At 40.5% G+C, this 66426-nt stretch overlaps 1 protein-coding gene across 1 annotated transcript; it reads left to right on the top strand.

The window, feature by feature from the left end:
* The first annotated feature begins 6319 nt into the window (after positions 1-6319).
* MSH2 (mutS homolog 2) lies at positions 6320-59716 on the top strand. The gene is made up of 16 exons (XM_082307997.1): positions 6320-6548; positions 9304-9458; positions 9860-10138; positions 10476-10622; positions 11749-11898; positions 14261-14394; positions 33735-33934; positions 39223-39332; positions 45297-45420; positions 46502-46652; positions 48189-48286; positions 49891-50136; positions 51681-51885; positions 52279-52526; positions 56847-57019; positions 59487-59716. Exons 1-16 carry the CDS (start codon positions 6329-6331, stop codon positions 59655-59657), a joined length of 2811 nt encoding a protein of 936 aa, XP_082164123.1. The 5' UTR covers positions 6320-6328; the 3' UTR covers positions 59658-59716.
* The last annotated feature ends 6710 nt before the right edge of the window (positions 59717-66426 follow it).

Below are 66426 nucleotides of genomic sequence, written 5' to 3'. Positions count from 1 at the left end.
GAGCTTGCTTTGGCAGTCAGTAATCTATGTAATGTATAGTGGCGAGCAAGTAAACAGGTGTTAAGTCTGTCCAGCATATCTGATTTATAAAGGAAATGCTGTAACTCCTGTTGCCAGAGAAATAATGAGATGCAAGATAAGGAACTGAATGACAAATCTTATTACTAATGTGGTGCTTGTTTTGACCCCCCCTCCCTAAAACAGGAAAAGTAGGATAAACTACTGAGATTCCACGTCTGGGTTCATGAAATTAAATGTGAAACATACCCCATTAGAGAGCTTGTGCGTGTCTGCTGAATACAACAGGGACGTTACTGGGCCGCGTTGAGCGTACCTTCGATGTCGCAGGTCACCAGTATACCTTCTGCCTTTGAACAAGGTGGCGGCTGGCGTGCGCGTGTTCCTGTGCTGGGTGTTGAAACGTAGGCAGCGGCCGTTCCCTTGGGTCTGCCAACACCTGGTGCGATGAACTTCGGTGTCTGTGTGCTGAGCTGCTGCAGCCCCCAGGTTTTACTAAATTTCTTCTGAGCCTACAGTACGTTTTGGGAGGTGGAGGCATGCGGATTGATTTGCTCTGTCAAGTTGCTGCTCCTGCTAAGCGCAAAAATCCCGAAGCAGGGAATTTACCGGAGTGCTTTGCAGCCTTTTCAGGCACTTTTTCAGCGACAGCTTCTGTAGGGCCGTCTTTTCCTCTGCCAATATGTGCCACTCCCTTTCTCCCCAGGTATGCAGGTGGTCTGCTGAGGCAGGATGAACTTCATACAATTCTGTGAGCTGTTAAATAAACAAAGTCTAGTTCTCCGTAAGCTTGCCTTTTGCTGAGCCATGTGTGTTATTGTCTTCCCCCGTTCTTCACTATCTCCATATCCTATACTTTCTTAAATGTCTATAATATGGTATCCTTGCCATTCCTTTCTTCTCCCCAAGATAATAATGCTGCTGTTTCCTCTCCTCCTGCTCTCCCTACCCTCCCCATCCCGCCTTCGTACCTTATTTTTGGCCCGTGGGACAGAAAGAGATGTGACGTGCTGTGGCTGGGCTGGAGCCACACGTGTGCTGACTTGACTGGCTGGTGTGTGCCTGCTGTGTGGCACTCGCTTTGTTTGAAAATTGTTTTCTCCCTACTTTTCTCACAGCAGAGGAAGACGGATCCTTTTCGATTTTTTTTGCCCAGTGGAGCTTTTCATATTAGATACTTGCACAAGCTTTTTGTCTCTAATATGGTCTGCTCCCTTGCCAAATTTGACCGAAACTAGCCAAGGGGTCAGAAAAACACAAAGTTTACAGAAATTAATTAAAAAATAGATGACAATTTTAACTAAATTCACAATTGAAGAGATTGTACTGTTGATCTGTTTCTAAACTCAGCTACTACAGTAAAAACATGATGCTGCTCAGCTGTCAGAATGGTGGTCAATAATAGGTTTTTCCCTAATTTCCTTTTCTAAATAGTCTTATTGACCTTTATATTGGGTTGTGGTTTGTTCTGTTTTGTTTACTAAACGCTGCACTTGTGCAAAAGTCCAGCTGCATAAAAGTGTGCATTTATGGGGAAATGGAAAAGGATGAGGGGGACAAAAGTTGAGAAACTAGTGTATCAGCATCCTGCAGCTTTATTGTGTGTTATAGGGTTTTTTTATAGCTAGAGGAGACTAATGTGCTGAAATTATTAAAAACAACAACAACAACAACAAAACCACCAAACACTGAGATAGTGTCAACTCTCCACATATGCAGGCAATATTTCTTCTCATATATAGAGCAGTTTTGAACTGGCAAAAATGATCACTACTGAAAAATAATATGGTGTTAAATAACAAAATACTAAGTGTTCTCTATTTTAATACTTTGAAAGCATTCAGTAAAGTTAAAAAGCAAGTTTCCTGTAAAAGAAACGATAGAACTTACTAAAAGAGTATTAGTCACTACATCAATTTTTGACAAGGTAAATATTTTGATGCTTCCATTTGCCTAATTCATTAACTTCCTTCGGGAAAGGAGCACGTTTTTTAAATCTAGAGTTCTACACAAAGTTGTGATACCATGTTCCCTGTCTTTTAATGTCAATTGTGATAAAGGATATGAAGGGCAGACTGAAGATTTATTAAATAATCTGAGACTGAATAAATGAGATCTTTTGTTACAGAGAGGGGATGGACACAAACTGTACAAGAAACCCTAATAATAATATTTATCTTAGTGCCTGTGTACAACATGGGAAAATAGTGTTTGTATAGGCAAGTGCAAATCTATTACTTCCTTATGAATTATTACACTAGCATATATATTAGTTATTATTACTGCTGAGCAAAATTAAATAAATGTTTATGCAAAGACAATGAGAGACTTTTTAGAAGAGGATATGCAAATAACATATTTGAGAAAGCATGACCAATAAAGTCAATACAACTTTCTTCCAAAGACCTGAGTAATCCCTAAGCATAGTTTCCAAAACTACAAAATGAAAGGTCAGCGTTGTGTACGTAGGGTCTGTTGACAGTAGTACGCTCATTACCCTCCCCAACAGTGATAGTAAGTTTGGTAAGAGAAATAACGTTGCTTGTGAACCATGTTTATTTTTGTCCTCACCTGCTGGACTTTGGTTGCTATAACATACAGTGACTTTGGATTACAGACTGCTTGAAATAGCCCGAAAAATATTCTAGGAAACTAAAAATGCTAGCAGTTCTGCTGCCCCGACTTTACAGCTGCTTGTTACTGAATTCTAGCAGCTCCCAGGAGAGGCTGCAGTCTGGTATTACACAGGTCCGTCGCTGGCCACACGGGCAGTCAGGCACGCTGTAGGGGTGCCTCCTACGTTGGGGACAGTCGGGCCCGTCCCCGCAGAGTTTTATCAACTCTGCTAAAATCTTTGTCCTCCTTGTCTTAGCAGTGACGTGTAATGGCAGACATATGCAAGGGAGAGGGTGGTAGGCAAAAAGGAGGTGATGTGTAATGTCAGAGGCAACACCTACCAGCTTATAGCATGTAAAAACTTCATACGTGTAAGAAGTGCTTTTCTCCTCTACTAACCCCTAAATGCACTGCAGAATTCTTGCGCGTTCAGGTGCCTGCAAAGTACAGCATGGCTGTGCCAAATTGGTCCGAGTGAAAAAAGTGCATACAAGAAAGTTAAAAGGTTCTTTACAAGGCAACAGCCACATTTTCAAACTAAATATTCTTATCTTGTCAATATTATCTTAAGTTTCTGCTGCATTATATGTGTGCACACATACATACACATCAGTCTAATACAAAATTTTCTGGTGACATCCTGTCCAACTTGAAAGCATTAGAGCTGCCGCTGATCACACTTGTATACTAATTAACCTTTGGTGAAAAAGAATTTATTTTTTCTTTTTTTTTCTGTAGAATGGTTAAAGGACAGCCATTTTCCTAACTGAAAAGCCATTGCAACTTTTTTGTATATGCTAGTTATGCATAAGAAGGCAACAAAAAATTAATTAAGGTCTAGATTAGCATCCATTTTCTGCCTGCCATGTGCGTAAGAGTTACAGCCATCTTCTCGTTCCTGTCGCTCCCGGTAGGCAGGGGAGAAAGCAGGAAGCACTCTGTTAGCAACAGCACAGTCAAACAACCAAGCCTGGCAACAGGGAGATGGTCCCCATTCAGAATTAGACCTGCGCGGATCAGCCGGTGCACCAAGCTGCCCTGGAAAAACAGATGGGGCAAAGAAAATGGCAGAAGCTCAGAGGAAAGGTGAGCGATCCGGTGACGTTTGTGCAAGAGGTGTCACAACGTAAACGTTTTTTCACGGATTGTGAACGCTAAGAGCATTAGCGGCCGGTTTGGGTGGTGGCTTTCTGTAAATGGGAGCCTGCAGCTCAGCACAGCTGCCTTGAGCAAACTGCTGAATGAAGAGGTGTACCCAGCCCAGAGCAGAGAGAAGGAAGCACTCCAACGTGCAGCAATTACAGCTTAGCAGACATTATTTTATCTCTTTTGAAGGCAGTAATGAGGTCCCTGGAGCCCACCCCCTCTTCAGCTGATTGTACAGGACACTTTTTTCCCTTTTTGTCCTATCTTCTGCCTTATCTGTAGTCATCAGTATGTACAAAGACAAGCATTCCCAGCTATTCATAATGTATATTTTGGGCTGACCTGGTATTATCACCTCTTGGCAAGGTTGCCTGATATTATGAGTGCCTTCAGAAGGTTATGTATGTGCTAAATGACAATTATTTAGGCTGAATTTTCCTACATGAGCATGGCCGCAAGCAAACACTTTTGGTGGAGGGAAGTATCAGACCAGATAGTTTAGCCACTTCTGAAAATAAGGTTAGGAAAAGTACACTTATTTTTCTGAAAATAAATGCAACAGCCTTGCCAGAGCAATGTCATTTTTATAACTGTTATGGAGATAGGAAGAAGCAAAGCATAAGGTCACTAGAGCTTTGACAGCTTTGTAGTTGTCCAAAATCTTCCTCTTAAGTCAAATGAGGGCAGATTGGACTTTCTCTTCTCCACAAGAACCGCTTGTGGTCCTTCGACAAGTGCACTTGCAAAAGGGCTTTGAAGGCCTTTTCTGGAAAAGCTGTGTTACCTCAGGGGTACAGGGCTGGGGTTGGGTGGGGAAGGCTGAGGTGGGGACAGGCAGCCCAGGGTGACACTGGGCAGGAACGGGGCAGAGGTGGGGACACCAAAGCGTTCCCTGTGGAGGGACAGCCAGCACATGGCAACACCTTCGGACTGAGGTACCAGGGTAGCCCCAGTGGTAAAAGGATAGTTTAGTGTGAAAACCTGAGGTAGTCCTTATGTGGGCCTATGAGAGCCTTTTGGAAAGCACCTACTGACACCAAGAAATATTAAAGATGAGCACATAGATTCACCGCGTGGAAAGAAGAGAGAAGCCAGGTGAGAAATCTGAGGCAAAGAGGTCCCAAAAGCATTCCATAGTTGGGACCAGGGGTGGGCCAGGAGGAAGAAAGGAAGGATGGGAGATGAGGTTGGAGAAACTGAGGTAACATACGGTAGAGAGAGAAAGCAATGGGATTCAGACAAGGGTATGTTCTGAAGCAGCAAGGTACACAAACCAGAAGAAGGGATAAGCATTTATGCAAGAAATGCTAAGCCATGTAAAATCTAAGACGTGTTTTGTCTGTAGGGCACAGAGTGCAGGTGGCTGAATTGGGGTACAAGAATGATTCAGAACTGACTGCAAAAATGAAAAGTGGTGCGAGACAAGAGAAGTTTCCAAGACTTGATTTAGCTGATGAAACCTGGGATTTCCCATTACTCTCAAACAATAATCACTAAATGAAAGATTGTCAGCTAAACTGTTTCTATTCCTTTGTGCCTTTACAGCAGAAGGAATCATAGAATCATTAAGGTTGGAAAAGTCCTCTAAGACCATCGAGTCCAACCAGACGAACAAAAAATGAAAAATGCTTAGGACAGCACAAGGAAAAGATCACCAAAAATCAAAAACCTGAAGCACTCTGGGAATGGGGACCACCCTGTAGCCAGGGCTCAGGATCCCTCTGAGCACCACAGGGCAGTCAGCACCCTTTCTGTCCCTGAGCTGGGTGACCCCAGTGTGTAAATGGGGGTCAGGTCTTGGTTTTCTTGCCCATTTGCCCCGTTGTTCCTTGTGCTGCCTTGGAGGAGTGTCCCCCCCCATAAGGAGGGTGAGAGTTGCTTTCTCTTTGCCTGAGAGGGCACCATTCTCCCCTGTAAGCAGAGGAGGGCCCATTACCCCCCAGTCTTCTGCCTCCTGGCAGTCTGAGCCAGGTGACAGCCCTGTGCCCAGGCTGCGTTACAGCATTTGCCTTCCAGCAGCCTACGAAGCTCCTCGGTGCGCTGAGCCCCGCGGGCCTCCACACTCCTGGTCCACCCGACACTCTCCTCCTCATGGAGCAAGCGGAGCAACCACCTCATCACGGCTGCCGGGGGCTCCCTTCCTCTTCTGGGAAGCCCTTTGATGACTGCGTGCCTGCGCGAATGAGGCCTGCCTACTTCGGCTTTGACATGAGGCCCTACACACACACGCAACCCCTACCGTCGCATGGGGCTCGGCGCCGAGATGAGGGCGGCGCCGAGCACGGGCACTGTGCCCCCGGCCTCGACCGCCTCGCCGGCGACCACCGAGAGGGCGCAGCTCGCCCCGGGGGGCCCTCACCGCCTCGCCGTTGCCATGGCAGCGTACGGCGCGCGGGAAGGCCCAGTCCTCCCCGCTCCCGCAACGCCCGTACAGGGGCGGGGCGGGCGTGACGCGCTGCGCAGGCCCCGCAGCGATTGGGTGCCGCCGCGGGCGCGCGGGCGCGGCGGCTCGGTGCGCGCGCGGCGGCTGTTGGCGGGAGGCGGCAACATGGCGGTGGAGGCGCCGCGGGAGGCGGTGTGGCCGGAGGGCGCGGGGGCCGAGGCGGGCTTCGTGCGCGCCGTGCTCTCGCTGCCCGAGAAGCCCGACACCACCGTCCGCTTCTTCGAGCGCGGCGACTACTACACGGCGCACGGGGCGGACGCGCGGCTGGCCGCCCGCGAGCTCTTCCGCACCCGCGCCGTCATCCGCCAGCTGGCGGGGGCACCGGGTGGGTGCGGCGGGGGAGGCCGGGCCCGGGGGCTTGAGGGGCGGCGGGGGGGCAGCGGTGCCGGGGCGGGCGGCGGCTTGGCGGCGCCGCCCCCCCGGGCCTTGCTGCGGGGGGGCGGGCGGTGTCGGGCGCCCGGCCTCGGCCGGCCGGGGCGGGGGGAGCGGGAGGGCCGCCCGCGGCGCGGCGCGGCGGGTGCGGGTGGCAGCAGCCGTCCCCGGTCGCCGGTGCAGCAGTGGCCTGTTGTCAAGGGCAAGGCCTCCGGGGGGCCACGCGGCTCGGGACACGGCGTGTTTTCGCGTTCGGTCGTATTTCGTGGCTGCCTTGGGCGCAAGTTCTGCGTGGCGTCATTTTTCAAAGATAGGGACCTTGTCAGGGCGAGGGAGCATGAGGTGCTGCTGTTTTCTTCCCGCCCTAGGTCACGGTGTAACTGCTGGCAGGCACCCGCAGCATTGCTGAGAGCGAAGGCAGTGATACCCGCTGCTGCGCTCTGTGTTGGTGAACGTGGGCAGGGCGATACTAAGAGGTCTCTGGATGCTAATGTCCGCTGTGATTCATTGCGGCTTGGAAGCAAGCATAACTGAATGCAAATCTTTCTTCTTCAGCCTCTCGCAGCTTTGAAATGATAATTAGTAGCCATTCTGAGTAGGATGCATGTGACAGATGTAGGTGTACAAACGTAGGATGGTATGTACAGCAGAAAGCACGGTTCTGAGTATATGCTTCTCCTCGCATAAGCTCATACTACAGGGCTGTCAGACGTGGATAGTTAGTTGGACACAACATGTTCCGTAGCCTAACGGCAGTTAATAACATTTTTCCAGCGCATTGGTAGATTTCCATTTGTGAAAATGATTGCATGATATTTCTGTGATAACTGAGGATGGGGCTCATACAGTTCTGTAGTGCAGGTGATAGGTAAACAGTGGTAAGGTCGTGCTTGACTAATGATGGCCTGCAGAAGTAAATAACGCTTAGTTATGTACGGCATAAGATTTTCTCTTCCATCCACCCTCTGTTGCTCTTTATTTATCTCTTGGTATAAGACGGTGGAGCTTGCGGATGTCGGATGTAGGAGCATCAAGATGAATTATCTTGTCAGAAGAGGCAAACCTTAGTATTATCCTTAATCTCAAGGAACATAATGTTGCAAAGTTATTGGCTTGTACTTCGCAGAATAAACCTGTTTGTAATGAATGAATTTTTGTGTGTGTGTGTGCAATGGCGTTAAAAAGAGAATGACATTCTCATATGCTTTCTACTTTCTACTGCAAGTGATGAGCTAATATGTAAAAAACCAAAAAAAACCCCAGCCCCTCCCCAAACCCACAAAAAAACCCCTCACAAAAAACCAACTTGTGGAGAAGTTGTAGAGCTTGATAGTTTCAAGTGTAGAATTTGATATGTCTTCCAGACTAGAAACATGTGCATCAGTATTATTTTTGTATTCCATTTAAAAGTGATCATGTCACAGATGTAAGCCTGTGACTCAACTCCGGTTTTAAAACCTTTAAAGCCTTATCTAGTGTATCCAACTAAAAGTCAGCAGAAAACTACATTTTTTGCTTTCAGGATGATTTCAAAGCATGCATCAGCTTCAGCTGCCTCCTGCCCCTTCTAGTGTGTTATGTAGTCTCAGCTGAAAAAAAGAAAAATTATGTTCTGTTGGACAGTTCTGCACTGGGAAAGAGAATGTAATTATGTGGAATTAGTTTTATACCTGCTTCCAAAAGAAGTCTTACTAGAGATTTGAGGAAAGAAAATGAAAAAAATCCTATTTAAATTAAACCCATAAGTTCTTACGGGTGTGGAAATTCGCTGTTTAACATCTTTTGCATAAAGGGAGGAAGAGCCTCAAATGTGATGAAGGCATGCTACTGAAAAGAGGGATGTGATAATCCCCATCTATTGCTTGTTCTTACTTTGTATGTCATCTAGCTCTCATGTATCTGATACCAGTTTGAGTTAATTCAACTTGTCGATCTGGCAGAAAATTTAATATACCTACCTGAAACCTCAATTTGTTTAGTAGTGGAGTTATCTTATTCTGTGAGTAGGCTGGTGCCAGAGGTGGCACGGGAGGTGGGGAGGCAGAAGTGCTATTCCTCTTCTTGGCAGCTATATGGAATTAAATCTGTTCAACTGTATCATCTGCCTGCACCCTTATAAGAACAGAAGCAAGAAGTTTGTCAATTAGGCACTTTCTAAGTTAGGTTTTAATGTAAACTTTTTAATTTTTTTTGAGAATATGTTGTTCTTACAGTATATATTGTGATAAAAGGGAAATGTCTTAGCACTGTGTCTTGCTATCTTCTGAGTGCGACTAGGGTGACAGTCTGTTCTGTCAACTGAAGTGGCTTATCCAGGACAGAAAATATGTTACCCAGAAGGAAAACCTGTAGCAGGCTTCCACCACTCATTAGATTAAAATGTGTGAAACCTTAATTAGAAAACCAAATCACGAATATTGTAAGGAGAGGGGAAGGGTGAGAGAATAGATCTCTTTGTAGGTATAGGTTTAGTGAAATTTGGAAATGAACATTGTTTTTATTTGGATATGGAGCACACTTTCTTTATTCTTAATATCAACCAGTTGCATGTTGTGGTTTTGTGTTGTTTCATGGATTTTACATGTTTGCTTCTTTGATATTAGAATAGCGTCCTTCCTGAAGGCTGTTCTTGGGGATTTTGATTACAGAAAATAAACTTTATGAACAAATTCAGATATCTCATAATTTTCTTTTTTCCTTTTTTGTAGGAACTCAGAAGCTTGAGAGCGTTGTGCTTAGTAAAATGAATTTTGAATCTTTCGTGAGAGATCTGCTTCTGGTTCGTCATTACAGAGTTGAAGTTTACAAGAACAAAGCAGGGAGCAAATCTATCAAAGAAAATGACTGGTATTTAGCATACAAGGTACAATTTCAAACCTTTCTTTATAATTGTGAGATGAAAGAAAAAAACCCCGTATCTCTTTCCCGAGCCCTTCAGCTTGGAGTTTTGGGACTTTCAGGGGCTGACATTGGTGGTATGATGGTAAATCGTGCTGTCTGTTATATATCCCTGTATTTTCTACTGCTCTAAGGCTGGAAGAGCTTGTTCTTTGCCATAGGTTGGGAAATAAAGGAAACGTGAAATAACTAGCTTTGTAGAGATGATATGTAAAATTTTAATGATTAAAAAAAAATAGAAGAGCTGTATGTTTTGTATTAATGGACTGGTCAGTACTTAGTTTTATCAGTTGTTGTCCTTTTTAAAGAAAAAAAAGTGTGTGCGTATATATACACTCTTTAAAAGTGTATTTCTTTTCTAAATAGGGTTCTCCAGGAAATCTTGCCCAGTTTGAGGAAGTTCTCTTTGCCAACAATGATATGTCAACGGCCATTGGGGTTGTGGGGGTTAAGCTGTCTACTACTGATGGACAAAGAGTAGTAGGAGTGGGGTATGTCGACACTACGCTGAGAAAATTGAGTGTCTGTGAGTTTCCAGATAATGATCAGTTCTCAAACCTCGAAGCTCTGCTGGTTCAACTAGGACCGAAAGAGTGCGTGCTACCAGGAGGAGAGACTGCAGGAGAGATGGGAAAATTACGACAAGTAAGGGAACCATTGTGACTTACAGTTAGACAAAACTTTATCTAAAAAGCTGTATTGTAGCTTACTAGCTAGGCTCCATGATTTATAGAAAAATGAAGGAGCCATATGTTAACTCAAAGAAGTTCTGATTTATGCATCCAAAATGTATTATTTGTCTGTTGACTCATTTGCATTTTAATCAGAAAAAGTTGTTCTAAGGGTAAAATCTTGTCTGTCATTCTTCTCTCCGCAACCTAGCAGTAAATAAATATCTCTTCAGGGTTTGCTTCTATGTGATGAACACTTGTCCCCTGAATATTGAAAGTAATTGATAACTGTATGTGTTTATGAACAACAGGTCATTCAGAGGGGAGGAATCCTGATTACAGACAGGAAGAAGGCAGATTTCACAACAAAAGATATTGTTCAGGATCTCAATCGCTTGTTAAAATCAAAAAAAGAAGAACAAATGAATAGCGCAGCATTGCCAGAGATGGAAAAGCAGGTGAGCACAGAGCAATGTTTAATGTGCTCCTGTTTTTTAGAAGCAGAGTGCTGTGTGCACCTGTTGTGAGCTCATCTCCTCTGTCCTCACTGGTCCTGTTTAGTGCTGGATTCCCATGCTTCTGGGAAAGTATATTGTACAACCCATGGTATATTAAGCTATGTTCTTGCTGAAGTGATTACCAGTTCTGCTCAGCTTGATTGTTTGTCAAAGCTGGATTCCAGCAGTCCTGGAAAAAAATGAGAAAACCCTTCACTTATCTCTTTAAAGTAATAGGCTCTGGTAAGCCAATAGACTGTGCACAAGAGGTGCTTCCTGTTCATAATCTATCTAGCCTAAGGACTGAAACACAATACTTTGATTATTTTGCATGACAGGAAAATTGGTATTTGAAAACAAAGTAATGTTTATGATAATATTTTTGTGTTTTATATCATCTTATGGCTTAAGTATACAGTTTAGTGCCTGCATGTGAACTGAACATGTTTGTTCTTAGCTGCAAACAAGAGGTAATTTGCTTGAGATAAACATGTTTTAAAGTGCCCTTCTCTGCTGACACTCACTGCAGGTGTAAGGTGCAGAGTTATTCTCCCTTAATGTGTGATTTCATAACAGGCTAAAATTGTTTGAAGTGTGTTGCAGCTGAACAAGTCAGTCATGTTGCTGCCTCTCTTTTGTGCTGGCACTAGTGTTTGTAATGCCATGCAGTGAGTCAGATCAGATCCTTGTTCTGGCTGAAAACTAACCCTGAAACCATGTCTTGAGATGATCCATGATATCTCATTTATCTGCAATAACTTGTTTGTGTTCCTGAGCCAGAAACATCCTGATAACAGCTTTGGAAAGCTGGTGAGGCATGCACTTCACATTTTGTTTATCAGATTATGCAAATGTTGAGTTCGTTGTTCTTGCACCTACCTAGAAAGACGCTGCGGTGCCATAGAATGTCCCTATGAAAATGAAGTCTTGTCAAACAGGAGGAGTCTCTCATAGCCCGGCTGGAATTGACATGGCTCAAAGTCTTCCCTGATTGTAATTTTCTATAGGGCATTTGTCAAATACTCCGTGATTCAGGAGTGTTTCTAACTACGATGTGGTGTGGTGTGTTTTGTTTTTTAAACTTCAGGTTGCTGTTTCGTCTTTGTCGGCCATTATCAAGTTTTTAGAGTTGCTGTCAGATGAGTCTAATTTTGGACAATTTGAACTGACTACTTTTGATCTTAGTCAATACATGGTTCTAGATAATGCAGCTGTTCAAGCCCTCAACCTTTTTCAGGTAAGAAGTGCACACTTGAATTGGTAAGTGCTTTGCAATATGCTTATTTAGCTGCCTGACTGCCCAGTTGCAACTCCCCAGATTGTGATTAATGGCAACTTCTACATTTTAGCTTTGTTTTCAGCTGCTCCTGTACAGTGTGTATTTTAAACAGTTAGCCACTGTTACCACTTGTTTTGTTCTTGTTTTTTGTTAGCTTACTTTGAATGTAGAAGAGAAGATCGTCAAGAAGGTAGGAAGTGGCCACAAACAAGGGTCTATGTAGAATGCAGATATGGGAAGAGGCATAGAAGTACCGCATGCTTGTAGCTGCTGAGGAGTCTGGCTAAGCAGTGGGGGGAAGGCTTTGTCTTTCCTTGGTTTTAGTGAGAGAAGTTCACATCTCCAGTGGCAGGAGCAGACTTAGGGTGTGGGAAGGGAGGAGAGTTCTGTAGTTTTGTGGTATGATAGGGAACTCCAAAGCACAGTTGCTTTATACAGTAGGGCTGTTTTTGGGAAAGAGAATAGAAGCCTGATTTAGATAGTATTAGGGGAACAGGGAGCATATGGCAGGAGCACCGCTGTTGGTGATGGAAAGGGAGGGCTGGCTGCAGCAGGCAGGGCAATGAACATGACAATACTTAAGAACATTCTGAAAGCACTGTGCCATGCTAACTGGCCGATGTCAATTTTACTTCTTACACACATTTTCTACAAATCCAAGCAGGTTACCAGTCTCCTCCATACTTCCCACCGCATCTGTTTTTCTCCTTTGCCCCTTTTTATAGTTGCAGGAAAATGTGGACTTAAAGTGGTGTGTTATATCAGCTTTTCTCTTTTGTTTTCATGTTAGTAAACCCTGCTTAGTGATCTTTGCTTGGAGCTAATCTGCTTGAGTTTCAGAAGAAATCACAAATATGGTCCCCTGTTTACCTTAGAGGGGTTTCTGGAGGAAAAAAAGAGTGTATATTCAGCATCTGAGCTGGTTAACCCTGGAGAGAGATGTTCTGATTTTTTTTTTTTTCTTTATTTCCTGATTCTGTGCCACTGTCTAGGCAATGAAGCAAAAATTGTATCTCTTCTCAAGCTTTATGGAGGTGTTCTAGGAAGTTCAACACTGTCTTAGCTACATTCCTTGCAGGTATTACACGTTTTGTGATAGGAAATACACTGCCATGTCTGTCATTAAGGGGCTGTTCTGAGCTTTGGAACAAGAGGTTTTGGCATGGAGCAGGAAGCTGCCTGTGTGGCAGGCTGTCTGTGGGGAGGGTTTTGGGTAGGCACTAAAGTAAAGGCAAAATATTTTGTAATTTGAGTTGCTCTGTGAGGTATGTAGGTAAAGTTCTTATGGTGCAGCAGATGCAGTTGATTATATGAAACTGTAGCCTTCCAACTTGGATGTGCTGAAGTAGGTTATTTGTGTATAATATATGTACTCTGTGACACTTTCTTGGATTCAAAAGTTTTTCATATGTAATACTGTTCAGAACACTGAAAGTAGGCACATCCACTTTAGAGATTAGATTTTCCAGGGGTTAAATGTGTCAGTATACCTTCTCACTGTCGTGGTGATGCTAGTCCTACGTCCCAGTTGTTTACAGGCATCCAGACCTGCTCCTGGTTGAATGCTTGCCTGCTGTTTTAATTGCAGATGTTCTTGGGAGAGAGGATTGAGATTTTAATTTCAAAGTTAAGAGCTGAAACAAGCTTGTTTGCTGTTTTTCAATGTTAAACAAAATTTTTGCTTCCTAGCTGTTTGTGCTAAACCCAAACAAAACTGCAAGAAAAATGCCCAAAAGTCTGTCTTGAGTCCAGTTAATATTAAACCTAAATTATATAGAGTATAATCTGAACAGAGTAAGTTTAGAGATGTTGATAGTACTCTGAAGATGATCTGGGGAAGCTTGAGAGAATTTGGATAACTGTGTTATGTCCCATTGCCTCATTCTGTTGTGTCCCTGCCCCCGGCACGCCTCAGAGATCTCCAACCAAAACCCTTGAACCTAAGTCTTGTTTCTTGCTGCTTTTTTTGATGGACAGGACCCCTGATTTTTGACCTTACAAATGGTGATCTAGCAAATATCTAGGTATATTTCCACTTTTCCTATTCAAAGGGCAAGCTGCCCAGTGACTAGGTATGTTTCTAACTTTTCTGTTCAGTCAGCTAGTTTCAAGATGGACAAACCTATTCCTTGTTTGCCATGTTCCAGGGACCAGAGTGTAAGTGCTTTAATGCCATGCTGTTTCATTTGTCTTTTTTGATGGCTGTCAGGCTGAATACAGAAAAAACACTGATCTGTTCCTAGGGAGCAAAGTTGAGTGCCATTCAGTGGGTGTCAATAAACTTCGCTAACTCTTTTTTTTTTTTTTTTTTCCCCTCCAGAGTTCTGTGGAAAATGCTAACACTGCACAGTCTCTAGCTGGTTTACTAAATAAATGCAGAACCCCTCAAGGACAAAGACTAGTTAATCAGTGGATCAAACAACCACTTATGGACAAGAATCGAATTGAAGAAAGGTAACAGTATTATGTCTTTGTTAGACTTACACAAGTTAGTAACTATTTTACGGAAGGCTCTTTCTTGTTAAGCACAAAATACTACAACCAAGAAATAATGGTGGTTGGAGGGTTTTGTGTGCTATCCTGTAACACATTGTGGTTAAACAGAGCAGAAAATATTTTTCCCTGAGACGCAAATTGACAGGTTACTGTTAGATTAAATGCTTTTTACGATTATGACATTTTAAAGAGGAGGTATGATATGTTTAGGTGGTCAAATGATTCATGCTACAGGCTAAGGCAACATAGCAGCCACTTTCTAACTACCGTTCATACTGCAAATGCTCGGTCTGTGTAATAATATTTTGATGTCACTTCCAGTTTACCAATTAAAAAAAAAGAAACCATCAACAAAACACCCAAACAATTAAGCAGTAGTAACCTCTTCCTATTTTCAGAAAAAAAACTACCTTTTAGTTGCACTCTTACCATATCTTGCCTGGATATTGTGGCCCAAATATGAGTAGTCTTTTTCTTCCTTGCTCTTTCCCACTGCTGCCTGTCATCATGCGTCCGCCCTACCAGTAGATAGCAGTACCAGTCGATACAAGCCTTGGAGAATCTGGCAAATCTCTGCTGAGAACGTACAGATAATTCTCAATCCTACATCCTACTAACTTTGATACCTTCTCTAAAGCTCACACTTCAGATAAGGCATTACAGGTATGTCTGTATATGCTGTTGGGCTTTAGCACAGATCACTACTACTAAACAAGAAATTTTGGCTTGGGCACATTGACGTTTAAGGAAATTATGCAAAGAGTAGTTTTCTGTCTAGATTTGTGGAGACTGAGTTATTCTGCTTCTCTTCGACAAATTTTTCTACTTTGTCTGATTATGTGCAGAATGATACCTAGTAACTTGATCAGAGCACACCTAGAAATGTTATTAATGTGACACTGAAATATTTGTCCACAGGTTTATTGAATGCGCTATTTTATTCTTACACGTGTTACAAGAGCTTTCATCATTACATCTTGATTATGTGCCCAGGATCATCTGTTTCTGTCAGTTTTGGATCCTAAGATCTAAGCCAACTTTAATTTTATGGTTGTTGGTTTTAAGATTTTGAAAGTTATTACTCCCATTTGTAGGGTTTTTTTTATGTCAAAGTAAACATTGGAAGTTTCAACTTTTGTATCAGACTTGTTTGCTCATTACTGTGCATCAGAAGTCCTGCAAGTTTGGAAGAGAGATGGGGGTTAAATTACAGGCAGAAAATGTAACTTGGCCTGTTTTGTAGAGGTTACAATCATCTCCACATTTTGTGTTGTGATTCTGTATGGATAATATTGACTGCATTTCGGAAAAGCTATATTTAAAGAAGGAAGGGAGTAATTCAATGGAGTTAAGCTCTTAGCGAAGGTTGTAAAGGTTGGTGTATCCAAGTGTTATGAGGTTGAAAGAGATGCATTGATAATCTCCTGTATCTTGCCCACCCACAGAATCATCGGGGTTGCAATTTGTTCAAAGTAGCTTGTTTTAATCTGTACTTATGGACACTGAAATACTATAGTATGACTGTAGTCATGCTTTTCAGTTTATTCTGCAGCATAGTTAAGTCCATCTTAATGCATCTTGCTTTCAAATACTACTTTGGTGAACGTAATTTTTTGGCTTTGGGATAAGAGCAATGTATTTTATTCGTAAACTGCTGGTGTGCCATCTTCCCAATTTTAATGCTGTTCAAAGCATGTAGGACTGTTCTTTTTTACCTCAAGGGAACAAGCATAACAAGAGAAGCTGTTAGTGGGACTGATGAGATGTACTGACAGATTCAAATATATTTGGAAAGATTGGCAGTCGCCAAGTTGTTTTTTGTATGCTCTACTGTATATTGTGGCTGTTTTAAGAATTACAAACTATAATTTCGAGTGTATAGATAGTTTGAGAAGGAAATATCTGGGCTTCTGTTCCTTTACTGTTCACAGAAAAGCAGTGCTTCCTTTGTAGCCAAGGTGAGTTACAGATTATTTCTTAGCTTGAAGTGTACCACATTAAAGCACCCCATTTAACAGTAACCAGTGCAAACCTCTTATCAAACTAGGCTAAGCTACCCAGGTTGGACTGATGTTAGATGACAGTGTTTTGGACTAAGCCTGTTGTTTTGCTTATTCAGGAGTTATTTTGACTTAACTTTTCTTCCAGTAGTGTGGAATGGGTGTCTGTTTATTTAAAAAACTTGTTAGACTCTTGCAACCCTCTGCTAAGACCTGCAGGTGGTGCAAGTTATCTTTTGGAGCTAAATGGATCATCTTTCAGTAGTTTGTAGCCTGCAATGCGTTGTTAACATTTATGGATAAATAGAACACAATGTTATGTCACTAGTCCATCCTAACCATAGATACAGTAACAACACAAATTAATGTGCATAGTGCATATGCTTCAGATAATATTTATTTACTGGGACAGCTCCTAAGAAAACAGGGGTTCCTGATACTTGCCTGTCTTGAAAGATGTGGGGTTCTGCCCATGTCTGGCTGGTTTTACATGATTAAAAAAATAATTATCCATCACAAGCATAGAAGATACGGCCCTACTTCTCCCATGTGGTGCGTTCAGAAGGCAAGTACATGAGGTTCTTGCTCCTTGCCTTAGAGTCAGCATATTTCTGAAATTAAAATGTAGTTGCAGAGACAAGAAGTGCAAATACATCTATTAATTGCATAACACGATTGACTGTAATACAGCAAGCAACTCCAGTATGTAATGTTTGTTTTTCAGATACTGGAAAGTCTGAGAAATGTGGCAGAATGTAAAATAGTGCTTGTTATGCCTTGAGAAGGGAACTTGTGCTAAATATATTTTTTTTCCTATTTTTGGGGGGAAACTCTATCTGACACTTGTGCACAGCACAAATGTGAAATTCCAGCTGACATTTTTTAGTCCTCTATGCATACTGTGGCCGAACCTCTTAGATATCTATGTCTTGTAGTAGAAAAGGTGCAGGGGTCTCCATTCCAGAGGAGTTACAGGCTGTACTCTAACATCACTTGTTCTGATTCAAGCCTGTTCTGAGCTTTTCTTTTGTGTTCCTAAATACTATGCTGCATGGGGGCCAAATTGTAGAAACCAGTCCTATTTCTAGCAGAGTCAGAAAGTAATAGATTTAGGAAGCTTGAGGTGAACCAATGGCTAGCAGGGTAAAATTTCCAAGTTTGTAGAACATTCTCATGAATCAGTCTTGAATGACAATTGAAGTGCCAGCTTGTTTAAAAACAAAAAAAAAAAAAAGGCAACTTGTTGCTAGCTAGTGTAGGCAGGCTTGAATGCCTTTACAGGGCTTTATTTAGTAATAAGTTAACCTAACATATGCTTTCTCTAGCAGATAAATGGAGGGACAGAGTGGGGTAATGCATATGGGATAGCTCAGAAGCCGTGTGACTGGGGGCTCATCTGAGGCGCACACGAGTACACAGCATGGATGAGAAACGGCCAGGTGAAATGAGAAGTCTGTGTGTTTTGCAGGCCTGTGATCTCCCTTGGATTGCAGAAATGTGATCAAGCAGCTGGAGCGCTGTAGTGCATGCTCTTTACAAAGGCTGGGCAGGGAAGATGGAGGGGTTGTGTTTCTGCAGAGGTATGGCCTGAGCGCGCAGAGCTCTGCTGCAGAGGGGGCTGCAGGCCTATCGAGAGCTTCTGGGTCAGGATTACGGGACAGCAAGGTGGGGGGACATTACAGTGAGCATCTGCAGCACACCTGCCCCATCAAGGTGAAGAAGTGGACAAAGCTGCCTTGAGATAACAGGAAGAAATGTGATCATAGGCCCTGGCTCACTTGGAGGACTTGAGCCACCCTGGCACCTGCTGGAGTGAAGCGTGATACTTGCGTCTCTGCACATGCTGGCAGCAAAGGGTGACCGCGCACTGGGCTCCGCTAGTAAAAGCAGCTTGAGGAATGTGGTTGTTCACATCTGCTTGGTAGCTGTGAGGCTGCATTTAGGGTATGGTATCCAGTGTGAGGCTTTGCAGTACAGGTAGGTGGACAAACGGGAGCTGGTCCAGCAGAAAGCCACTGAGCAGGATCGTGGGCTGCAGCACGTGGTGTATGAGGAGAGGCTGAGGGAGCTGGGTTTGTAGCCTGGAGAAGAGAAGACTAAGGGCCAGACCTAACTGCTGGTTTCAGCTGCCTGCTGGGTGGGAATCACAGAGAAGGTGAAGCCAGGTGCTTCTTGCAAGGGCACAGCAAAAGCATGAGACAAAACAGACACCAACTTCACCAAAAGACTCTCCAGCTGGATGTAAAGAAAAAAATGTTCCCCGTGAGGATGGTCAGATTCTGGAATGTGTGCTCGGAGAGATGGAGGGATTTCTGTTCTCGTTCAGTGTTCAACTGAAATTAGCCTTGTTTTGAGCAAGGGCTGGAACTAGAGGCCTTCAGTTCCCTTCCAATGTAAATTGTTCTGAGATAGGTTTTTCACTACTTTTGTGTTCTTTTCTAACCTGCAGCTGTCCCTGCAAAGCGGGCAGATAGCCTTTGTTGCTTCTGTCATTGTGGTTAGCAGCTCTGGAAAGACCTTCGGTACTTTTCTGAGTACAGGTCAGTACTTCTCCACAGCAACAGACTGATTTCAGGTGGTTAAATTAGTAGGTGGTGGCCTGTGTCCTCAGTAAGGGAGGGGAGAATGTGACCAACTTGGAGGTTTGTCTAAATGGCTTAATTAAAATGCACTTTCAGTGCTGGGAGTGTCCCTAATGCCTGTAAAGAAGCTTCTGAAATACAGGTTGAATCTGAGCTAGTTGGAAGACAGAAATGTGATTTGTTATTGTCATGCAGATCATGATGCAATAAATATTTCACATGAAAGAAGTTGTCATTCCAGTGACATGAAAATAGTGTTAGTTTCCCAGTAAGCCTCTAGAAATGTTAGAAAAATGTCACCTTTGTCATTCCAAAAGTTATCATCTCTAAGTCCCCTAGAGAAATGTTTGGAGCTTGAAGTTCTCAACGCTGCTTCTTTAACCCTCTCCCTTCCCTTCACCGATGTTTACTATTTTCAAAACTACTAGATAACCTGTATTTTCATTTGGGTTTGCTTGTAAAACTGAGGTTGATGGTGAGTGCTGTCTAAAAACATCAAAGAAAAGCTCTACTAGTCAAGCACATGTCAGACAGACCATGTCTTTAGGAAGGAATTTCCATCAAAATCCCAGGCACTTGAAGCCTATTAAAAGGCTTAGATTCTTGTGTTGCAAGAGACGTATTTTTAGTTTTCTTGTTTGAGGAAGAAACAGGGGGATCTAAATAAGAGCTGAAAAAAGACTACTTCTGTGACACCTTCAGGTGTAGGAAAGACAATGTTGCTGTTTGAGCTGGAGAAGCGCCTAAAAGCTGTTTGTATTCTGCATGTTATCCAAATCATTTGTCTTCTAGGTCAAGGATCAGCAATCAGCATTGCAAATCTGTAAATTATAGGTGGTATTCAGTGGTGCAGCACTGGGGCAGGTAGTCACAGTATCTCCTAGTTGATACTTCCAGCTCGCCCACTTCATCCTGACAAGTCCTCACTTGATGCAAAATAAATAGAAGGATTAAGCTTTTAGTCAGTTTCTTTTGCATCTGAATTTTGAGGCTCAAGGGAAATGAAAATGAAACTAAAATTTGGTTGAAACGTCAAATTGGTTTTCAGATTTTTAAGAAATAATCAAACTGCTATTTATTTAGGGAGATGTGAATCTGTAACTGCCATACTGTTCTTTTGCTCTCAGCCTGCTAAAAGGAGGTGGATGGTAATTACTGCAGTAGTTAAATTTTACTTAGAATCTGTGTTTAATTATTCAGTTTGGGGCTGCTTTGTTGTTGTTGTTTGTTTTTTTTTTTTTTTTTAAATCAGCCATAAGTTAATGAAGTTTCCAGTTAAAGAGTGTGACCATATGAAAACTTTTACTATGTAGGTGTGCAAAGCTCTTTGGTTTATCACAGTATCATTGGTAGTCACTAATTTGAACATTGTATATAGGAATATGGTATATTCTCCATGAAAGAACAGTGAACATATTATTGTTTCTGCTGTGTTTAATTTATATCCACAAACATTAGAAAGGTGGCGTGTTAGGAAACTGCAACGGAAGCTTTTGGCAAGATAATTTTGTCTTGACTTGTAATTTAATTTCATTTATCATGTATACGGGTTGTAAAAGTCTTTAATGTTTTGTTTACATGCAGTTTTGAGTTTCTTCTCTGTACAGAATGAATGTAAATGAAGAATATTTGTTTTTTACAGCAAAGAAATAGAACTTGTTCAGTATGCTCTTAGTCTGCACTTAGTTTAAGGAAATGCTCAGGTTAGCAATTTAAAAGAGTCTTAGTGTTGGTGGAGTGTAATAAACTTATTTTTAATAACAGACGGAAACTTGAAAGGGATAAAACACTTAGAAAAAAATAATAATGGAAATACTTTTCCTCAGCTGTCTCTAGTCTTGGAAGACCATGCAGTAATATTGTTTTATCACTGGATCCCAAAATGCTGTATTTAATTAAAAGGGAAGACTGGCACAAAACCTCTGCAGTGTGAGGCATTATGCTGGGAAGAAGCCGCCTTTGGTTTCTCTGGAAGGTTTTGGGTGGGGCAGTTTCACTATATGGAGTTTACAAACTTGCCCACGACTGTACAGTACTTGATGAGTTCTTGCTCTGCCATCTCCATTGTTCTTTGTTATAATATAAGAAATGAAGGTTTATTAGTAATTATTAAAAGATGGGCATTTGTTTTGCAGAAGCCTAAATACTATGTTGATGGAATGGCAATGTTTAAAAAAAAAAAAAAGTATTGTGAAACTGGTTGTTCTTGTCTTTATTAAATTAGGATATTTTTGCCTTCGTATCCTTGACACTTGCTCCCACTAGCTGTTCTGTATGTAGGATTTCCTTGGTCTTCAGTGGTCAGAATTCAGTGTGAAGGTTTTCTGGTTTTGACTTTTATGCGTCATGCAGCAACCTGTGACACTAGGAGTTGTTTCATAGTTGGCTGACACTGTCTGTAACTATTTAAATCAAAAAGTGTAGTCATGCTTCCTTGACCGTGGATTGTCACCAGCTCCCTTGTTATTGGCACTGGTACTAGTGTTCATGTAGCTGCTTTGTTCATCTTTTGATGGGGAATTCAGCGTGCTAAAATAATCAAGGATGTAATGTCATATAGCCTCTCATTCAGTAAAACTAGGCAGTTGCCAAAAGGGGCAATCCCAATTCCCCTTTCTGGCCTTCAGCTCCTGATACTCCCTTTTTTTTGGTCTCATAGCTACAGAATAATTTGGTTTGGCATGTTCACCTGATGAAAACTAATCCATGAAAAAGTGAGGCAAGTTGCCATCTAAAATTAATCCTTTTGCTTCTCTGCAGCTGGTCCATGACCTGCTCTCATCATAAACATGAGAAGATTAACATCTTCTTAAATGCAGATCAAGCAATACCGAAAGCCTGTTCTTCAGATTTAATGATCTGATTTGTAAGTGTTTGCTTTCTCTTGGTGCTTGACTTTTTTTAGAGCTTACTCTAATTAATTTATATTGTGAGTTGGATTACCAAACTTGCTACAGGAGGATAAATTGGATATCTGCCTGTCCTCAAATTGGAAAAGTGTCTGAATCTGTGGAATGGAGCTGTTGACTACCATTGCTCAATAAACCTGATGCCCTTCTGACAAATTCACTATGAAGATGCTACTTTAATATTTTTTAGCTCCTACAGAAGACAGACTTTGGAAATTGTAGAAAAATAATGTATGCATGGAAACAAATTAATAAGTCGAGTCTCTTGTAACATTGGGAAGACAGAAAACATATCTCTGCCGAAGTGTTTAGGAGATACTTAGAGAATCTTGTTTTATGAAATATCCTGTTATCACTTTTGTTTGTGAAGTTCCTTGAGGGTAAGAGACTATTTAGTCCAGCAAGATTGTGCCAGGTTTTTGAGGTGGAAGATGATTTGCTGAGGGATCTTCTGTATGTTTTTTTCTTCAAAAAGCATGCATGTTTAAGAGTTGGGAACAGTGTTTATCCTTCTGTGAAGTAGCAGGTTGCTATAAGGTGAGAATTTTAACTTTTTATCCCAGCTCGTCTTCTGTGGAGCTGTTTAATTCTTTAAGGGTAATAATTGTTATTTCTTAACTGAGAATGAGGAGGAGTGGTGAATCAAATTAAATAGCGCTGTTACATAAAACTCTAGTCTGAATGGCAGTTCTTAGTAATAATTAAAAAATAACCTTTACTCTTATTTGGGAAACATAACTTTTGAGAAACGTAAGTGAAGGTGTATTTTCCTTTTCTATAACTTGGATAGCTGACTGTTACTGTAAGTAATATACCCAGGCGGTGGAATGGGAAATAAAAGACACTTGGTTTTGGTTTTAACTGTGACTGGGGTGATCGTGTAGGTTGGATGCACAGGTGTATGAAAGTTTCTTTAGAATATGACAGGAACAATACTTTTTGCTTTAAATGTTTTAATATTTTCAGGACCTGTAGAACAGGGCTGGTCTGCCATGAGACGTGGAGTAGTCCCAACCGCAAAGTGAACCACCAGCGGGAGCTGGTGAGAGGTAGATGCTGGTAGGGCTCTTCGGGTCCCTGCTGCAGGGCATAGGTGGCCTTCTGTTCTATCTGGAGAGAAACAGCGGGACCCTTGACAAGCTGTGGTCATCGTCTGCCTGTAGAAATGCTCCTGAAGACCCCTCTCCTTACTGCTCTGAAACACAGCTTGCAGCCTGCGGCTCTTGGCCATGTGAAGAGATAGGTGTGTGATAGTCAGGAGCGCTGCCAGCCTTGCCTTATAAATGAAGAAAAAATGTTTCCTTTCTGCTCCTCTTACTTTTCGTTGTAGGGAATTTGTGTGCGTGCCTCAGAGCCCTGCAGTTCTTTGCTTTGACATGCTTTCTGGCTAGAGGAGGCAAAAGTGAGCTCTGCTTGTGTGCTGCTGCTTTATTTGCATATGCTTCAGAATGATGCCAGGCACTCCCTTCCCTCAGGGTCTAAAAATATTGCTGTTGCAGCAGTCTGCTTCAGGAGCAAGATCTTAATTGCATCAAGTGGTACCTTGCTGGCAGGGATAAGACCCAAGATTTTATTTTTCTGCTGAAGAATTGTTTTCTTTTTTTACCTGGCCAAATAAGAATTGTTTTCTTCTTTACCTGGCTGAATCTGCTGGGGTTGAAATATGTTTAAACACTTGTGCAAAAATAGTGACTTATTGGTAACCTATTTCAGAAAAAATAAGACTACACTAAGTATCTTTGGGGAAGAAAACATTGTATTGGAGTTAACGATGCTTTTTCTGAGAATGCTGGGGTCTTTTTTTTTTTTTTTTATTTTTATTCTGAGCTCATTAGCTTCCAGCCTCACAGTCAATACTTAACAGCTTCCAAAGCTTTGCTTGATTGTTGTAGAAAATAGTTATTTTGTGCTTGGTACCCCTGATGTAATCTCAGGGCTTTAATTTACTACCTCTATGCTTTGACATAATAGTCAAATGGTATATGCAGGAATTCGTGTAGGGTGGGAAAGAGTCTGTTGCTTTCCTGATACATATTAATTTTGTTATATAAATGTAACTGATGTAGAGAAGTGAACTCTGATTATTTGGAAGAATGAATGCATTTATTGAATTTAAAAATTTTTCTGTAAGTGGACCATTCTGAGGTTGCAAATATCCAGTATTGTTTTAGTGGTAGGCGGGTTTGGGGACTAATCAGGAAAACTAGAAAAGGCAGGAGACTGATGTCTGGATGTGGCTTTCTTTTATGTTGCTTAATCTTTCAGGTTAAACAGCAGGGAGCCTGATGTGGAGCACTTTTGTCTGGCTGCTTAGCAGCACACTTTGTGTACCCAGTGCTCTGGAGGTGTGTGCAATGTGATTTCTGTGGCTCCTCTAGGGTCTAAAGCTGCTCTTCAAACCTTGGACTCTGCATTGCAAGGGACTACTTCAGTAGAGCTGCAAGAAATAGTCAGCATGTTCATGATTGCTTCAAGTTATACATTTGAGATTAAAAGAGTAGTAGCGAGTTCAATCCAAAGACCTGCCCTGTAATAGTGGAATGAAGGCCAATTTCTAGTACTAAATACATCCTGAGGGCATTGGATGCTTGCCTGGAGATCCCTTGATTGAGTTCCCTTCTGACCAGAGGGAGAAAGTATGGCAGGGTGGAGGAGAGCAGCAGGTAGCAATACTACCTCACACTTTTTGTGGTGGCGGTGCTGGTTTCTGCCAGCTTAGAAGTGTTTGTGGGACTGTGGCTTGAGGGCATAATTTCCTAGCCAGCTTAAGCCAACATCAAGATACAACTGGGCTTGTCCACAGCTGGCAGAGCCACTCCAGAGCGAGCTAGTTCAGGGGAGCCTCACTGGTGGAAAGCTAACACAGCCACAGCAAATGAAGATGTGTGTTTAAGGATGGGGCTGCTACTGGGAGCGTTACCTTCAGTGTCAACCTGGGATGTCTGCAGCTGCCTTTACCAGACTACTAGCTTTTCTTCCTCCATGCTACGTGGCTTACCTGTGTAAAGAGCAGGACAGCTTTCAAGCTGTACCACTGAGCCAGGTCATGCTTGGTCTCTATGACTTTTGTTTCTGCAGAGCAAAAATTTTGAAACTCTCTGTTTGGGTCTAGAACTGGAAATCATTGCAAAATCTTTTAAGAAGCCAGGAAGGTCATCAGAGTACGAGGATCGCTATAATCTTACTGTGATGATGGCATTGTCTTTAAGAACGCAAACATTACAGGTAAATTGTAAGATGCATCACTGTGGGGTTGTTTGTTACTGGTTTGCTGTTTCTGTTAATTTACCCTATTATACAATGTCTCTTCATTGCTAGAAGCCTGTAATTTCACATCCCGCACATAAAACAGTAATGTACTTTAAATTCTGAATTGAGGATGTATATACACTGTTGTACTCCTTCACTGTCATCTTGAAAGTTTTGCTATTTAGGCAAGCTGTGTCTTTTAGTTTAGCTCTTTCTTTTTTTAGGTTGTAACAGTGGTTTTCGGGGGGGGAAGCTGTGAAGTCATTTGATATTGCAGAAGCATTTATAGCATGTTCTTAACTGAGGAAACAAACCCAGCTTTGTGCTACCATGCTAAGAAGAAATGATAACAGGTCGCATGGTTTGGGCAAGAGCAGGTGGGAAACAGAAGAACTGGAGCCGTTTAGCGTGGAGGGAAATAGATGTGAAGGTGCAGGCTGCTATTTTGGCAGACAGGGTAGGAAGAAGCCTTGCTCACCTGGGTGCAAGCCTCTTACACAAGTGTGTTGGAATTGGCTGGATTGTCTGTTTCTGAACTACAGACCCTTGTGCATGCATGCATATTTGGGAGAGCTGAAAGAGAGCTTACTCAGATGAACAACTTGTGACACTCACTCAAACATAAGATTTTGGACCCTAATGATATTGTAGGGCCAAATTGTACCAATTTCATTAAAAAAACAGAAAGATTTTGACCCCTTGCTTGGGATATACTCTCTCTTGTGTAAGATGTGCTAGAGAGGTATGTATAACTCATCCAGAGAGCAATGTTCAGAGCTGTTGATGAAAGAAAAACCTGGGTTCAAATCTTGTGTCTTCAAAGTACTGGAAGAACTGGTGCTTATGGTGAGTCCCCTGCAAGGCTGCTCCTGCTGCTTGCATAAATATTGCCACCAGCTGGAGGCTCCCCGCCAGAAGTCAGAGCAATTTCTGTCTGCGCACAGTCTCCAGAAACCGCTTGGTGTGAGCTGAGTGTGTAAGCTGAGCGGGGGATTGAGAAGATCAGTGATATTGAGCCTGTGGTGTATGAGTAAAATCAAATGGCTTTTGATGGTATTAGTCTCTCTAAAGCGGCTGGTTGCATATTCCTCAGGTTTTGTGTTATTTTTATTTCAAATTATTTACAAAGATTGCTCCAGTTCCATAACAAAGACTTTTGTGCATAACTAAGCACTTCTAAAAGCATGTGTGGGTCGTCTAGATCTTTTGCCTTGCTATTTATTTGTGCTTGTCTGAGAAATTTTGAATGCAATTTTTATAGATGCATGTAGCGACTCTGATTGTATTGGGGAAAATGACCTGGGATGGTCAGTGTGATTTTTATGCTGCTAAGCTGTGTGCTGGAGTAAAGTCATTCTCAGTATCAGGCTTCAGATATCTGATTTAGGCTCCTGTGTGCCCATCTTAGGTGTCTGTCTTAATACTTCAAAGGCTGTAAAGCATACAGGAGTTCTTTGTCATGAAAAGTGCTTTGCAAATTTAAGGCGATATTTACTGCTTATGTGAGGTGGCGACAACTGGACTTCAGCTGATTTTTGTGAGAGAGAAGATATTTGTCTAGGGAACGATTTGGTCACCAGGGAGAAGTGTATAAAGGGAGCTTAGGACAGTGCCTTGCTTATTTCTGGCTGGAAAACACAAATGCTGGTATTAATCAACTACAGCAACTTGCTCTAGTGTGGACTTCCTCCAGGGTGTTAAAATCCCAAATGCTTTATGTGGAAAAGAAAACCCAATTGGAACAGGTAAGATGGTGGCTTGGCTTTGCCCTGCCCTCCTGTTGAAGGGGCAGTACCTGAGGCTGTAGTTTATTACGTTATTCAGGTAATTTCTATAGGATTCGGAAAGAAGAAATTGTCAGTTTTATATGTCTGGGTTAAGCGTGTCCAGGGAGGGTTTACCTCTGCTACATTGGATTAAGAAGAAATCTGAGTTGAAAGAAACCCGAGGGGAACCAAAATAATGATACATGAAGTGTTTTCCACTTTCCTTTGTATAAAGGAAATAGGAAATTAAACTGGTATAATTGCACATATTCTGAAACTTTTGTGGTGAGATGAAGGTCTTAGCATATCTTAAAGCAGTCCTTAACATGCTGCTTTTGTAAGTGGCATTTCTCTGATGAAATTCTCTATAATCAAGTTGAACAGTTGGACAGAAAAGTTGATCTTATTCTGCAGTCATAGAAAACCTTTAGCAGGCAGAGAGTACAAATGTATGCTCTTCAGAAGTCTCGGCTGTTGTATAGCCAGGGGAGTTACAACCTTTAAGATCCTTTTAAAAGTAAGTCAGCTTCTCCTGTAAAAGAGTGTATTCTTGATTTGATTTCAATGTTAATGCTTTTTTCCTTGTGTAATGTGGAATTTCTAGTTAGTACAGGTTTTTGCCACCAAAATGTCTACCAGAATTTGGGATTTTTAATTTACTACTCTGTAGTAGTAATTAAATAGATATATATTACTCATTATATATGGATCCAAGTTTCATAATATAGTAAAAAACCAGAGAGTCTTTTTTTCTGAGCAGAGGTGCTTGGAGGAAGCGTTCCCCTTCCTGCATGCACAGAGGGGCGCAGAACTGCCCAGGGGTTTGCTGGGTGTCGGTGGAGGAGAGATTAAAACCTGGGTGCTTTATAACTGAGCTTGTTGTACAGCTCACTGGTTTGTTAGTTTTTTTTTTTGTGCTGGCCGATCCTGCTCAGGCATTACAAATATTCTATTCATTGTAACTCTGGTCTTTTATTTTAATCTGTTAGTTACTATTTCTACAGACAATTATTTTCATGCTTCTATGAAATCTGTATACAAATCAGGCTTAATTAACGTTTTCCCGTTAACTTAAACTTGTATATCTAGCTCTGTAAAAGCCTAGAAATATAATTAAACCCTCCTGACCACCTCTGCATTGTGGCAGTATTGAGTGCAATAATCTTAAAATCATGATCAAAAATGCTGCATAGACGTAGCAAAGGAAGAAGCAATCTTTTCTGATGTCAAATCAGATGTAAACCTTGGTGGAACGGAAGCATTGTGCTGAGACTTGGGAAAGTGTGTGCCATTTATTAGATCGAAAACAGATTTTTGTTGTCCTTTTTTTGGTGTGGAGTGTTAGTCTTTGTCTGTTCATAGTAGGTCTGAGAGACGCCTCTTATCAACAATAAAACACGGGAAAGGATGAAATGCTTTCAGTTGGATTCCAGAATATCCAACAGAAACTTGGAGATAGGTGGGGTTCTCTCTTTGAGCACACTAAGCCTAATGTTACTTGTTATTGCACTTGAAAGCTGATAAATAGCCATGGTTTTGAATAGCAGGGGAAAAAAAAGGGGGGTATCACTTCCAAGTTCAAGAAAAGTACTTGTGTTAGTTTTCAGTTATATTAGCTGAAATTTTGTTTGCTGTCTTTGTGGTTTAATTTGCAAATTTAAATAACCATCTTGAAAAAAAGATTTCATTTATGTTCTAGCGTGGTTTCACTAGTTATAATTGTTTCTGTTATCTTGACTGTGCTGCCTTAGATCTGTGGTGCAAAGTTTTGCCTTATTTTCCTTTCCCTTTCAGCTGTGTGGCAGAAACAAGTTATCCAATGTTGTCAGCTGTTGTTTGATGACACTTTCTTGGATTTTTTTTTATTTGTTTCTTTTTGTATTTTCTCTTTTTGTTAGTCGAGCCTTATATTAAAAACAACGTGTCATTTGATTTCATTATTACTTGTGAGCATTAGGCATGGCTCATAGTTGCATTATTTTAACGTAGCCCTTTCTATTCAGCAACCTTGTATGTATTACTACCATACAGGAAATTGTTATGCAAAATGTGGCATGAACACAAACCTGTCAGCCTTATATTTGTGGTTGGCAAATATAGGGGGGCGAAGATAGAACAGTACTAGGAAGGTCATGAGATGTTAGTCTGATTAGCATGGTTTTGGCAGAGGAAAATTGTATCATGCTGATCTGAGAACTCTTTGAACTTGGCATTGTTGCGGACAAAGGAGGGAAAAAAAAAGAATAAATTAGAGCTTTCAAAATGCCTTTGACAAGTTCCTATCCAAGAGGCTGCTGAACAAGCTGAAGGAGTCGTGGGATGAAAGTGAAGGGTTTGTTTGTGTAAAAGGCACAAGCGAAAAAAAAAAAAAAAGGTTTTAATCTTGGCAAGGGTAAACTCAAGAGTCTAGAAGCTGCACTTGAGATATTCTGTAATGATGAGGATAGCAGCTGGCTAGTAAGGTACTGACACTTTTATAGGTGGCACAAGTAAGACCAAACTTTTAATGAAAACCAAAACAGCCTGACTGATTGGACAGAACAGGGATGGTTTGGATTTTAATGAGAGTAAGTATAAAGCAATGTGTATAGAAAGAAAGAATGTAATCTGCCTGTGTCTTACAGAGCTTTCACATGGATTCAGAAAGGGTGCTGGGCATCTATGTGTCAGGTTGACGGCAAGTCTCTCTGCAGCTGGGTTTTAAAGATGAGGTACTGTGGCATTATAGAAACTGTTGCTGCTGGTCTTTTCCAAGCACAAAATTCAGTAAGTTTCAAGAAGTGATTCCATGTGTGTATGACTGCCAGGATTATTGCTTGTGTAAGGACCTCTTGGAAGAGAAACTAAATGCTCTGGCCTGAAATGTAAGCTATCCGAGGGCAAGATGGGATCTAATATAGAGGACAAACCTGAATTTTGCACAGTCTTGCATGTCTGAGATTGGTCATCAAAATCAGAGAAAATAGTTTTTATACTGAAAATTTTAATGTGGAAATCATGGAGTAGCCTGTAGCTTAAGCAGGTTGGATAAAACCGCCAAACCCTAGTTTCCTACCCCAGGCAAGAGTAGTATTTTTCTAGATTAAAATTCACTTTTATAATTGGATAAACCCTCCAGATGTGTGTGTTGCTTTCTTCCTAGTACTTTTAATAAGTGAAGAAAGGGTGTTTTAAACTAGAACTTCGTGCAGCTTTGCAGGTAAGAAAATACGAAGGTATTCGTGACTACTGCCTGTTTAGGGATTGATGTGTGGTGATATTTTGATAATTGAGAAGTAATAGGTAGGTTTACAAATCCTGCGTGTCACCTGGGAAGTGAGAGGACGTAGCATCAGAATAGTGCAGCCTCTTGTGTGTGTTTGCCATGACCATAACTGCTAAAGATCAAGCAGGGTAACAGTAAGAACATGTGGGTATGCTTTATTGTAAGTTTTCAGTGAATCCTGTCTTGTTTTTGCCAAAGGAATTGTTTCCAGATTACTAAAAATGACCAAGCTACTTGGTTCCTATGAAGAGGAACAAGTTGGCAGGTACTGCCCCTAGATAGTTTCAGTAAGCTCTGACAGGGCTGAAGAGAGTTTGAGGTAAAGACCTGCAGATGGGATTTATTCCTTCTGTAATGCCCTTGGGAAAGTAGGCAGACATTTGGTTGGTAGGCTTATATTTAGGCTGTTAAGCAGTTGTATTGGCTGTCTTTGGTGGTTGTTTCGGTTTTGTTTGGTCTCTCCCTCTCTCTCTCTCTCTCTGGTCTTTACAGTGTGTTTGGTCACCAGTTGCTGCTGGTGCTTCTGAGAAAAGTTTGTGATGTGAGTCTTAAGTCAGGTCTGCTAGGTAAATTGTGGGGATTTTTAATAAAAATGGTAATGTATCTGGTGTGACAGAATCATATAATTCTTGTTATTCCTCCAAAGCATTTGCCAGAAGCCTGAAAGCTAGAAATTATGCTCAGAAACACCAACAGAGATCAGAATTGGAAATTATTTGGCTATTATGACGTTACCTATACAAATCTTGTTCTACATTCTTGCAGTAGGTATCTTAAGTATATTCCTGTCTACTTCTCACAAGCTCTGTATACATGCTGAAAATTTAATGTATCTTTTAGAGATTCCCCACGTTTCCTATTCTTTTTGGAATTAAAGCACCGTTATGCGTCAACAATGTCAATCTTTAAACTTATTTATTAAGGCAGTAGTTGAATGGATAAATGTAGAGGTAGGATTCTTCTCTTGTCTTTTTCATTGATTTTGTTTGGTATAATATGCAAGGTTCACTGGAGAGTTGTGGATAGAACACTTTCTGCAACAGAAGGACATTCCTTTTGAATTTTTTTTATATAGAGAAATGTACTTCTACCTGTCCAGGGGTATGTCTCTCTTGTGTTACCTTAGACAAAGCCTTTGTTTCTTGAGTGACTGTCTTGACTAATTAGCTGCGGCAGTGTACCATGTTAACCTCTGTGTACTGTTTCAGGTGTCGAGCGCGCTCTGCAGAACACTGCATGGTGTAATGCAGAGATTGCTGCTTTCAAAATGACAAAAAAAAATTGTCATTCCCAATGCAGTTTGCAAATGCAAATGTTCGTGTTACTGACACTGATGCATTTTTCTGCCAGTAAGCAAACCAGTAGAAATAATGTGCTGAAAGCTGTCCTTTCTCTGCTTGCATGTCTCTGAATGAAATTAACTTCCCTGCTGAAGCCAAGATACTGATAGATAGCATGTTAATGTCATTAACCAGAATCAACACAGTATATCATGTGTGGAGGTCTCTGAAGGGGGCAGAGTTCTTCCTTTGTATTCCTAAAGTGTGACCAAAGAACACCGAACTCTCCGGCATTCCAAAATGAACAATATCTGACTTTCTTTGTTTAACTGCAAATGGAAAGTAATGCAAAATATGTAAAGATGACAATGTTAACTGGTGCAAAAAAGAAAGCAAGAAATGTATGAAAGTTCTCTTACATTCTAGTGGGGGAAAATATAATTTAATGCTCTGTCACTTCTCATTGATCTTTATGCTTGCTTTCAGCACTTAAAGAATATTTATTTCACTATTAAAAAAAAAACCAAACCAAACCAAAACCCTAAAATGTCAGGGAGCAGCAGCAAGAGCAGGCTGAAGGGAAGGCAAGCTGGGAGTCAATGGTGACAAGAAGGCAGGTAGAGACAGTACCCTCATTGATAAGGATCAGTCCTCCAATACCTGCATGAGGCAAAGAGGGTATATTTGGTGACAGTAACCAGGTTCGGCCAACAGTCTGGGTCTCCAGGTAAGTCTATAGTGATGATCTGAGGTGAAGCAAGGAAGTCAAGTCAATGGATGACGGTCTGGATCAGTGGGGTGCATGGCCAGGCACAGGCATGGCTGCAGCATAGCTCAGATGAGAACCAAGGGCAAGTGCCTTAGTTTGAATGCAGCTCTTGAGTGGAGGTGAGGAAGCCCCAGACAAGGATTCTCACACCTCTTTCTTACACAGTTCTCTGCAACAGTCTTTGCTGGTAAGATTTGCCTTCAGGAATCCCATGCATCTCAAACCAGTGGCAAAGTCTGGAGCAAAGAAGACAGAACCTCATTAGAGGAGCAAACATATAAACAACTTGGGCACGTGCAAGTCCATGGGACCAAGGAATACACCCCCAAGTGCTGAGGTAGCCGGCCAAAGTCATTGTAGGACCAGTCTTGATTTTCTCAGAAAGGTCATGATGGTTGGAGGAGGCTTCTGAAGATAGGAGTGACGTTTGCTTTCTTCCAATCCTCAAGAAGGGCGAAAAGGACTATCTGGGGAACTAGAGGTTGGTCAACCTTATCTTTGCCCTTGGGAAGGTGGTTGAGCAAATAATCATGTTGCTAAATGTACTAAGGGCAGGATGGTGATTTAGAAGTAGTTGGCATGGATTTACGAAGGGAAAATCATGCCTGACCAACCTGATAGCCTTCTACAACAAACTGACTAGGTTGTTGGATAAGGGGAGAGCAGTGAATGTTGTTTATATTGACTTCAGCAGGCTTTGTCATTGTCTCCCATTACATCTGATGAAGTATGGACTAGATAAGTAGACTGTGGTGGACTGAAAACTAGCTGAACTGCCAGCCTCAAAGGATTGTCATCAGGGACATGAAGTCCAGCTGGAGGCCAGTCACTAGTGGTGTATCCCAGGGGTTGGTACTGTGGCCGTCCTTGGAGATACCCAAAATGTGACTGGACGCAGTCCTGGGCAGCAGGCTCTAGCTGGCCCTACTTTGAGCAAAGGGGTTTGAGTAGTCAGTGTCCAGAGGTGCCTTCTAACCTCAAGGTTTCCAATTCTGCGATACAGGGATGCACAGCTGCACAGTGTCAATGTTAGCCTTGTCCACAGGCAGCTAAGCTCTGCCAAGACTGTTTTTTTTTCCTACAGTGTGTTTTTTTCCCACTTAATATCTGTTCTTTCATAGACTACTGGATGACTTTTTTTATGGTGCAGGGAAAGGATTAATCTCAAAGCAGATTCTGAGCTTTGACATACCTACAGAACAGATGTTGGCATTTGCACTTGAAAAAGTTTCACTCCAATGCTGCTCATTAGGTACCCCCACTGTTAAAAAGTACAGAAGCATGACATAGGCTAAATATCCTTGCTTTCTCAGCTCATGCGTTTTCCTAGTTTCCTTTGTTCTTTTATCATGAAAGTTGGCCAATGGATACAGCCATAGAGAAAAGATAGGTAGAAACTGCCAGATAAATGTTTTCGTTCTAATTAGAGACATAAAAGAATAGACCATGCTAATCATTGTTATGAACTTCTTATTTAGGTTGAATTTGGTTGAAGCTTTTGTGGTGGATCCAGAACTACGTCAGTGCCTTCAAGAAGATCTCTTACGTCGCTTCCCAGACCTTAACCGGCTGGCAAAGAAATTTCAGAGACAAGCAGCAAACTTACAGGACTGTTACCGAATGTATCAGGCTATTAACCAACTGCCTAATGTTGTACAAGCACTAGAAAAACATGAAGGTAGTGCTACCCCTGTCTATTTTCAATGTTTTATAATACACTGATGATGCAAAGAAATAGTGTGTAGATTTCCAAAGATTACCTTTTTTCCTGTGTACTTTTGTTGCAGGAATAAAGCTTAAAGACATTTGAATTTGAAATGAGCTGAAATTCTGAAATGCCAGTCAGATACTTAAAAATAAACACAGCCAAATCTTTACGTGAAAAAGTGTTCCAATTAGTGTGTAGCTGAAACACTTGAACTGTTGGGTGATGGGCTGGTAATCTTTGATGTCGACTCGTCTCTAAGAATTCCTGACCAATTGTGTGTGTATTATGATCTTACAAACAAGGTACCATTCATACAATATTGTTGTGTCCCTTTTGAAGACACTTTGCACTTCGGGTTATAATTAAACACAAAAAAACAGTTTAAGGATTTTCGGTATAGTTTGAATGGCTTTTTTTTTTTTTAAATCGTAATTCTCCTGTATTTGATAAGAGTAACGTGGCAGGGTTTCTTCTGACCTTCATTAGTTGGAAGCTCAATGCTATGACAAGCAAGTCTAGCAAATACAAAGGTTGTTATTTCCTTTCCTTTTCTATGTGTTACCAAGAAAATGCACAATAAGATAGTGTTGGCATAACAGGGGGGTGATTCAATACAGCAATAGCAGTCCTAGCCTGTCAGAAAGCATATTTTTGTAGAAGCCCATTAATTTGTTTGAAAAGCTCTTTGCATAAAGCAAGCATCAGAGCCTTAAACACAAATAATTTTTGAAATGGTATGGTTATAACAATTCCTTTCCTGTATTTGAGTAGACAGTAATATTACCCAGTATCTTATTCTTTTCTGTACTATAGTTTTATGACTTCAAGCAATGAAACTTATCTTCTAAAATATTAATCTTAAAATAAATTAATTCTTGGTTGCTGGCTGTGTTATTTCCAAAAGCAGTTAAGATGTAAAACTGGGAAGGAACTGGCAGAAACAACTTTTTTGTTTGTTTAGTTTTTTAAAAAGAGCTGTGCCATGCTTTAGCTGCCTCGGTCATATGTCCCTTTGGCTTTTCCAAACAGACTCTGCTTGGATTTGCCTTGGCATGGATCTCTTGGATTTCCATCTTAAACTGAGGTGTTAGTTCAAAATGCTTGCTTCCTGTCTTTACTTCTTTTTCTATTAGTTGTCATTTGGATCAACAGAGTTTCTCTGTCATAACATTGGGGTAGGAAAACAATGCCATTTTTAGAAGTCTTGAGGAGCAAGCTGTGTAAGGCAAACTGCTAAGCTCACCATATGGAAAAATTAATAGACTGCAAAAGGTTCATGCTGTTTTACACGTGAATCAGTCGGCCTTAGTAGGGCATTCATCAGCAGTATATCTAAGATCATTTAAAATAGGTGAAATGTGTTATTTTTATTTTTCTTTGTACTTGTACGCCCTTGTTTAAAAGTACAAGAATCGTCTGGTAATTTTGAATGTATGTGACTGATTCAGACTGTATCTGATAATTTTCCTGTTTAAGACTGTACAAAGTCTTTTAACTCATTAAGAGATGGAAAGTTAGAAAGATTTTTGTCAATTCTGAGTATCTGCCAGTTTCAGAACTTTCTTTTCTCGTGAATGGCTGTGGGGGGATAGAGCAACTACACCATGAAGTGATCAGCAGTGGTTGCCTTTCCCTCAGTATGAAGCATTGCTTTGTTGAGATGCTTGTTTTTATAGATGACGAAAGCTGAGGAGGGGGCTAATGAGTGAAGATCACTTTTTTAAAATTTTTGAGATGTAAGAAACCTGCATAAGATGGGAGAGGACTCTGAGTCATCAAATCATTTTTCTGTTGCTGGCAAAAGGGAGCAGTTGTTCATTACTCAAATTGCCGGGGCATAAAATCTAGGTACTTACAAGATGTCTGTATTCAAGAAGCTGCTGAAGCATCTTCCTTCCCATCTCAGACTGATACTCTTTATTTTAAGCCTATAAATATGCAGAATACAGGAATTGTATGCTGCGTTCCAGGTGTATTTTTACCATATTGTATAAGGTGGTTGAATACCCCCTTACTGCTTTTAGAAGTACCTCTTATTGCATGTTCCAGTACTGTTCTTTCCACGACTGTTGCACTGGCGTGCATCATAACCATGTTGTGATTGAACTTGGCTGTTTCCCATCCTTTGTCGTTTCCAGCTGATTATTCCCCTATTCATAGTGGAAATTCGTTTATCTGTCAATGCGTCATCTTACTCGCTGTTAAATTTTACTTCATTTCCATTAGCCCAGTTTTCAAGGTCAGTTAGTTATGTTCCTGATTTATTTTGTTCCAATTTCATCTACTGATATCTTCCACATTGTATATATTAGTGAATTTTATAAGCAGCCTTCTTTTGTGCATTAGTATCAGTAATTCACACATCTTAAAAAGATAAATGCTTGTATGAGCCCTGCAGGAACTGTATTGCTGATGTCCTTCAAGCTCATTCATCTTTTGCAAGTCGGTGATGTCTTCTTTATCTGCCTTCTGATCATTGTATTAATCATGAATCTTCCATCTTAGCATCCCATGTGACCCCATATTGAATGCTTTAGAAGAGCCCAGATTAGGCCTACAGATTTCCTTTTGTCTTAGGCAGTCAGTTATCTCGGACAGATGTTGCACTATACAGATATGATCCACCTCCAGTAAACCCATACTATATTTTATCCCAATTTCCGTTTTGCTCTTTATTCTTTCCTCACCATTTTTTCTAAGACCTTTTGTACCATCAAAACGCCTGGTTTAAGTGCGTTTAGTCATTGATATGTGTCTGTTTTCCCTTGATAGAATAGTGTCAGTCTTCATACTTCTGTTAGCTGCCAAACTATATAAATGTTTCAAGTTTGAAGATTAGTGCTTGATTTTAATTTCTATACAACCTTTTAAACCATATCAATAGTAAAGTCTCTAGTGCATGTAGTAAACACTTATCTGTGCTTTAGTAAGTCAATTATGGTTTAAATTAAAAACTGTACCTGGAAGCAGATAGGCTTTGTGATCAATATGCATCTCTGCTTTTGACGGTACATAGGTCTATTATTCTGTCTCTCAATGGTTAGCTTACATGCTAATAATGTTGAGTAGGTGCAAAAGTGGTTTTTTTACCATGCATCTTGTATAGGAGTTTATGAATGCAGGTGCAAGACAGGTTGGAGTTTAATTTAGAATTTTTCAATGGTGTTTCTTGCTCATATTCTCTTAATGCCAAGTGTTAGGCTTTTAAGAAAAGCACACACATACAACCTTTATAAATCCTTGGTATTCACTGACTCCACTGTTTTACTTCCTTCAAGTGTTGGATACTGAACATGAAGTTGGATTCAAAGTGTAAATGAATTTTGCAATGTATCAGTTTGAACCATAGCATAAATATATGTAAATACATTAGTATTTTATTTAATAAATTAATATTTTCTAATTTTTTAATGTGACATCTTCCTATGGTGTCTGAAGATGTACTCTTCAAACTTAAACAATGAGATGGTATTATGAAACTTTCCTACTTACTCCTTTCAAGAAAAGAAATTGTAATCGTTACTTTAAGTTCAAGGACAATCATTTTTCATTAATTCAAGAATACTGAAGATCCCTTCATTGTGTGTGCCGTGCACTCTGTCAGCTGGTACACTGGGAACTGCGAAGTCCGCTCCGAAGAATGGACGTGAAACTTCTTTTCTACTGTTCAGTCTCTTCCTTCTTTACCACCTCCTTCTATTTTCTATGTTGGTTTAGATGTGTCTTTTTCCAGGAGGGGAAAAAAACAAACAAACAAGCAAACAAACAAACAAAAAAACCAAACCACAGATGTGACAGAGAGCAAGCAAGAGATTTGGAATAAGAAGCAAGCTGTACTTTATTTCAGATCTCTCTTAGTTTTGAAGATTTTTAGTCAGCAGAAGACTCTATTTTTACAAGTTCAATAATCTCTCAACAACATGTAATTCTTTTCTCTATTAATAGATACCAATCAGTTAAGAGCTTTAACTTTAAAAGCTTGGGGGAATGGGGAAGCAAAAAGGTACAGGAGGAAAAGGAGACAAACCAAACTTTTTTTTTTTCTACTTGAGTTACAGTGCTGAGAGAGAGAGGAGAGATTCCCTTGGGTAATCATGTCCTCACTGTGTCACTTCTATAAATTTGTACAGAAATTTTTCTTAGGAAAGATTAGAACCTTTTCCCCTAGTCTGGTAAGAAATTGGGAGGCTCTGAAATAGCCAGAGCTTAATTCTGGCTCTGAAATAGCCAGAGCTTAATTCTGTGTTTCTCTGTTAATGTGCAAAGCCTTGCCTGTAAACATCAGAGGCAAATGTTGTAATTCTGTACATAATGCAACGACTGTAAGCTCATAGTATTGGATTCTTTTTGAGGCATTTTATGTAAATCGTATAGTCAATAATGCTAATCTTTCTGTGATTAAATCATAACTTGAAGTGGCTGCAAAGATGTAAACATTCATTTACTGACAGAGCATTTTCACAGCTGGCTGCTGGATAGGTGTTTATTTGTAGGCCTGAAGAAAATACTTCTTTCACAGAATTGGCAATATCTGTGCATGTTAACTGTGAACTGCATTTTGCGTTCGATGCTTACAGTGTTCTATGGACTTCCAACCAAAATGTGTGCTATGCAGTTATACTTGGTGCTACAGAGTATCTGTGCTAACAAAATACGTTGGAAAAGACTAGTTTAATTTTGATGACTTCCTGTTTAGTGGAAAGATCAGTGACTATAAAGATCTGGTTAGAGTAGATGGTCTTTTTTTAAGGAAAACAAAACCAAAAAACATACACCTCAATTTCTATTTATATCCATATTGTAACCTACCAAGTATTACCCATTTTTGGTAATTTTCAGTTAAGAAAAATTAAAAACTCTGAGTGTGGATGATGAGACTTCCACTTTGTATCTTTGAAATTGGTTGCTGTAGAATATACTTTTTACTAAAGCCATTTTAACTTTTTATGTGCAAGAATAGGTAATGTTCAGACAGCAGGTCTGCTTTCAAATTGTTGTTCATAGTTTTACTCATAGTAAAAGGGAATTAATACCGCCAGATACGAACAAAGATGACAGAATAGGTACAAGCTTAATCAAAATATAAATTGGATAATGCCAGTTTTAGAAAAAGATATACTTGTGTCAATGAAATCGTCATAACCAGTCTTAATAAAAGTTAACCAGCTATATAGTTGTGCTGTTTATCTTGGATAAGTGAATTCTGGTAAAGTTGTGGGGTTTTGTGAATGATAATTTTTCTTGTTTGTTCTTAACAGGAGCTCACCAGATGTTGTTGTTGGCAGTGTTTATAACACCTCTTAATGATATCTACTCTGACTTCTCAAAGTTTCTGGAGATGATAGAAACAACATTGGACATGGATAAGGTATGGGCTGGTGTGTGGGAGGAGATTTACTTAGCAATTAAAGTTTCTTATTGAACTTTGCAATCTGCTCTACACAGTAAATTTAATTGATCATCTATATTAAGTAAGTAGTGATAGTTTAGCTGTGGAATATATGAAGACTGTTATTAGTATAGCAGTTGAATATCGAGAGGATATTCACCCACTGTCTGAAATTATTTAGCCAATGAAAAAATGCTTTGGGTACATGGATCCTGTGGACCTGAAACTATTTTTTAAAAACATCATCGGTATTAAAAGTGGAGGAGTTTTTTTTGTCACTTTTCTGCTTTGTATTTTCAAAGTTAATGTGATATGTCTCAAATCTAGAATGTAGCCAGAATATGTTTATTACATATTTTCTGCTTCTATAAAGTTCATTAGACTTGGTTCTACTTGGTGGGATTAAGTCTTCATAACTAACAGTTTGCCTCTCTGAAACGTGATTGACCTAGGTATAAAGACTGACTTTACTTTCCAGTGTAAAGACATTTCTCACTAGAGAGAAAGCTACTAAAATTATCTTAGCCTTGCATCTACACTTACTTATGAAATATTATTGATGATAGGACTATGCTTGCAAGGAACAACTGGCATTTTTTTCAGAGGAAAAATTGGCCAAAGAAAGCTGGAAGGAACATTCCTGTTCCTTAAATCTGTAGTGGAAAGGAGAAGGGATGAGTATAAATGACTGACTTATTGTTGTTTAACATTGAACACTTAGGACACAGGCAAAAACATGAAACATTGCTTAACTGGGTGAAAAAATGCCAAGGTTTTTAGTGAATTTTGTAAATCTTTTTTTCCCATTATATTTGTTAGAGAATTGCTGAGACGCATTTTGAAATGTACATGCTTGGTTAGAAACGTATTTAATGTTCCTTTCTCAATAAGAAGTTTCAGTCATTTTGGAAAACTTTTAGGATTGTTGTAAGTGTCAATCTCAGCTGACTGTAGAAATTAGATCTAGCTAGCCGTGTGCCAGGCATGGTAGTAAGGGCAAGGTGTTGAACTTCTGAAAACTTCAATGGCTTTAAAATTTTGAACGTGCATATTTTTCTCCAAAGGCAGAAGCACCGCTTTTTATCTCTTTGTATTGTGTATGCATTCATCAACTGCGTTTGACTGTTTAAGGAAAGACTGATTGACATGTTGCTGTAATTTGTGATATATGCTAATGAAGAAATTTATAGCTTTATACTAGTTACAGACCATCTGTTGATGCAGTTTGTATGCCCTGGGACTCTGGTTTCTTTAAAACTACCAGCTGTTCTAAGCCTTCACCCTTCACAGTCCAGCTCTTCAAATTTCTTTTCAGTTTCTACTTTAAAAATGTTTTGTTGTCCTTCTAAACAGAATAACAAGTCAGTTATTTTTACTCAAGTCCCACTGAATCCGGTGTGTTGGATTTGGTTTTTTCCCCTTCAAGATACTAGAAAATGGCTATAGATAAGCCAACACTGGTTTTACTAGAAGAATAAACCTTGTCTGTATGAGTGTTAAAACTTGAACTTTGAGTTGAAATTCGTCTTGGATTTTTAGGGAGTTCAAACAAAATACCCAGCTCTATTCTGAGTGTGATAGAAGGACAGGTTGTCATAGCAACTAAATTATGTCAATAATCCATTCTAATATAAAAAGAAACATCTAAGTTCAAAAAGTGTGGGATGTGGTTATTCATTTACCTAGCTGTAATAAAAGTTGAGAAACTGTCACTTCCATTCCTGTCTTTCACAAAAGCATAAGGCGCCTTCGAAAAACCATCTACTTCAACCTCCTCCTCAACTCAGGGCAACTTCAAAGTTTGTTAGCGCTTTCGGTATATAGTGCTTTGGTTTGAGTATTAAGAGCACAGCCCTTTACAGAAGGACTTGTTTTTCAGATTAGCTAGCTAGCTCAACATAGTCCCAGAGTCTGCAAATTATTTGCTCTCACCTCATTCATTTGAGCACCCCTTGGAAATGTGACTCACTTGGGTCTTATTTCATGTAAGTAAACATATGCAGATATGAAAGTGTTGTCAATGCTGTGATGTTAGTCTGCTACTTACCACATTAAATATTTTATGCTTTGAACATTGATTTCAGAGTAGCTCTGATCAAAAACTTACACTAAAAAAATGCAGTGTGTTCAGTAGAACAAAAGGGAATGTCCAGCTGCTGCTTATCCATATTGCATTAAGGGATTTGCTTTCATTATAACCCTTTTCATGACTCTTGCCATTAAAAGGTTAAACCTAGAGTGAAGGTGGTAGCAAGAGTGTTCAGACCAATCTGTTGCACATCTGTTGCATTCCTTAATCTCTGAAGCAAATTTAACATTTGTACTTAATGCAGTACTGAGTTGTAATTTAGACGTAAGTGCATTTCAGCGATCAGTATATCGGTGAAATGTCACAATGGTGGTTTTTATTCTTCTTTTAGGGAGATGAGAGGGGAGTGAGTTGGGTTCACTGGTATTTCCTTCCATTTTTCTGGTGAAGTGTAGCCTTACTGGACCATAACTGATTGTAGATTCATTAGGTAGAAAGCACCAAGAACTCAGATATCACATTCCTGTTAATGCTTGTCCTGCCAGATTGTTGGCGATGTCCACACTGAGGGCTGTGGAACAGAAAAGCAAAAGTTTAGCTGAACTTTTAATTTAATTTTAAAATATCTTTTCTGTTCACTTGATCACGCTTGGCTTTCACTTGGAGAGTGTGGTCAGATGGAGCAGTTCTGTTTGTCACTTGCTGAGGGTTGCTTCATGAGGCCTGAATGAGGAAGGAGCTGCCCTATAATAAATAGTTGGGGGTGGGTAATGCACTACATTAGAAGCTGTCTTCAAACCTGGTTTTTGCACATTTTTAAATTCAGATTTTCAGGCTGAGGTAATGGTATATAGGCTGCTAGATGCCCTAAAGACTTGGTATCTACACCTGGAAAAGCCACCGGGCACTTTACCCTGGGGCTGGAGTGCCTGGTCTACTGCAAACCGGTTCTGGAACTGCTACAGTCCCTAACCCAAACTATTAATGTAAACAGAAGCTGAAGTAATTTTACTTTAATTCTGCTGTCCCAAAACCTCTCAGCAGTTTAGGATTTATTTCTTGCACACTAGCAGCCTCTGGATTCATTTGTCATCACAGCTCTGTTGGAGCTGTCATGGAGTTAGCAACAAGCCCATCAAAACTAACTCTATCCCCGTCACCGCTGGACTGAGTGGTGGGTGAGGCTGTAACATAACTTTTTTGCACATTATAAGCTCTAGCCACATGGATCTTTGCTCGCAGTGAAGTGAAAGCTTGCCTGCAGTGAGGAGGCCTTCAAGGGTGCAAGCGCAGGGCATGGCTTCGGTTCTGGTCAGCCTCTGACATGGCAGCCTGGTTGAAGGCTGGAACCAACAGCCAGACTGGGTGCCCTGCTGGGGCTGCCAGGGCGTTATGGGTTCTTGGTAATGTTACCTTCCTTCTCTTGAGGTTATGGGATTTCTGCAGTTTATTCCAGGCTTCAAATAATTCTTTGAAGCTGTGAAACAAAATTACTTTTCACTTGACTGTCAACCTTGGTTGTCTTATAAAGTCAGTCATGCCAAGGGCTGGCCTGCATGGCGTTTGCATCCCAGCCGTTCCAGTTTCTGTTTCAGATTGAGGATCTGCTGTACAAAACCAGGAATGGTCTTTTCTGCTGTATGCTCTGTCATAAGTGTTCATTGCTGTTCTTTTAGCAGAATTATTAAGGGAATGGGAGGAGCAGGCCTATCAACAGAGGTGTAACAGGGAATGAATTTGTTCATACCCTTTTCTTAATGCCTCGAGTTTCAAGATGGTCCTCTAAAATCTTGTAATCCATTATTCTGTGGAGTCCACATCTCTGGTTAAGCAACTGGAGAACTTTGTCACTGCAGTGTGTTTGCACACAATACAACTGGAACCAAAACAGCAGGCTAAGTGTAATGCCTTGCAGTGCTGGTAATTGCACAGAGAAAATAAGTGGCAATGCTTCAGTTTTCTATGATGCAACTTCTGTGGAAGATTGTACTCTCTTCTGGAAGAAGATCATTTGGGCCCCTCACTGCAAGAAGGACATTGAGGTGCTGGAGCGAGTCCAGAGAAGGGCAACGAAGCTGGTGAAGGGTCTGGAGCCCAAGTCTGGTGAGGAGCGGCTGAGGGAGCTGGGGTTGTTTAGCCTGGAGAAGAGGAGGCTGAGGGGAGACCTTATTGCTCTCTACAACTGCCTGAAAGGAGGCTGTAGCGAGGTGGGGGTCGGTCTCTTCTCCCAAGTAACAAGCGATAGGACAAGAGGAAATGGCCTCAAGGCCAAACCAGGGGAGGTTTAGGTTGGATACTAGCAAAAATGTCTTCACCGAAAGGGCAGTCAGGCACTGGCAGAGGCTGCCCAGGGAAGTGGTTGAGTCCCCATCCCTGGAGGTATTTAAAAGATGGGTGCATGTGGTGCTTAGGGACATGGTTTAGTGGTGGACTTGGCAGTGCTGGGTTAATGGTTGGACTTGATGGTCTTGAAGGTCTTTTCCAACCTAAACAATTCTTTGATTCTCAGAATAAAGTAGCAATCTTTTGAGTATACAGGATGCTATACAGTTTCTTCATATGATAATTTACTTGTTCCCCCATTCCAAATGCAAAATGTATAAGCCCTGTGGCTTTCATCTCCAGATTGCATTCCCAGGTCTTTGTTCCAAATTGCTGCAAAACCTTGTAGTCTTCAGTCTAATGCTTTTACAATTGTTTTGATGAACTGCAGATTTGAAGTGCTTCTTGTGCTTAGTAGAACAAGATGTATGTGGTGGTTCTCACAATTATAGTTCCTGTTGCTCAGTACTTTCTGGAGTGATACTTCTATTGCCTGGGAAGGAGTAAAGGAATTGTGAACCTCCCTTTCCTCTTCTCCTTCCTCCTCATGCTAACATATACTTGTGGGTAAAAGTGAAATTGTACGTAAACCACCATCTTGTTTCAGTGTGTTTTGCAAAGTATTTGCAGCTGCTTTGTCTACAACTTTGCAGATAATTCCCAGCTAGGGGAAGCTTCATGAAAATGTTGTTTTGCTTTGGTTTTTTTTGTTTGTTTGTTTGTTTTTTTTTAACTTAATTAGATTAAATGTATTACTAATATGAAAGCCAGTGCTTAGTTTCCATGTTGGACAACAGTGCTAATATTTTGTTGATTGTAGAAGTTTGTATATTAAAAATCAAGTTTCTTTTTGTTTAGCAGTTACAAGTTGTGCTTGTGAATTAAACTTGAGGCTTGTAAGGTCATCAGAAACACATGCTTGGCAGTGGAAGCATGGGGAAGAGAGAGGAAAAAGATGAGATACAACTTACTTCATCTGTGCTTCTGAAAATGTTTAGCGTGGAAGGACATGTGTATGGTTTTCAATTCAAAATAACTGGGTTGAAATTGGGTAGGGTTTTTGGTGATGTTTTATAGGCTCCTTCCGTAACCTCTTGAGTGTTTCGGGCAGGAATTACTGTTTAAGAAGCTTCTATTTCCAAAGACTTCTTGTTTTGAAATGCCCCATCCTTTCACACTTTGTCTTGATTACCTGCATAAGTCCAGGCTAGCATACAGATTATGCATGTAACAGTCTCATTTCCTCTGACTTCCCTTTTTTTCCTGCCTAATGCTCAGTTACTTGTATGCAAATAAATGTGCAGACAACTCCATTTCAAAGTAAGGAGTCTGTTAAATTGGTATATTTTGCTTGTATCAAGTATATCATTTGACAAAACAAGTGTTTGAGATGTATTTGTTTTGTAGTTGAATCAGACACCAATTATCATGAACAGCATTGCATTACAAAATTATATGTATAAAAAAATAAATTTATTAAATGATTAAGTAAATTCATTTCACCATGTATGATCAGGAAGGTGATTTTTTTTTTTTTTTTTTTTTTTTACTGCCTATGTTCATATGAATTTTTTCTTGTTATTTTTCCTTAGGTAGAGAATCATGAATTTCTTGTCAAGGCTTCTTTTGATCCTAATTTGACAGAATTAAGAGAGAAGATGAATGAACTGGAAGAGAAAATGCAGTCCTTTTTAAAGAGTGCAGCCAAAGAACTAGGTAGGGTATGAAACTGCCTTTGATTCTTACCTCCTTTGTGAAATGTTTTGAGATCAACTGATGAAAACTGATATAGAGGTGTTAAGGGATGTTTGTATTATTTTATTATGAACTTGGGGTGACTTTAGTTGTCACAGTACAGTCTGTTGAAAACTGAGTGATTTTTGGTTTATTACTTGGCCTTTTTTTTTTTTTTTTTTAAGGATGGCATTCCAGAATATTTCAGAAATTATCATGTGTGTTGCAAGATACTGCAGAATTAATTTTGTAGAACTGTAACTCATCTAACTCTTGGCTGAGCCTAGTTCTATTTTACATCCTTTGAGGACATACATTGAAACTTTTTCTTTTTTCCCCCCTGTGCATTCTCCTGAGTGTCCATTCAGGACATTCTAGTTTTCTTTTGAAGTTCTTTGCAAAATGTCATGTGTAAGCAAATGAGGCATTTAAAGATTTGATTATACTATGCAAAAAAATTCCATGTGCAGCTGATGAATTGGGCATTCAAAGAGCAACCTAAAAAATCAATTTTTAATGCAAATACGGCAAGGAAAACTGGCTACACCATAGTTATTTTAGGTTACACCTTTAAGGGCTTGCATATTTTTTTAGTCTTGATTTTTTTTTTTTTAAGTGTAAACAAGATACCTGGATGAAAAGAAGGAGGCAAGATTGTGTAGGGATGGAATGAGAAATGTCACCAGCAGCAGTATGTGTTAGTAAAAGGATCACAAGACTACAGGTGTTGTGCTTACAGCAGCCATATGGAATGTCCTTGCAGTGTGCTATGAACATTTTTTCATGTTTTTGGAGAATATGTAGTAATACAATAATCGTGAACCTGATTTGAATATGCAGTTTGAGAGCATATCAAAGTAAGAGCAGAGAATGAATCAGTAAACTTCTGTTAGGTCTGGGTATTTCTCATACCTGTACAGAACCAAACCAAGTATACTGAATAGCGTATCTAAGAGAGGATACATCATATGAACTGGGGAGTAGTGAGCAGAAATAGCACAGGCTGCAGGATTTTTGATAATACAGTTGTTTTCTTTTTTTTTCTTTACTTTTCATCTGAAAGGTTTGGAAGCTGGCAAAAGTATCAAACTGGAGACAAATTCACAGTTTGGACATCACTTTCGAATAACTTGTAAGGAGGAAAAAGTTCTCCGTAACAATTCAAAATATGGAATAGTTGATACACAGAAGAATGGTGTGAAGTTTACTAACAGGTATGACATCATCTTGGTAGTTTTTCAAGCCTGTTGTGAAAGAAACAAAATTGTTCCTTTCTTTATAATTATGCTGATGAACTGGTTTCCTGACGTCTTGAATGGCTGAATTTTCACCTTTTTAACTGGCTCACAGATTGAGATATTGAGCAAGACTGGCATGAGGGAGGAGTAGTCATACAGTTTCTGTTAAAAGCTGCATTCCCCATTTACTTTGCCAACTGTTAGCTATTTTGGGTCCTTTGACTTGGGCTAATTTCTCTGTTTTAGCTGCAGCTACTACCATAATTGCATTCACCGTGAGTGTTTATACAGACACTTTCCCAAGCTGCAATAGGAAAAGAGCTATTTATGTTTATCACCAAATATGACATGGAGCAGTTCTGTTGGTGATTACCTCTTTTTTTTTTTTTTTTTTTTTCCTTCTTCCAAATCACATTGTAATTTCTGTTGGTCCTATGTATTGGACTTCAATTCTGTGGCTCTATAGATTAAGCTATTTAAAAATGTCAGTCTTCAGGCTAATTGCATTGATGCTGTTTCAGTGTCTCCTTGTCTGGACAGCAGTTCTGTCACAGGTCGGCCAAACAAAAAGTCTATACTTTTTGTTGAATTTTTTGCTCTTCTAGAGCATTTTAGAAGGAGCCAGGGCTACCTGGGTCATCAGATGTCTCTCTGTACTTCATTATTTTTACACAGAGCAAACAAAGTAGGAAGTTGCATATGCAGAATCAGGTAATAACTTAGGTTGAAGGTGTTCTCTTGAGGTTAACTGGTCTAACCCCTCACTCAAAGCAGAGCCACCTTGGAAATTAGATCCTATCTCAAAGTTAGATGGGGTAGCTCAAGGCCTTGCCCAGGTGCCCATCATCCAAGCATCCTTCACAACCTAGTGGGGCACAAATTCTAGTACTGAACCACTCTTTGTGAAAACTTTCCTAATCAGATCTAATGAGAATTTTCCTTGCAGAAGCTTGGGTTTTTAGTATCTCATTCTTTTGTTGTGCACCTCCAAGAAGAGTCTGGTGCCTCTCCTCTCTGGGCTGACTTAAGATTCTCTCAGCCTGGGCAGGCATCTCTCTCAGCCTGTCCTTGCATGCCATGTGCTCCAGCTCCAAATTTTTGTGGTGACCATCTGGTCCAGGTTCAATGTCTCTCTTGCACTGGGAAGACAAACCTGGAGACAGCACTGCAGATGTGGTCTCACGAGTGCTGAATAGAAGGGAAGAATCGCTTCCCTCTGACATACTGGCTACATTCTTGCTCGTGCAGCCAGTATGGGCTTGGCCTTCTCTGCCTCAGGGGCACACTGCTGGCTCGTGTTCAGCTTTTTGTCCACTGGGTCCCCATAATCTTACTGATAGCCTGGTGTGCATGAATCGTAGATTAATTGCTTTGTGGTCCTTGTGCTGAACCTTGCTGTTACAACAGGGAGGACAACTGGTATTGACTCATAGATGAGGAGGCCAGAATTTTGACATTGTAGCAGTGAAGACAGAACGTCACAGCTTCTAAACATTGTGTTTTTGTTCACAGCAAACTGAGCTCTGTCAATGACGAGTATATAAAGAACAGAGAAGAGTATGAAGAGGCTCAGGATGCAATTGTTAAGGAAATCATTAACATTGCTTCAGGTGAATATGTCAACATTGATGTATATCACAGTCTGGAATGCTGGGAGGACTTGAAGCTACTTTGTAGGTCCTTCTATAGAGAAAAGTCGTAGCATTCCCCAAAGAATTAGCGTGAAAAATGAGGTTTGGCTTTTAGACAGTTGCTGAAAGTTTGAAATACATTGTCTTCTGTGGTCAGACCCTTTCCTGGCATTGCTACAAATGTGCAGTGATGGGGTGTGTGCAAATGCTAATCCCATAAAAGGAACAAAAATATGCCCATAAAGGCCACATCTATCCTCCACTTACTTCCCTGACTCTGGGCATCTTCACCCAAATAGCAGACTAAGTAGAAGGCAGAAGAGGTAAAGGACAACACAGAACTGAGGGAGTGGGACCTGAAGTCTGTGAGGGATGGTGAAGAAAGAACGTTGGTATGCGATTATAAGATCAAGTTAGTCATCACTTATATGGTACAATAAAAAATTACTGGTTTCCTAATTAATTTCCATATATTTTGCTCCAAGATTGCCTACTTACAGGGTATTCTTTACTATCTATCCTTCACCAAAAGGAGAAGAGACATCGGGGAATTTGGGCTGGAGGATTCTGTAAATATTTCCAACAAAAAGCCTAATGAATATTAAGCTAAGAGTAAGTGTAGTAAAGATAAAAAAGCTAATAGGGTATTACATAGCGGGATTAACTTCAATATGTCATCTCTAAATACCTAGTATGTTTAATAGTCTTGCTGCTGCTTAAAGCTTCTGTGGTGTGCAGTCATAGACTTAAAAATGTGTATGTGTATTTAAAAAGCATTTTTCTTCCCCAAGTGGAGGCAATTTAATGAAAAAGACTGGATTGTGTGTGTAATTCTTGAATGAAAGTGACTTAAAGTCCTCTTAATGATCTATACCTAGCCAGCTCAAGAGATGATGTTAGAACAGTAAACGTACTTTGTACAGGTAGCACTCTCTCTGCAGGTCACTGCTCACCTCTTCTGACACATGCATCTCATTTGCAGGTGTTAGATGATTGACCTCTGTAGACTCCTGTCCCTCATCCCTTTCACCGAATAAAACCAAACACCAAAACTTAAAAACCGGTACTGAGGATGCTGGGACATCTAGTCTAGTTGTCTGGTATCACAGGCACTATATCTTACAGACCTCTCCATACCATCATTCACATAAACATAAGTGGTTGCTGTGTCTGAATTGTCGGTGCTGTGTCTCTATTGTCTTTGCTTGCATGAGCATCAAAATGCAGTGATTGTTGAGGAAGGAAACTTACTGGATTTCCAGCCATCTTGCCATTGTGAGCATTTGCCTTCTCCTACTAACATAAGCTGTTTCTTGTTGTCTAGTGCTAAAGCAAAACAATCAACATGGCCTCACCTCTTCCTTTTCTTAGTCTGAAGAAGTCCCCTTATAGTCAAAGCAAGGAAACTTTAGGATTACATCTTAGACTCTCACAGAAGGTGACTGCTATCTTGAACAAAATCGACTTTTAATGCAGATGAAGTAATTTTATGGGCTCAATATAGTCTTTAAGATACCTTCTCAGCAAGAACAAAAAAATTTTCTAACTGTGTTGAATTTGTGTATCTCTCTAATCAAAAACAGGTTATGCAGAACCAATACAGACGATGAATGATGTGATAGCTCAATTAGATGCAATTGTCAGTTTTGCTCATGTGTCAAACGGAGCACCAGTGCCGTATGTCCGTCCTGTCATTCTGGAAAAGGGACAAGGAAGGATTGTGCTGAAAGGTGCCAGGCATCCTTGCATCGAAGTGCAAGATGAGGTGGCCTTCATCCCCAATGACATTACATTTGAGAAGGGCAAGCAGATGTTCCACATTATTACTGGTAAATGTTTCTGTTCTCTTTCTTGTTTGTTACTTACGTTTTAAATGTCTGGAGTATTTCCAATAATGATGTTTTTAAAAAAACAAACCAACAACAAGCAAACAAACAAACAACCCAATAAAACTCTGTCAAAACAATTTCTCTAATCAACAAAGGGTGAACAGCTAGCAAGTAATTAATCTTCTGTATGGGGGATAAGATTTAGCTCTGGAAAAGAAGGGAGGGTATTTGTAAGCTATTGTTGTTTATTATATTAAAAGAAGAAAGTGTCCACGATGTTCTTGTGAAATGTTTCCTTTGATAATGGATATTCTACATGTTTATGCACATACAGACATACTTCTCATCTTCCAAACTAACAGTCATGGAATTGGTTGTTATAATTGTAGTTACAGTGCACTGTTTGGAGAAGGTGATCGCTAATTTAGAAATAGTCGTTTAGGAAGAAGAGAGAGACTGCTAGCACAGTAGGAAATAAGAAACTAGTCCTTCCTTAATATGTATATTCTTTGCCTTAGTGAATGTAACTCCACAAGCCAGGCAACCTCAGGAGCTGGAGAACCTGAACGTGCTTAAGTGATTTGGAAAATTCCACTAGGCACCAATTGTACTATAGCCACGCAGGCATCTTCTATAGGCAAGATTTTAAGCAGCGTCTTTGTTAATGTTTTCTTTGGTTAGTATTAAAGTCGATTTTAAATGCCAAGCATGTTTCAATGACTGTACCCTTTCCCCCCCCCGTATTCTCTGGTGTCATTAAGATAATTTTACTACACAGGAAAACATTTTTAGTGTTTATACATTTAATTGAATTTTAATTTCCATCCAGATGTCCTTGACATACATTCTGAGTAGCAAAGATCTGAAATTAGAGAATGATTAATGAACACTTTAACATAATCAAAAAGAAAAACTAAAAATCTGAATAAATGCATGGTAACACGCTTGTTTTTCTGGTTAGCAAAAGCGTAAAATTGGATTTAATGATCAGTTTTCTGGAAAATACTTTTTATTTCATTTGTACTTCAGTTAATTTTAACTTATTAATATCTGGTTTTGCTGATTCAGAATCCCTTTAGATTGTGATTTAAATCACCCGTTAGCTTGTACCCAGTCTGTAACTAAGCTATTTCATTTTTACAGACAAATTGTAATTGTTGTTTGAGGTGAAAGCAAATTATTTTCATTCTTAAGCAGCAATACTGATGACTTTAAATTAAAAGCTTCTTAGTTTTAGGTCTGGACATGTGTTTTAGATGACTGCTTATACTTCTGAAAAGTCCCAAAACTTATGAAGGGCCCTAATGCTCTCTGATGACCTTTGTTTTGAAAAAGCAGCATTCAGTAAGACATACGAGCAAGCCTTATTAGTAGCGGAGCTACTTGTTGCACCTGTTAGACAAGTCTGCTACTCTTTTCTGGCAAGAATGTAATAAGTTTAAATGTTCTTTGTTTTAATTTAGAGCCTGTTCTCCTTTAAAAGAACTGCTGAATTGTAAAAGATGATGTTTTTTTAATTCATTTTTGCAAAATGTCTTCTTTAGGCCCTAACATGGGGGGGAAATCAACCTACATCCGACAGACAGGGGTGATTGTTCTTATGGCCCAAATTGGGTGTTTTGTACCATGCGACTCTGCAGAAATAACCATTGTGGATTGTATCCTGGCTCGGGTGGGAGCTGGAGACAGTCAGCTGAAAGGCGTGTCTACTTTCATGGCTGAAATGTTAGAAACTGCTTCAATCCTTAGGTGAGTCCTGTGCTTATTTGATTTTGTTGGTTGGGGTTGATGGGAAAGGAGGTTGCTCTAAGAAAGATGTATTTAAGACTTCCTTTTATGTAGGATCTCAGTGGAGGATCTCAAGTCCTTTTTAGCAGGCTTATAAGTTCTTGAAATAGCCTTCTGTTTATTTCAGTGGTCATATAGAGCTGCTACCAGGAGGCCAAAGTCTAAATGGGACAAAGAAACTAATTTGGAATGATCTGTGTGATGCTATATGTGCACTTTATTCCTATGTTGTTACGCAAACAGGAAAGGTCTTTTGCCTCTTTTATGCTATGCCTCTACAGCATAACTTGTAGTACTGCAATATCCAGAGTTCATGTTGTTCTCATACGTTATAAAATGCTCTTGTGTTTTTAGGACAGCATCTGAAAACTCCCTGATAATCATTGATGAGCTGGGAAGAGGAACTTCTACCTATGATGGTTTTGGCTTAGCATGGGCTATTTCAGAATACATTGCTAGCAAAATCCGTGCTTTCTGTATGTTTGCTACACATTTTCATGAACTGACAGCGCTTGCTGACCAAGTGCCAACAGTAAATAACCTACATGTTACTGCTCTGACCACTGATGACACATTGACGATGCTTTATCGTGTCAAGGAAGGTAAGACTGTGTAAATGGTGAACAGGGTAAACTTTATTTCACCCTGAGAGAGGAAGAAATCTTAATGGAAAAAACATACAAAACATTTCATGTCATGTTCCAGGCTTACGGTTTATAATAGACATGTTCTTCTCTGACCACAGAGAGTGTGTATGGCAGGAGCTCTGTCCATGTGTGAACACAGTTGGTGATGTTGTTGATGATTATTTGTCAAGACTTCTAGGTTATTTCTGTCACTCAAGTAGATGCTTTTGAGGTCAGTCCCTTTTTGTTTTTTAAAGAGCGGAGAGAAGGGTTCCAAAAGGCTATTTTCTGTTTTCCTAAATCAGGCATTTTAATCTGCTGATAGAAAAGACTTATGTTCCTTAAACTGTTCTTTTAAAAACAAATTAGTGCAACTTTTATGTACTGACAGTTTTTAATGTCTATTTCATTGTAATAAGGCTTAGTCATTGAAGAAAGATGTTGCCCAATTTATGCAGTAGTTTGATATAGGAAGAATCATATGTTTAGTTTTTAGCAAACGGCATTAAACAACAAGTAGCCTGTTTTGTTAGTGTAAGATAAGTCAGATGTATTTAATTAAAATCCTTTAGTGGATCCAGTTATTCCTTTTGGTATTAAATTAGCCAATTTTTAATTGGTCATAAATTTAATCTGTTAACCGCAATAAGCGGTTCCTCCTGCTTCTCTATATCCCCAATCATTTGTTCTTGTTCCCTTCAGCAGGAGCCTGTATTTATGCTAAATAAAGCAGGGCTGTGTAACTGTGGCTTGCAAGGTGTGGTCATTTATGGCATTCTAATTTAGTTGTAAACTCTGCAGTGATTTTGTTGTTCCCATAAGAGCATTTCAGGCAGGTTGCCAACCTCTGGACTGAGATTTTGATTTAAAATGTGGGCAGAGTACTGTTACGCTGTTTTCACTTAAAAATACCTCTTAATTTTCCTTTTCTAAGTTTTGCAATGAAGGAACGAGTTAGATGACACTCGGATAGAATAACGAATAACTATTTGAGGAGTTAGGCTATTTTCTTTACTAAAACAATTACTAAGTATCATCCATGCTTGTTAAGGTTAAGGAGCTTGCCCTTATCTCATATCTCAAGTCCTGAAGGCTGATCATAGAATCATAGAATCGTTAAGGTTGGAAAAGACCCTTAAGATCATCGAGTCCAACTGTTAACCTAGCACTGCCCCGTCCATCACTAAACCATGTCCCTAAGCACCACATCTACTTGGCTTTTAAATGCCTCCAGGGATGGGGACTCAACCCCTTCCCTGGGCAGCCTGTGCCAGTGCCTGACTGCCCTTTCGGTGAAGAAGTTTTTCCTAATATCCAATCTAAACCTCCCCTGGCGCAGCTTGAGGCCGTTTCCTCTCCTATCACTTGTTACTTGGGAGAAGAGACCGACCCCCACCTCGCTACAGCCTCCTTTCAGGCAGTTGGAGAGAGCAATAAGGTCTCCCCTATATTTTTAGTTTAGGATTTAATCTTACAGGTACAATTGCTGAACTTCATTCCTCATTTTAAAAGCTGTTTTGTTGTGCTGACACAATACCAAATACTTGCTTTCACTTGCCTAGTTCATCCTAATAACCCTGCTTTTCATGATCAGTGCATATTCAGTATGTGTTATCCTAGAACTCTCTCCAGTATTTCCTGATTTCTTCAGCCATTTTAGGACTTTTCAGCTCATTCCTTCTGGCATATATTGTTCTGAAATTAATCTAATATGCTGTCCTATTATTAAATTTTACTCTTATGCTTTTAAAGATAATTTTTATAATCTTCACAGGCTATCAGCATACTATTAATGTCTTTAGATAATTGGTAAATGTGTTTTTATTATATCCTGATCTGAGCCTCACTCAAGTGGTACCATTCTAGTTTTACTCCTATGATGTTACTAATGTACTATTTCTTACTCATTTCTTCTGATTTTAAATCCATGAAATTACTTCATTTCTTGCCCTTTTGATTACTTGTATAACCACTTCTAATATTGTATTCCCCTAAGTCTATAGTCTTGCAATTAGTTTTGGGGTACTTTTCTGTAAAGCCAGGAGACTGCTCTGAACAAGGGGAATCAAAGCATGACCAGAACTACTGCTCTCCTCTGGCTTTCCTGAGAGTCTACTTAAAGCTGGTTAGAATATCTCCGGCTGCCAGTGTCTAGTTCCTTTTAACTCTGTGTCCTTGTCTTTTGAGATCTTTATTCCTTAGAAATGTCCTCTGTTCTCCTCTCTGTTCATGCACTTTTCCTAGGCAATGCCCAGGCTTTGCTTATGAGGGTTAGCCCAAAGCGCTGTGGCCCTGGTACCCAGCCTGTCCCAGTGGAGAGGCAGTGTCTATGGTTCTTCTGTAGTTTGCTGTTTCCCATCTTCTCCAGCATCTGTTGAGCTCTTTCCGCCAAGTGAAGGTTTGGAGCCCTCTGAATGCCTTGCTCAAATCAATGCTTAAAATATGACTTAGTGTGGCATGGGAACTGAAGACAAGTATAGTCATAAATTGCTGCAAGCGTACATTGAAACTATGAGTGTTTGCAATGCAGCGAGAGCTGGCGATGTACAGTATCTTCAAACAAGCAATCTTTATTTAGATGCATTATTTTGAGTACTGAGATTGGGGAGGGAAGTAATATACACTAAATCTAAACCTACCTTCTAAACCCTTTGGAATAGCAGTTCTTACAATAAAAACCCCTAATATTCCCCAGATAGTTGGGGGAATATTATGTATATCCCCCTCCCCTTTTTTTACCCTGTATTAACTCACGCATTCTGGTCCTGGTGAAAACTCTTGAAGCCTGGTTTCATATTTTTCCTCAGTCAGTTTTGTCATTTTTAGTCATACACATCTTTTCTTTGTACATGCAGTGTTTTTTCATTCAATCAATTTTCTTGGAAGTGCTATTGAGCATAGAGGCACAATAGTTTGTATCTATCTACTTAAACCTCTGTCAGATGAGATGCAACATTATGAAATCTTCATCTTAAAAATACCCGGTCTCAAATTGGATATCTTTCACATAAGTTTTTGCATTTGGTGTTTTGCTCTTTCCCTTTTGGAAGAGTTACATTGTTCAGGCAAGCATGTGAATATAGGCAGCTCAGATACAGCTGTGTTTTGAAACAAATAACAGGTTTCATGTCACTTGAAATGTATAACTAAATCTGAAATGCATGACAGGGAACTTTTAGACAGTATTTTCATCCCTGTCTTCATGCTTCAAGAGTGTGACAGAATTGCTGGAAGAGGAGACACAGAAAGTACTGTTCTCCAGGCCTCTCTGCTCAGGATTCTCTGAGAAGAGACCTGAGTTAGCTTTGTGTCTGGGGGGATGTGTGTTTTTAATATAAAATCAAGAAGACCAATTTCTGCTTAAAATCGTTAATTTCCTTTAAGAAACCTGAGAGATTACAAGGTTAATAAAACAGAAAAAAATCTAAATGCTAAGTTTTCCTTTACCTATTCTTCACTTACCCAGTATTTAATAGATGATTAGTTAAGTATCACTTTACAGGTGTAATTCATTTATTCATAACTCCTTGCTGGAGACCAGAATTAAAAGGATGTAGTAATATTTGTGGGTGGCCAATCAGAATTATGGTAATGTACATGAATGGAGTTGACAGATTGTATCAGAGGGCTATTGATATTGAAGTGAAAATTATTTTATGTAACTGTGTATAATTTACATATTTTGAGCAATTATGAGAACATTTCTTTCTCAACCAAATGTTATAAACAGTGTATTAAATGAAGTAAGTGTAAAGTTAAAAATGAAAGGTTTTGATATAATTAAAGACGGCTTCTGGAGACTGAGGAATTACATGGTACTGATGCAGAGGAGGAGGAGGATTGCGAATACATCATTTTACATGTTTATATACATATATATGTATGTATTCATATAAATATAGAAAAATGTGAGAGAGATATTAAAAAATAAATTATGCGAATTACTATATTCTATGGACTGTGCTGAGGTACTTTAATAAAAACCATTATTCAATTTCATTCAAGTACTAGAGGGAAATTCTTTCTGCCTGAAGAGTTTTCACTTTCTTACTGAAGCACTTTTGGAGCTCTGCAATTACTGCTCTAAGAGAGCTTAATTAAATAAGAGCATATTCTTTAGTCTGTGTTATCGTTTATAGTCCAAAAGGTAAATCAGAAAACGTTGGGAGAACCAAATGATGTCACTCACTTAATTCTTCAGAACAGAGAACTATAACAAGTTTGTTCATATAATCTCTGTGTAGCCGTATTATCTCTTGAGAATTCTTTACTGGTTTTTTTTTTCTCTGTATCCAGGTGTTTGTGACCAGAGTTTTGGCATACACGTAGCAGAGTTGGCGGCTTTCCCAAAACATGTGATAGAAAGTGCAAGAGAGAAAGCATTGGAGCTGGAGGAGTTTCAAAACATTGGCAAGTCCAAGGAATCTGAAGGAGAACCACCAGCCAAGAAATTCTACAGAGAAAGAGAGGTTTGCTATCAGGAATGGTTTTTTTTTTAAATTTGTTTAGCTGGAGTAGCCCAAGCAAAATAGTTTAAGGATTCAGATTCCCCCAATGCTCAAGGATAATTAACTATAATCTCATTTTTCTATAACGAAGTGTTTTAGCTATGAAGTTCAAGGGTAATGGGTTTTGGTTTAGATGCATTTCAAGTTAACATAGGCAAGAATTTTATGTAAAAACATAGTCATGAGAATGAAACTATTTTTTTTTTCTTAAAGAATAATGATCAGCAGTTAGTATGATTGGCATACAACTGGAGTCATACAAGGGAGCATGTCTCTAGCTGTCCTGTGGGGTTTTCTTTATGATGTGAACCAAGCCAGAATTTTGTGTTCATCACTTTTGTTGGCTACTTAGCTTGTATGCAGTGTTTCTTGGGACTTAAGTTACAGCTTTTGTTTTAATTGTTGTTTAGATTATTCTTGGCTGTGCGGGTGGGTTGCACCTGGTTTTGCTCCCCCTTATTTGAGGGCTCATTAGTGCTGATTTCTTGAAGCTCAACAAGAACATGTTCAGATCTGTTCACATCAGAGAAAAGCTGAGTACACAGCTTTCTCCTTTGTGGCCTTCTACGTCCCATCAGTACTAACACGTCTCGCAAGCTGATCGTATTGAAGGACATGGCAATTTGGACCTGGAATGTCTGATTTACAGATGTCATAAGGTTCTTCCCATTGCACATGTGAGAATTTTAGCTTGGTTCTCTCTACTCAACTGATAAGTAAAATGCTCTTGGCTTTGCACAGGCTTCAAGCACAAGTTGAGGAAACCCACATCTCAGCATAGATCTGATCATGTCTGCATTGCATAATACAGTTGTATAAAGCCATTTGAGTGAACTGTTTTTTCTCTTCTCCCTTCACTTTCTCTTAAAATAAGCTTCATTAGCAGGTAGTGTAAAGGAAAACAATAGCTTGCAGGAAGCTTTTTCAGAATAGCCTGTATTGTCTTGTTGCTGCATTAAGTCGTTACAGTGACATCTGTTGCAGCCTCTTAGGAAATCCACATGCTGCCTTATGACTTGCATTGTTTTTTGCCAATAGTCGGGTCCTCCTTGCTGCATGCATATAAATCTGCTTACAGATCTTAATTCTGTGTCCCAGCAGTTGGCTTGAAACTTCACAGCCTTGAAACTCATTTATCTCCTCCTATACATCAGTGGCAATCTTGGTAATACTCCAGGATATGGAAGCCTTCATGTGTTAGTCCATATCCAGAGCACTTTCTACATTTAAAAAGCCTTTGCTCTAGACAGAGGCTGTTACCTGTTACTTTATTCTCAGTTTCAGAGGTCTACTGCATTTGTTCCTGGCTCAGTAAGTGGATCTGATGTTGTGGATGAACGATGTCTAGTTTGTCCTACCTTTTAGTGCCAGGAGGTTCCCCCTCCAACTACCTCAGTTGCTCCACTATTACCTTTCCTTTGCCAGCTTGCCAGGTATCATGGTGAAGTATTTTTCAGATTAGTTGGATCTGGCTGCGTGGTCTTAAGCTGGTGTAAATTAAATTGACATGGCCAACACTTCTGACAAATACAGCATCATGTTTTATTCTTGGATATTTCGGTAATACACAATATTTCATAAAATCTCTAGGCAATAGAATGGCATAGCTTTAGATGTCTTGCCCAGGTAATTTGTCTGCCTTTGTTAACATCATGTTCAGAGGGAAAATCGTGAATTGTGCTATTACATTTCCAAGTCCTTTGGAGACTTCTGCACTGAAAGCACACTGCATTAGTCCTAAATGATAAAACAAAACTAAGAAAACTTTGTAGTAGAGTTGTAAAATGCAAAATGCAGAGGACTACACAAAATTTTGTATTCTGGGCAAATTGTTTCTAATACAGGGATCCTGAATACTGTTCATTGAAATGTTTGTTCTTGCTATTCAATTCAGATTGTTTAGAAGTTCCACTTTGCCTGTTTGTGTAAAAGCATATGCATAAAGCTTAATTATCATCTGTTCTCCTTGGTGACGGCCACTCTCCAGTTGCTTGGTTACAATTTGTTCTTTCCTTTTGCATATTGAAACATTGGGTTTGATTTACAGTTCCTCCAAAAAGTAACTAGTTCGGGTAATATGGCCACTCTGATGCTATTATTGCTATCAGTCCTTACCTAATGTGCTTGCACACTAGAATTAAATGTGGAACACATATAGGAGCTCTCAATGTTAAATATTGTATTTCTGCTGATCAAATGATGCTTTTTGCTCATGGATCAAAAGGGGAAAGAACTCCTGGTACCACTATAACTGGATTGTTCTGGTGTTGAGAATACGATAGCAAGCGCAAAAATACCGGTGGTTTTTGCCTGCAAAAAGTTTCTTGTGCTGAATAATACTTTGTATTTTTGGCAGGATTTGGAAAGATTCTGCTTGCGATCTAAACATCCTTTCTGTTTTGTTTTCCTTTTCCTCCCTCCATTTCAGGAAGGTGAAAAGATAATTCAGGATTTTCTTTGTCAAGTGAAAGCACTGCCCCTGACAGATATGTCAGAAGAAGACATCAAAATCAAGCTGAAACAGCTGAGAAACGATGTGTTGGCAAAGAACAACAGCTTTGTGAATGAAATCATTTCCCGAACGAAAGTTACATCATGAAAGGTGTGAGAACAGGTTACAGCTCTTGAAGTGTGTTTTACATTGCAAGAACTATTGTTTTCTTGTCTTGTAGCTTTTATACTTTGTGGTACTTGTACTGATTTATGTAGGCTTTTTTTCTTGGATTGTAATTATTTTGTAAAAGATTCTGAGCACATTCTGTGCCAGATTCCCGCTTTAGTTGTGATCATTGTGTCCTTTTAGTTTTCAATAAAATGCGTTTTCAGTAGTGAAAGAATTATTGACTGTACAAACAAAATGCGTAATATTTTACCAGAAGAGTGTGCTAGAAAGTATAAGAACTCAGATGGCATACAACTACCACAGCCTTGAAAAGCAACAGCGCATACACAAAATCTTTGTCCTATACCATGATTCTTTTTTATATGATGCAATTACATTAATTAATTCAGTGAAGTTTTAGTGATACTAGATCAGTGCTCCATTAGAAAAAAGCATCTAATCTAAGTGATTTGTCATAAAATTTTTGCATGTGTACCTGCGTGGAGACTGGGGGGGTGGGATTTTTATTGTTTGCTGTGTGGATGGTAATGCTTGAGTCAAATATACTACAGGCCTGCTCTTCATGCCTGAGCGGTGGTAACTCTTGCACTTTTTGGTGGTTTTGTAATGTACGCAGAGGCTGGGGTGAAGTTACAGTTTAACTGGAACTTCTGAGTTGGTCATGATTGGCGAGGTCTGTCTACAAAGAAAGAAGGCATTGATTTTTATCTAATGTACTTCTCGCACTGAGACATTTTGAAAGCATGCAGATGCAAGTTTGTATTCTCCTTGAAATTTAACATTTTAAATTGTAGCTCTAGAACACTTCACCTATATTTAAAACTGTCAGTGTTGAAAGATTAATGGGAAAAGGTGTTTATTGCATGAGATTATAGGAATAAAATCATGCTGAAGATGCCATGCAAACTCTTGCTGTGTTCAGAGATTGCATCAGTGGGTGTGTGCTGGGGACAGCAGTGCTGCTGTTCAAGCTGTGCTATAGCTCTGCGTCAGGGATTAATGCGTTGCAGTGGTCTGCATTTAAATGTTCCAACAATAGTCATAAAAGAGGTGTGGTGTTTGACTTGCTGTTGGATAACATTTGTTTGTAGTTAGACTAGAACTTGGACATACTAGATATACTTCTCAACAGAAGACAATAAAGGCTTGTTTGAGAGGTTTGGGTTCTGCATAACACTTTTTTGGTCTTGAAATTAGAATGCATTCTACTTATAAAGACAAAAATAGACTTGCATTTACAAACAGCGCAGTCGATATATGTATTCAGTAGCTGTATCTGGAAAAGTGTGTGAATGGAAAAATCTGTTACATAAAGTAATGAAAAATATAGCTGTTTTTGCAAATTCAATTGGTTCAAGCACAAGCTATGCCAAAATACAGAATTATACATAAAATAGACAATGAGAATCAATTTAGAGGATCAAATACTGCAATGACACACAGTTTGTATTGGATCAAACCACTTTAACTGTTGCTAGAAACAGGCAGTACTTGTAAGGGACTAGAATGGCTGGTACTTACAGCCTCTTCCTACATATGCCGATATCTGTGGTGTGATCAAAGATGCCCCTCGCTTGGTCTCCTGTCCCTACCCGTTGGGATGGGCATAAAACCATCAGTGATTCCAGGAATGTGTCTGTCTTCCTCTTGACCCTGTGTGAACTTTCAGTGTTCATAGCACTCTTAGCCAAGATGTTCCTCACTGAGCTGCCACCTGCAAGTAGGACCTCTTCCGTGCCTTGAACCTGATTCCTGGGTTCATTCAGCGCCTCTTGTTTTCATTATTTAAGTGTCTGCTCTTTCCACTCTGGATGTGGTGCATCAGTGAATGTCTGCAGAATGCTGAGGAAAGGCTGCTTTTGTTTTTGTATTGCAATTAGAGGCTGATAGAGCTGCTCCTGTGTAACCGGATTTGCCTCTCCCCGAGGGTGAAAGCAGCATTCGTGTACGTTACTCAGGAGTGATGGGGTACCCTGACTGGACCAGCTCTGGGTAGCACCTTCTCTATGCCTCAAAAAGGGACTTCTGCATCTGCAACAAAAAGGATTCAGTTTTTCTCATGCTCTTCAACACTCACAAGGAAGAAAGGTACAAGTTAATGGGATTTTAAGACTGAGCTTTTCAACTGTTTTCTCTTCTACACTGCACTTGCCCCCCCACCAAGTGTACTGCTGCTGCCAGATATAGGCAAGAGAGGATCAGGCAGAGTTTAGCCTCCATATGTCAGTGCTGCTTGCAAACTGGGTTACAGGTAGTGTGATTTCATGTGAGCAGGAAGGTGGCTATTTTTGCTAGTTCCAATTTAGCTTTCCGTTCAGAAATGTACCTATGAGACAGGACCAATTCCAGAACTTGTCTGGTTATTGCAGAGCTGTGCCAAGGACGCAAAGATTATCAAAGCTTCAGAACAAAATAATGCAGCTATTGAGGAGCGGTGAGGCCACTTACTGTCACATTGACTAAAGATGCAAAGTTTCTCTTTGCTCGTTCACTTGAGAAAGCTTGGCACTGACTGCTTACTGCAGGTGTGGTCTTTTTAGTCTGCGCTGTTACTGTTCATCTAGAAGGCTCTTTATGAAGAAAACTGCATTAGGTGGGGTAAAAGAAAAGAGCGGACATGATCAAACACTGAAGGAATTATTTTCCTTTGATCACTTTACCGCCCACCTCTTACTGATCAGGAGTTCAAGCAACCTATTTGTGTGCAGGAGCACCTGGTAGCCAGCCTGATGAAAAAATGCTGGGTTTACCTCTTGGCTTGTGGTCAAAAGCAGGTGAGGTCCTTGGAGGTCAGCAGGCTCCAGTTAGGGTTGGAGGACTCTGGGATCAAGCTCACAAATCCAGGGAAAGCAGCCTGCTGGCTCTGGGACTCAGCTCTGCTTATTCCTACTTGCAGCTGTGCAAGTTCATCTCAAATAATAATGCAGTCGATAAGTGGCTCTGTATCTCTTTACTCCACTGGAACCGAGGTAGTTTTGGAATCAGAAATGGCAGGAACAGGACCGAGATGCGCTGAAGCTGGCTTGAGGAGAGTTTCAAGCCTCTGAGAGACCTTCGGACACCTGCTCATGAGAAGCGGGCCTGGTACTGGCCTGGGCTTTGTTGCACATAATGACTTTGCGCTAGCTCTTAGTGGATGTAGCAGTTCTGGGTTGATAACCATTCTGTAAGCGACGGGGAGGGCTCGTGGTCTAATTTTTCCAGATTTAGGGAAGCGTGTGCGAGAACTCATTGTTCTTCTGGAGGAGATGCTGCCTTTGCAGCTCAGCTGAGGTCTAGGATTGTGTGAGCAGTTTGATCTGATTTGGTGCAAGATTAGGATGAGAGTTTAAACTGGTTTTCATGGCATTTAATGAGTGTCAAATATATGACCAGTACATAGGCTGGGAGATTTCTATAGCTACAAAACCATGTGACAATTGGCCTTACTTTTCTGCAGTGTGACAGATTTATTTGAAAAACCAAGGGAGAGCAGTTGGTGCTTTGCATCCAAAGTAGCGTGAGATCATGCACCTTGCTGACCTGGGAACAAGGAAAGCAAGTGGCCATAGGAGCCTGAAGCCTTAAAAGATAGTGGGAGAGGTTCTGTCATCTCCGTGGGATGGCTGTGACCCTTGCAGGTAGAATTTGGCTCTTGACGCTGCCTGTTTGCTTAAAAGGCTTTGTTTGCAGTTGTATCTCAGGTGTTCTTGTTCCTCTCCCAGCCTTGCAGCCACCTTTCCCAGCTTATTGCCTTTCCTTTCCTTACTCCTACCAGGTGTCCACACTGTTCCTATACACAGGGGAGCACCTTGCGTTGATACATTTTATGTGTGTGTATCTCTTTTATCTATTGGCAATGCTTTTTATCTTTTGCATGGGGTGGGACAGGGGGAGATACATTCCTGCATGCATATTCTCTCCTAAATCCAGTTCTGGTTATGACCAAGGCTTAAAGCAAAAAGGAGCCTCCTCCTTAAAAGCCAGTCTAGCTCAGTTTGGCAGGGCTGGTAGACACATGAATGGCATGTGCTGCTTTGCCAGTCAAGTGGAGAGGGAGCAGCTTCTGCTGTTGAAGAGGGAAGTGACAATTTCTAATCGTTCTCAGTGACAGCTGGGACTTGCCCTCCTGACATGGTGTCCCCTGCCACCCGGACCAGCAGCAGTGGCTGTAGCTAAAGGAAACAATAAAGTAGATGGCAGATTGTGTTCGTTCCAGAGCCGGAGCGAGTAGCACTTTTCTAAAGCTGAGAAAATGTATTTGCTTTTTCACTATCACGGATAAAGGTGCCTTGCCACCTGTGTTGAGCTGCTGGATGTTCATGGCAGTTTCCGTAAGGATGTAATCGTTCTGTCCTTGTAGGGACGGCTGGAAACCTGACAATAGCTGTGCTAAACAAGGTGAGCTGAGAGAAAAGCTGAGAGTAAATAGCCTATGGTTATGAGAACAGTTCCCCTGCTGATCCACCTGGTCCTGCTCCATACTGTAAAGTCATTGCTTGTCAGGGCAGTGCACTCATACGGGGGGGCTTCCGCAGTTTGCCCTTTCTTTTTTTTTCTTTTTTTTTTTTTTTTTTTTTTTAACTCAAAAAGGAGACAACTGTTCCTGTGTGGGTCGATGTGGGCTCTGGCAGTGAGCCCCACTGTGCCATGGCAAACGGCAGACCTTTAGCCTGAGCAGGGAGGGCTGTAGCAGGTCACGCTGGCAGTCTGGTCCCATCTCCAGCCTGCCACTGGCCTGTGCGGTGGGGGGGGGCAGGAACCCTGGCAGCAGTAGCGAGCTAGGCAGCCTGCTCCTAAAGAGCATCTATGCCTGCTTGAAGTGCCTGGTTTACGCCCTGAAGGGACATGTGGATTTTCACACTGAGGTTTTGAAATAATGTCTTGTCTTCTGTCCTGCGTCTTTCTATTTGTGCATAGAAATGGTATAAAACTTCAGGAAAATATACACCACCATGGGCTTAAACTGGAGATTGGTGGTCTTTTCAGCATGCCCGCTGGTTCCCCTTGCATGGCTGTTCCCACACCACTGTGATGCCTCTGACAGCACAAAGTCCAAGCCAGTAAACCTCTCTACACCCACCCGACCCCACCCAGAGCTGCCTGGGGACCTGCTGTTCCAACGGAGGTCCACCCAGGCTGGCGCTGCAGGGAGCTAGAGCGAGTCCAGCAAATCTGGCCGTGTGCTGTATCTCCTCCCCAGGGCCTGTGGTTTCAACAACAAACTCTCTCCAGGGGATCAAAAACGTAGCTTGTGGTCACAACGTGGTCCCAAGCATTCCAAGGAATGACAAGGTGTGTTACCATAGATTTTAGGTGATTTTTGGTAATGCCCTCTAGAAGCAATTCTCTTCTCCCTGAATATTTTCAGTAACTCTTCCTCATGTCTTTTTGCTGTAGGCTGTTGCTGACTTATATGTCCCTTCCTTGGTTTTCAGGGTCCCAACGTAATGGTGAGTAGTTTCCTTGTGCTTTGATGTGCTAACGAAGAAGGTAAAAATAAAAATCAAGCTTCATATCAATGTTCAGCCCCAAGCCTATCAGCACGGTGATTGTGATACTGATTTTAGTGCAATTGCTCTGGCTGTACCAAGTCTTTTTTTTGCCATGATCTGGGAAGGCGGCTAGGAGTTTCAGTTTCTATAACCGCTGATTCCTCCTCTTTTCACCTTGGGCAGTAATATATTTTTCAAGCTCATGCTCTCTTTGCTGGTCATCTCTCGTATCTTCATTCTTCTGTGGCATTTATCATAGAATCATAGAATCGTTTAGGTTGGAAAAGACCTTCAAGACCATCAAGTCCAACCGTTAACCTAGAGCTGTCAAGTCCACCATTAAACCATGTCCCTAAGCACCACATCCACCCATCTTTTAAATACCTCCAGGGATGGGGACTCAACTACTTCCCTGGGAAGCCTCTGCCAGTGCCTGACTGCCCTTTCGGTGAAGACATTTTTCCTAACATCTAATCTAAATCTCCTCTGGCGCAGCTTGAGGCCATTTCCTCTCGTCCTATCGCTTGTTACTTGGGAGAAGAGACCGACCCCCACCTCGCTACAGCCTCCTTTCAGGCAGTTGTAGAGAGCGATAAGGTCTCCCCTCAGCCTCCTCTTCTCCAGGCTAAACAACCCCAGCTCCCTCAGCCGCTCCTCCCCAGACTTGTGCTCCAGACCCTTCACCAGCTTCGTTGCCCTTCTCTGGCCACGCTCCAGCACCTCGATGTCCTTCTTGTAGTGAGGGGCCCAACACTGAACACAGCACTCGAGGTGCGGCCTCGCCAGTGCCCAGTACAGGGGCACCATCACCTCCCTGGTCCCGCTGGCCACACTATTTCTGATACAAGCCAGGATGCTGTTGGCTGCCTTGGCCACTTGGGCACATTGGTTCAATTCAGGGACACAGGGATGCAGTGTAACAATTCACTCACACATTAATTGCAATCAATGATATTAAAAAAAGAAAAAAGCCTGCCTGCTTTGTGTCTTTGTGCTGTATAAAAGGATGTGTATGAAAGTGAAAAAGGCTGGTGATCTACATCTGGGAACACAAGGAGGTGCACATAAGCTGTGTGAGATGCTCCTGCTTTCTATGGATTTATGTCCACATTGGAACTCAAGCAGCCCCCTGGGTTTGAAAACAAAACCAAACCAACTTCCTAACCCCGCAGCTCTGTGGGAACCTGCTGAAGGTACCGTTTTCATGCAAGTCCCAACCTTGGTGGCTTTGCAGATTTGCCACGAGGGATGCCGGTCTCCAGGGATGCCGG

The sequence above is a fragment of the Platalea leucorodia genome (assembly GCF_965183815.1).
Source record: "Platalea leucorodia genome assembly, chromosome: 3".
Taxonomy (NCBI): Eukaryota; Metazoa; Chordata; class Aves; order Pelecaniformes; family Threskiornithidae; genus Platalea; species Platalea leucorodia.
The sequence above is the reverse complement of the archived record's forward strand: the minus strand, read 5'-3'. Positions and strand labels throughout refer to the sequence as shown.

Coding starts and splice junctions, on each gene's coding strand:
- MSH2 (XM_082307997.1), top strand. CDS start 6,329: ATGGCGGTGGAGGCGCCGCGGGAGGCGGTGTGGCCGGAGGGCGCGGGG. Junction 33,935..39,222: donor AGCACTAGAAAAACATGAAG/GTAGTGCTACCC, acceptor TGTTCTTAACAG/GAGCTCACCAGATGTTGTTG. Junction 48,287..49,890: donor AATCATTAACATTGCTTCAG/GTGAATATGTCA, acceptor AATCAAAAACAG/GTTATGCAGAACCAATACAG.